The sequence below is a fragment of the Oryx dammah genome, unplaced genomic scaffold (assembly GCF_014754425.2).
Source record: "Oryx dammah isolate SB20612 unplaced genomic scaffold, SCBI_Odam_1.1 HiC_scaffold_11081, whole genome shotgun sequence".
Classification (NCBI taxonomy): Eukaryota; Metazoa; Chordata; class Mammalia; order Artiodactyla; family Bovidae; genus Oryx; species Oryx dammah.
In genome coordinates this window covers 2,334,950-2,407,038 of record NW_024080475.1, presented here as the reverse complement: position 1 = coordinate 2,407,038, position 72,089 = coordinate 2,334,950, and positions in this window count along the sequence as shown.

Here is a 72,089-nt window from a genome sequence, read left to right as displayed (position 1 = left end):
AGAGGAGCTAAAAAGCCTCTTGATGAAAGAGGAGAGTGAAAAAGTTTGCCTAAAGCTCAACATTCAGAAAATAAAGATCATGGCATCCGGTCCCATTACTTCATGGGAAATAGATGGGGAAACAGTGTCAGACTTTATTTTGGGGGGCTCCAAAATCACTGCAGATGGTGACTGCAGCCATGAGATTAAAAGATGCTTACTCCTTGGAAGGAAAGTTATGAACAACCTAGATAGCATATTCAAAAGCAGAGACATTACTTTGCCGACTAAGGTCCGTCTAGTCAAGGCTATGGTTTTTCCTGTTGTCATGTATGGATGTCAGAGTTGGACTGTGAAGAGGGCTGAGCACCGAATTGATGCTTTTGAACTGTGGTGTTGGAGAAGACTCTTGAGAGCCCCTTGGACTGCAAGGAGATCCCACCAGTCCATTCTGAAGGAGATCAGCCCTGGGATTTCTTTGGAAGGAATGATGCTAAAGCTGAAACTCTAGTACTTTGGCCACCACATGTGCAGAGTTGACTCATTGGAAAAGACTCTGATGCTGGGAGGGATTGGGGGCAGGAGGAGAAGGGGACGACAGAGGATGAGATGGCTGGATGGCATCACTGACTCGACTGACGGGAGTCTGAGTGAACTTGGGGTGTTGATGATGGACAGGGAGGCCTGGCATGCTGTGATTCACGGGGTCGCAAAGAATGGGACACGACTGAGCAACTGAACTGAACTGATACATTTCATGGGCTTCCCGGGTAGCTCAGTGGTAAAGAATCCATTTGCAGTGCAGGAGTTATGTGTTCAATCCCTGAGTCAGGAAGATCTGGAGAAGAAAATGGCAACCCACTCCAGTATTCTTGCCTTAGAAATTCCGTGGACAGAAGAGTCTGGCAGGCTACAGTCCATGGGGCTGCAAAGAGTCTAACAGAGCTAAGCATGAATGCATACATTTTATATTTATTCAAGAATCATGTTTTTAACTTTTAGATCATTATATTTCAACAAACATATACATAATTTTTCGATCAACATATATATGTAACATAACAGATAAGATGCAAAATGTAAATATCTTAATGCTTGTTTTCGTTCAGAATTTTGGTTTTCTTTTCTCCTGAGGATTGCTGCATAAATATTTGTTTAGGCTTGCCTGTACTAAGCTGTATTATATTGTTTATAATAATGTAAGACTTCCTGCAAGACAAAGACTACATTTGTGACATATTTGCATACAAATATATAGTTTTGAAGGGAAAAAACCATTTTATTTTAAAAGCTTATTATAACAGTTGCATCTCATGTAAATATCTTTACTAATGTTGTTTTACAAGTAAAAATATTATTTTATCATGTGTGTAAAGAAATAAGAACTTAATACTGTCTCTTCAATAATATAGTCCTTTGTGAGGAATTCTAGCATATACAAGTTTACTTTGAATGCTTTTAGCAAACTTAGAATTTTAAGTGTATAAATTGTACAATAATCCAGTTATTTTTAGCATGGATTTATATTTTTCTCAAGATCTGTGTACACGGAAGAATGAGTGTGATCCATCATAGGCCACACCTCTGTACACACTGATTTTACAGAATTTAAAAAATGCATAAATATAATCTAAGACTCCTCACAGACACCACATGAGCATTTGTTTTGGGGTAGATAGTGATATGCAGGGAAGGCAAGCATAGGTAGCAAAAAGGCTCATAATTCATTTGCAAAAGGGTTCATGTACATGCTTGAAGATAATGATCCAGCACACACTTGAAATATATACATTTGCAATGACATTCAAATATAGATTTTGAAAACAGGGAATATCATTACAAACAATGTACAATATAACATATCTGAAAGCAGATTTGAGAGCATCTGAATATTTATTAAGAAAACAAATGGGAAAACAGCATTGAGAACTGTCATGCTTTGTATTTCACACTATCAGAGATAAAATTAATATATAAAGTTTATTTGGAGAGACTCATTTTCCTCACCCAGAGATAATTAGAAAAAGAATAAACTGGTCACTGACCAACCTAGATAGCATATTCAAAAGCAGAGACATTACTTTGCCGACTAAGGTCCGTCTAGTCAAGGCTATGGTTTTTCTAGTGGTCATGTATGGATGTGAGAGTTGGACTGTGAAGAAGGCTGAGCACCGAAGAATTGATGGTTTTGAACTGTGGTGTTGGAGAAGACTCTTGAGAGTCCCTTGGACTGCAAGGAGATCCACCCAGTCCATTCTGAAGGAGATCAGCCATGGGATTTCTTTGGAAGGAATGATGCTAAAGCTGAAGCTCCGGTACTTTGGCCACCTCATGCGAAGAGTTGACTCATTGGAAAAGACTCTGATGCTGGGAGGGATTGGGGGCAGGAGGAGAAGGGGACGACAGAGGATGAGATGGCTGGATGGCATCACCGCCTCGATGGACGTGAGTCTGAGTGAACTTCGGGAGTTGGTGATGGACAGAGAGGCCTGGCGTGCTGTGATTCATGGGGTCGCAAAGAGTCGGACACGACTGAGCGACTGAACTGAACTGAACTGAATTATTTTAAAAAAGGAAAATAAACACATGCAATAATAAAATTAAAAGTTTTTTTGCAGTAAAACATTTGGAAATATAAAAGAGACAATAAGTAACATTCCACACACCCATGCATCTGCCTATTCAGATGACACCTCTGAGGAGCTGAGTTAAAATATATGTAAAATAGAACATTCTGGTCATATGTCATCATGGGTAGACTAATTATGTAATTCTAGTATTTGGACTTGGAGAAGGCGATGGCACCCCACTCCAGTACTCTTGCTTGGAAAATCCCATGGACGGAGGAGCCTGGTAGGCTGCAGTCCATGGGGTTGCAAAGAGTCGGACACAACTGAGCGACTTCACTCTCACTTTTCACTTTCCTGCATTGGAGAAGGAAATGGCAACCCACTCCAGTGTTCTTGCCTGGAGAATCCCAGGGACGGGGGAGCCTGGTGGGCTGCCGTCTATGGGGTCACACAGAGTCAGACACGACTGAAGCGACTTAGCAGCAGCAGCAGCAGAAGTAGTTTTTGGACTGGTTAAAGGAAAACATTTTTTTCACCAGCAAAATTACTCTGAAATGCTGGGGCCATAGCTAGAAGCAGGATTCTGGGAGAGTTACTCAATGGCTTCCAGCCAGGTAATTAAAAAAAAAAAAAAAGGTAATAAGTACACTTTTCAGAGGAAAATTAAAGATATAAAGGAATGCCTTTTGTATGTATTTTATCAGGAACAAATTTAAGTGAATTTACCATTATCTGCTTGAGAATAAATAGCAGGTAAAAAATGTTTTCAATTAAATTCAGGGAAGTGATTGACAGATGTATGCAGACACAGTTTACACAATCTTAACCTGCGTAAGTGGCCACTGTACGTAGGTTCTTCCGAGCTGCTTTTAATAACCTGTACTCGCTACAGTTCTGCCCAGTCCATCTTCATGAGTCAAGTGAACTGCATGCTCTTACATGCCTGCGCATGCTCAGTCGCTCAGTCATGTCTGACCTTTTGTGACCTCAAGAACTGTAGCGGCCCACCAGGCTCCTCTGTGCATGGAACTTCCCAGGCAAGAAATACTGGAGCAGGTTGCCATTTCCTACTCCGAGAGATCTTCCCAAAGCAGGGATTAAACCTGCATCTCCTGTGTCCCCTGCATTGGCAGGTGGATTCTTTACCACTGAGCCACCTGAGAAGCCCCAGGAATTACAAAGGGAAAAATAGTAGTTGATGAGCACATGAACCATACGTAAAAGATAATGGACTCAAGCCTGCCCACCTCTATTTCATTGTTTATGCGCTAGGACAGAATAATGGGCCTTATACGTTCATCTTTCTCATTAAGGAAGAGGTGGCTATGGAGATAAAATAACATTTGTAGCTCTACGTTTTAGTAGATAAAATTAGTATCTCTGCTGAATCTTGATTCAGATATATGAGTCACCCCTTGCTTTTCCAATTCTGAAGAGCCCTAGCAGAGAAGATTGGGTCCTATGGTATTGTCCTAACAAAATGGAAATAACTCCAACTAGTACAGCTTCATTCTGTGGTCAGTGATCACACACTTGAAAATTCTGTCCCCACCACGAGCACACATGTACACTCATACCTGCACATTTGAGAAAATTCTGTTTCAATTCAGTTTTTCATTCAGCCCTGTGGGACCAAGATGGCATGTGAGAAAGGCAGTGGGAAGGGGAAGCCTGTTACTGCATAGACTGCTCCTGAAAAATAAAAACAAAACAGTTAGAACAGAAGTCTAACTTTTACTGGATTAATAATTTATCTTATCTAGGGATACAATTTTAAATAAATCACATTATATAGTTAGGTCTTTTAACTCAATGAAATGGTTACTTTCAGCCTGTGTTTTAATGTGTAGTCATTATGTAAAATAAACATTATTTGTGGGATGGAAGTTCTCTTTTTCAAAGGGCAAAAAATTATCTGCAGGAAAGATTAGGCGGAGGTGTCCTCCGGACCCCGCCCGAGGGCAGGGATAGTAGTGAGGCGGGGAAAGCGCCCTGCACGTGCAGTGCAGTGCCAAGCAGGAAGACCTCTCCCAAAAGGCACCGCGTCGATCCAGGCGATGCCTGGAAGGATGGCTCCGCTCCTTATTTAAAAATATCTGCAGGAAAAAATTCTAGTAAACGGCCCAAACGGGTCTTCATCCAAAAGTCCAAGGTACCTAATCACCAAAATAACTTGGAGATTTTTCTCTCTGAAAGCATACTTGATGTTTATTTCAGTGTATCTAAAAATCATTGTAAATTCAGGGATCTTTGTCAGCCTTAATCTTTCTGCCTCCATCCACTCCCCAAAACCTGTCTGCTGCTGCTGCTTCTGCTAAGTCGCTTCAGTCGTGTCCAACTCTATGCGACCCCATAGACGGCAGCCCACCAGGCTCCCCCGTCCCTGGGATTCTCCAGGCAAGAACACTGGAGTGGGTTGCCATTTCCTTCTCCAATGTATGAAAGTGAAAGTGAAGTCGCTCAGTCATGTCTGATTCTTCGCGACTGCACGGACTGCAGCCTAACCAGGCTCCTCCATCCATGGGATTTTCTAGGCAAGAGTACCAGAGTGGGTTGCTATTGCCTTCTCCACCAAAACCTGTCTATACATAGGGAAAGAGAAATATAGAATAATGGAGTGGGTTGCTATTCCCTTCTCCAGGGGATTTGCTCAACTCAGGGGTCAGACCTGGGTCTCCTGCATTGCAGGCAGATTTTTTACCCTCTGAGCCACCAGGCAAGTTCAATATAAAAATATTTAAGAAGTTCTGATTTATCCTCAATATAATACAGTTATCTATGTAATTCCAGCAGAAAAATTATTTCTATACTGTTCAATAAAGTAGCAATATACAAGTAAATGAGGGATCTCCTCACAGCTAATTTCCTCCGGTGCCTCATTGCTGCTCATAGACTAGTATGTGACCTTCACAGTTAAGGAAAAACAGAATCTGTCTTACCCTATATTCAAACACAGTTTACAGATAACAGAACTAGTACCTTACAGATTGAAACTGAGCAGTCTTCTTTTAGTGGATCAACTTACCCACTCTGGGCTTCCCTGGTGGCTCAGCCGTAAAAAAATCTGCCAGCAATGCGGGAGACCCAGGAGATGTGGGTTTGATCCCTGGGTTGGGAAGATCCCATGGAGGAGGTAATGGCAAACCACTCCAGTATCTTGCCTAGAGATTCCTATGGACAGAGGAGTCTGCCAGGCTACAGTCCATTGGGTTGCAAAGAGTCAGACAGGACTGAAGTGACTGAGAACACGCACGTTGATTCACTCTAACCCAGTGCTAAGAGTAAATTGTTGTTAGTTTTGTGCTAACATACACCAACAACTTTATCCATGGCCATTTTTTAAAAACAGTAGCCATGGCTTCTTGCATTCAAGAGAGAGACTTCATGACTGAACAAAACAGGATATTTCATGGATCAAAATCATTCCGAATTCTCCATGCCATGCTCAGTTTATATCCTGGCTCCAAGAAGGAGAACTTCATAAAGAATTTATAGGCTCCAGTATTACAGTGTGTGTGTGTGTGTGTGTGTTACAGTGTTTCCCACTTTCTCTGCAGTAACAGCAGAGGCACCAGGAGAGGTTTCTGCTGCATTTTTATCCAAGGGGTTTCTCCTCATCTTTTCTTATCCTAGGATTTAAACACTATCAGTATACTCAGCATTAATTATCCAAATATCCTCACTGACATTTTATGTGTCAGTGAGGATTCTGAGTTCCCATAAGAGGCATTTGAAAATAAGGTTTTCTAAATCAGTGAATTGTGTTAAATACGCACAACAAACAGCTAGAAAAATCTTCAGGCAAAAGCATTTCCATTCAAGGGTGTTCTGTTTTGAGGAGATGTCAGATTCCTAGCAGAGAACAAGGCAAGTAGAGGATTATAATTTCATTTGAATTACAAGCCCCTCTATGATTAATATCAATGACAATAGCCCCTGCAACTAAAACATGTGAATCCTCTCAAACACCTACTGGGTGGCAGAGTTGGGCAGGAGAGTAAGGCACTCTTTCTTCTCTGCTCGTTTTCCATCAGTACATTTTCAGACATCGTCCCGGTGCCTTTCCACTTGAGAGATTTCCTCTGATGTTCCACTCAGTTGTCCTGCCCTTGCTGACCCAACAGACTCGTGTTTTAGTTGTGATTCATAGAATGCCAGGCCCTGCTAAAATATCTCACTGTAGATATGCCCTCCTCCCTTCTAGCTATGCGAGACTCAATTCGGTGATTTTTATACTTCTAGTACTTATCTTCAGTCTTCAAGAAAGTTTTGTGTTTCATTTTCTCAGAATCTACTAACTGCAGATTTCTTTTTCACTAGTGAGTGGTGTTCACCCCAAGATAGTCTCCTTCAGGTTTTCTGAAAACTCTGAGGAAGCATGTGAAGGTAGAACCCCTAGAAAAAGAAGGAGGTTGTACAGAAATGTCTAAGTGACAGTTCTCTTTATCCAGGAAATAAAAGATAGCATGCATACACCTTTGATTACCTCGTAAGAGAAACCTTTGGATAACTGAAAGTTTTCTAGGAAGTCAACAAAAAAATGCAAGTTTTCCCACAAAAACTGAATTTTATTTACATATATTGGCATGTTTGTTCAAAAGTGATGTCTACTTGCTGCCTTTAACAAAAGTGAGAAAAGGACTACAGAAAGGCTTACACAAAACACAAACTGCAAATAACACATTCAAGCAAGATTATTTTAGAGGCTTGTTATTATAGTCAGAATATATGACAGTACCTTGTATATTTTAATCCAAATGTTTAATCTATGCTATCACAATTACTGTTAGAATCACCTTGCTCCTATAATTTCAAATATTCATTTGTATTAATTTTAGTGAGGAATACATATTCAATATTCATCAAATTTATGTTTTCATTATTCATTAAATAATAAAATGACAACCTACACACTCGCCTTCCTCCAGTGCATGCTGAGAGAGCAAAATGAAAATGAAAGAGCCCCAGAAATGGTACAGATGTTCCCTTGACTAGAATGCTAATACGTTAGTGCTTCCAAATGCTACTTTATCAGAAAGAAGAGAATGGTACTGGAGATTCAAGAGGCTGATATATATTATGCCATATACAGCTGGCTGAAGGGAGAAAGAGAGTGAAGAATTATGATTAGGAGAGTTTAGACAGGAATACAAATTTCCTACTATGGAAGAGATATTCCAGTTCTTCTGGTATTTAATTTTAAGTTGAGGTACTTTGGAAATGAATACTAAAGATAGTTTTGGATAGTCTTCAGAATATTCCCACAATAACAAAATCATGTATCATTTATAGTCGACTGCCAACATCTGTTAGCATTAGAAAAAGATACACCCCTTTTTATATGTGACTGAAATATTAGAAGCAGGCTTCCCTGGTGTCTCAGACAGTAAAGAATCTTCCTGCAATGCAAGAGATATGGGTTTGATCACTGGGCCAGGTAGATACCTTGAGGAAGAAATGGCAACCCATTCCCGTAGTCTTGCCTACAGAATCTCTTAGACAGAGGAGCCTGGCAGGCGACTGACGCTACTTAGCACTAGCAAGCAGTTAGTCAGTTCAGCCATTCAGTGGTGTCTGGCTCTTTGCAACCCACGGACTGCAGCATGCCAGGCTTCCCTGTCCATCATCAATTCCTGGAGCTTGCTCGGTCTCATGTTCATCAAGTCAGTGATGCCATCTGATCATCTTATCCTCTATCATCCCCTTTTTCTCCCAACTTCAATCTTTCCAGCTCAGGATCTTTTCCAATGAGTCAGCTCTTCCCATCAAGTGGCCAAGGTAACAGAGTTTCAGCTTCAGCATCAGTACTTCCAATGAAAATTCAGGACTGATTTCCTTTAGAACTGACTGGTTTGATCTCCATGAAGTCCAGGGGACTCTCAAGAGTCTTCTCCAACACCACAGTTCAAAAGCATCAATCTTCGGCGATCAGCTTTCTTTATAGTCCAACTCTCACATCTGTACATGACTACTGGAAGAAACATAGCTTTGACTAGATGGACCTTTGTTTGCAAAGTAATGTCTCTGCTTTTTAATATGCTGTCTACATTGGTCATAGCTTTTCTTCCAAGGATCAAGCGTCTTTTAATTTCATGGCTTCAGTCACCATCTGCAGTGATTTTGGAGCCCTCCCAAATAAAGTCTGTCACTGTTTCCACTGTTTTCTCATCTATTTGCCATGAAGTGATGGGACCAGATGCCACGATCTTAGTTTTTTGAATGCTGAGTTTTAACCCAACCTTTTCACTCTCCTCTTTCAGTTTCATCAAGAGTCTCTTTAGTTCTTCTTTGCTTTCTGCCATAAGGGTGGTGTCATCTACATATCTGAGGTTATTGATATTTCTCCTGTCAATCTTGATTCTAGCTTGTGCTTCATCCAGCCTGCATTTTGCATGATGTAATCTGCACATAATTTAAATAAGCAGAGTAACAAAACACAGTCTTGACGTACTCCTTTCCCAGTTTAGAACCAGTCTGTTGTTACATGTGCCATTCTTACTGTTGCTTCTTGACCTGCATACAAATTTCATAGGAGGCAGGTAAAGTGATCTGATATTCCCATCTCTGTAAGAATTTTCCAAAATTTATTGTGATCCACACCATCAAAAGCTTTGATGTAGTCAACAAAGCAGAAGTAGATATTTTTCTGGAACTCTCTTGCTTTTTCTTTGATCCAGCAGATGCTGGTAATTTGACCTCTGGTTCCTCTGCCTTTTTAAAATCCAGCTTGACCATCTGGTCATTCGTGGTTCATGTACTTTTGAAGTTTGGCTTGGAGCATTGTTTTGCTAGCGTGTGAGATGAGTGCAATTGTACAGTAGTTTGAACATTCTTCCCTTGTGGCTCACCTGGTAAAGAGTCGGCCTGCAATGCAGGAAGAGAATGGCCATCCACTCCAGTGTTCTGTCCTGGAGAATTCCAGGGACTGTGTACTCCATGGGGTCGCAAAGAGTTGGACACAACTGAGCCACTTTCACTTTCACTAACAAGCACAGAAGAGTTTATATGGAGAAGACCATGGAAGGTTTCTCCACGTCCAACCAAGGTGAAATTATTTTCCTTCCAACATGTCTTCTGTAGCTGTGATCTTTAGGAACAGACTCCAAAATCATATGTGCCAGAAGAAATCTTGAGTTTTTCACTCCATAAGTAAAGGATATTTATTGAGTTAACAAATTCCATTTGTCTATACTTAATGTTGTAAGAAACCTGCCATCCTGTTTTACATAGGAACTGTAAATGGCAACCCAGTCGAGTCTTCTTGCCTGGAGAATCCCATGGACAGAGGAGCCTAGTGGGCTACAGTCCCTGGGGTCACAAAGAGGTGGACACCAGTGAGTGACTAACCAACAGCAACCATTTTGCATTCTCACTCACAGTGCACACACATTCTCATTACTCTTCATTTTCATCACCAGCATTTCTGAAATTCTTATTTCCTTTCTTCTCCTTCTCCTTTTTGCTTCTTCTGTTTATCCTCCTTTCTTCTTTTTCTTCCTCCTTCTCCTTCTCACTGTAATAAGTATAAAGCAACATCTCCTTATGGCTTTTATTTGCATTTTGCTAATGAGGAATGATTTTGAATATCATTTCACAAACTTATGTGCCTCTGATATATACTCTTTCGGGAAATGTCTTCAAATAATTTGCCCATCTTTAAATTAGTTTGTCTTCTTATTGTGTTTTAGCAGTTATATATATTCTCAATAGAAGCCTTTAGTCAGATATATATTTTGCCCACATTTATTCTTAATCAGTGGCTTATCTTTTTAGTTTCTTTGAACAGCACATATTTTAAATTTTGATAGGTTATAACTTATTTATTAATTCTATTTTATAATTTACACTTTTTTGATCTAAGAATTTTTGCCTAATCTGAGGTCATGAATATATTCTTCTATTTTCCTTTATAGTTTTATGGTTTTGCATTTAGATCTAGAGTTTTTTTGTATGAATATTTAAATATTCAAGTCCTATATTTTTAAGGTCATCAATCTCCATTGAATTACTTTGGCTCCTTTGTTTAAAAAAAATAGACCTTAACTGTGTAGGTCTATTCCCAGATTCACTATTATATTCAATTTATTTATAAACCTGTCACATTATGCCTAAATCACACTGCTTTGTTTACTCTAGCTTAATAATGACTTTTAAAATCAGGTAGTATAAGCCCTCCAACTTGAATAATTGGAGTACATGAACTCAACTAGGATATGGGGATACATTGAAAAATAAAGCAACAGCATGTGACTGGGACCTGAGAAATACTGAGCTAACCTACTAGACACGATGTTCCGAAAGCCCAGGGTTCTGCCTGTGTGCCCATCAGTGTATATTAGGCTTCTGGCAAGATATCTGATATAAAAGTTATCTTTCCAGACATTTTCTGGTTATATGAAATAATACAAAGTAAATTGAAGTCTTTCATGGAGTTTCTCAAAACCTTCAGACTTTAGCAGTGTTTTGGAAGAGTTGCTTCAAAGTTTATGATTAAATCAGGTTTAATCACAAGTGACATGTCCCAGGCTTTCCTAAACTCCTGTGACTTGTGACTTTGGATTTTTTCTTAGCCTTCCTTATGCTTCATATTTATCTGTTGAAATAGTTGTATCTGCTTCACTAGAACTGTCTTAGTGTATGTACAAAGTTTAGATATTAACCAGCACAGCTAATGCTAAATGAATAAAGGTAACTATTATCAATGTCACTGTTAACATCATCAAATCCTTAGTCCCAGTAGGTGTTCATTTAAGGACAGACTGGTTTCTTTTGTTGGGGGAGTAGGGAATAGTGGTAATGGCCAGTGACAGTGCTTTAATGCAAAAGTATCTGCTCTACTGGGGCTTACCAGGTGGTTCAGAGATAAAGAATCCACCTGACAAGCTTAAAATGCAAGTTCATTCCCTGGGTCAGGAAGACCCCCTGGAAAAGGAAATGGCAACCCACTCCAGTGTTATTGTCTGGGAAATTCCGTGGACACAGGAGACTGGTCTACTGCAGTCCATGGGGTCACAAAGAGTGAGGTATGACTTAGCAATTAAACAGCAACATCTGCTTTAATACTAAGCTGCTGTTTTTTGATCCCCCTTTGAATCAACAGTGGTGTCATTCTGTTCTGATTTCTCTTCAAAGGTACCTCTATTTTATCACTTGTGTTTTCCTACTCCTGCGATTGTGAGACAGAAGTAATCATATCCAATACTGCCTTTTTTTGGAGTATTCATGACAGGCAAATCAAGCTCAGTTCCAGTGGTGATTTTGTGAATAAATGGACCAAGCAGGGTGAGTAGCAAAACTAAGATATCTTGAAAAGGTTGTGATGCTAGTATATAACTTCAGCATATTTATTAAAATAATAAGCAGCAAATAATGGAAATTTCAGTGATTCACATATATGCCTGATGATATTATTCATCAGACTCCCTAAAGTTCTCTCAAGATTGCCCTTTGTGTAGACAAAAATCACATTCCTGTTAGATAACTTTCAATTCTAACTCCTGTCTTTATTTAAATCATAGTCTAGAAATGGAAAAAACAATGTTTCCTTTGCCCAAATAAACTAATTCATGCTTATGAAATACTACAGACTAGTGATACCCTAGTCTGGGTATCTAATGGAAATCATTTCTTCTCATTGACAAGTTCCTTTCCTATTATATGTGGGATTGTCATGCTACTGACATCAACAGACCACAGAACATCCGAAGGCATCTTCTAAAAATCCTAAGAGTGGGAGACATTTTAGGGAGGAGAGAAGGGATTTCTGACTTCGGTATGCATCGAGTTGATATTTTCAATCGAAGTCTTTGTGCAAGTGTTAGAGGACAATATTCATTCTGTCTTACATGAAATGTCTTTCTAATAGAATACTCATTTTATGGAAAAGGAAATCAATTGAAGTGTTATCGCCTTGCTCTTATCTAGATCATTCTACAAACAAGTTTGAAACTCATTTATATTCATACAGGCCTTAGGCATTTTCTAAGGCAACTATTGATGCATTTTGAATCAGAGGAATATAAGAGGCAAAGAAGTTTGCATGTCTGTTTTTTCCTTGAATTCTCATAATATGTTGAACAAAAAGATGTGTGTGAAGGAGAGAGGAATGGGAACAGGTAAATAACTGTCAGAAAAATTCAGCATAAAGCAAATGAGAAACAATGTATGGAGAAAGATAGTAATTATACTTTGGACTCTGCAAGGGGATTTTTACAAAGAGAATCGTATGTGTGTGCTCAGTTGCTCAGTTGTGTCTTTGTGACCCCATGGACTGTAGGCCACCAGGGTCCTCTGTCCATGGGGTTTTCCAGGCAAGAACACAGGAGGAGGTTGCCATTTCCTCCTCCAGGGGATCTTTCTGACTCAGGGATTGAACCTGCATCCCTTGCATCTCCTGCATTGGCAGGCAGATTCTTTACCACTGTGCCACCTGGGAAGCCTGTGTATATCCATATACATAGTATAATTTACATATGGGAAATATAATTTCATGGAGCAATGTATATATTTTTGATTTTTCTGAAAGTACTAATGCTAAATTTTATCATTCTCTTTTCACCTACATAACAAAATAAGAAGCCAGTAATACATTTCTCCTTTTTCCTATGTTACAGGCAAGCCTGATTTTAGATTACTTTTTTCAGTTTCTTTCTAATTCTATATAGGATTTTGCTATAGAAAAGAAAAAAGGGACCTTCTTTACCCGTCAGCCTGATTCCCACCAGCATTCAGTGCCTTCTCCATTCTGTAGAGCAGTAATTCAGAACTTAAAAAAGAAAAAAAAAAGGTTTGGCCTGTTACCAATTATTAGATAGAAATATTTCCTTCATATATACCTATTCATAAAGCACTTTGAAAGGGGATGCTTTTGTCTTAAAAGTGAAGTGTTGAATAATAATTTGTGACATCAAATACATCTTCGGATGATCATCTCTGTCTTTTATCTCCCAAAAGCTCCTGAAAACTCTTATATTGGTTATTGTGGTTCAGACAGTATTCTACTTAATGTGAAGTGAGAGCTAAACTTCACTTTCTTTTCTGCAGCCTCTTATAATTTTATCAGTAATTTGAGTGCTTTATAAACAGCAGAGGTTAAAAGAGTTAGTCATAATGGATTAAAGAATGCAAGTAATATTTTCAGCATATTTATAGGTAGCACATACTTGAAGTTGACATTAAAATTTTACAGTAAGACCTTCATGAAAGTCTTTCAGTATATATATAATGATGAGTCTACTATGTGGGTTTAAAAGTATTTATCCACAAGAAAATCTTTTAGTAAAAGTGCCTGCATTTAGCATAATAAAGCACTTAGACTCTACTGTTACTCTTACCTTGTCACTCCAGTGGTCTTGCAGTGCATTTTTCTTAGTCTTTGTCTAAGAATTATTTTAAAGTACGGAAAGCATATAATTTAGAGTATAGTTTGATGTTAGGACCAAAGAGAGCTGTAAGTGTGGTGACAGCACTTTCTGTTTATTTATTTAAAATAATGTAAAATAAATACATGTTTTTCTATGCAAAATATTTTCTGTGTAGATACAAGCACAAACATATATACATTTTTATTCTTATAGAAAAATAACTTTAAAATGCTTAGAAAAGTTTCCTGTCTGTTGGAAGTTAATTAATGTAAAAAAAAGGTATCCATACCTGTGATATTGTGAATTGTAGAAAGGAATATGTATTAGGTCTTTGTCCACATTTACTAAAATCCTTATATTTCCTAAGTGTTGAGAGCAACAAAGGTGTCTTTTGTTATGTTAATAAGACAACCAGTAAGACTGTAGGTTGCAGTCAATGATTTAATCAGTCTAATGAGCCTTCATAAAACCCCAGAAGAACAGAATTATAACAGCTTCCAGGTTGAGGAGCCCCCACCCATGTACAATCATGCCAAACCCCAGGCTCCGTAAGGACAAAAGCGCCTTTGGTCGGGACCTGGCCCTCTGTATTTCATCATCTGGCTGTTGATTCCTGTCCTTTAAGATTTTTGGTAATAGATCAGTGATCTCCTGAGTAAAAAGCTTTCTTGAGTTCTGTGAGTCATTCCAGCCACCTAGTTGAACCCAAGGAGTGGGTCATGGAAATGTTTGATTTATAGACAGTCAGAAGTATAGGCAACAACCCGGGCTTGTAATTGATATCTGCAGTGGGGTGAAGGGGGAGCGATCTTGCATCCTTAGCCTGTGGGATTGGACATTATCACTGGGTAAATACGGTCAGATGGACTTCGCAGGTGGCCCAGTGGCAAAGAATCTGCCTGCCAGTCCAGGGGAAGCGGGCGTCGTGGATTCCATCCTTGAGAGGGGAAGATCCCCTGGAGGATGGAAAGGCGACCTGCTCCAGTAGTCTTACCTGGGAAATCTCATGGACAGAGGATCCTAGGGGCTACAGTCCACGGGGCTGCAGAGTCGGACACAACTGAACTTGCACACGCTAGACAGGGTCAGAAAGGAGTGGGACTGTAGGACACCCAGCTGGTGTCTAAGGATTGCCTTTTGGTGGGTGAGAACCTCCCCTCCACATGATGAAATTCAGTTCAGGGAGCTAAAAGAACACCTCTCCTGAGAAAGAAGCTCATCAACTGGACTAAAGTTGAGCTCTAAATATAGACTCTCAAGGACGGATTTTGTTTAAGATGGGAGAACTATAAACATATAAAATCTCACTGGAAAGATCCAATACTGAAATAAAGAGTGAATAAAATCAGAGAATGGGAATACTAAACTTTCATGAAATAGAAAGTGATGGAATTGATCGTAACAAGGGATTACCTAAAATGAGACTAGGGACACATTAACATGCACAAAGGAAAAATAAATGTGTGTGGGTAAATATTCTGTAGCTTTTTATAATAGGAAATATGTGGAGTAAGGGGAAAAAAAGTACCGGAGATCTGAGGTTGTGTGTTGTCTTCTAGGATTTTATCCCACATGATTTTATGCCTCCCTTCATCCCATCCACCATTCCACCCTCTCCAATTTCCCCAAATTTTCTATCATCTGCTCTAACATAGACTTTCCATGGTCTAACATCAGAAAATCGCCATCATATTTTGCTTTGAAGAGACCCTTTGCTTTTTTCGTTTAATAGTATCTGGTTTTCTATAGCTTTCATTGCTTATTTTGTTGCCCTTCCAAGAAAAGGTTTTTATTTGATTGGACTTTGTTTGATTTTTTTACCTAACTGTACCCTAAATAGCACAGAATTGTTAGTGGGTATTATCCTATTTGCTCTTTACAGCTATTTCCAGATTATCACTCTCTGTGCAAAGCGTCTTTACTGTGGTCATCTAGGAATCTTCAGGTCAGCCCTACCCAGTCAGAAGTTTTCAGTTATCTTTCCCAGAGTTGTCCTTAGCAACAGGTTGAACACCGTGCAGGTGATCCACCTACCACACTTGCCTCTCAGTTATTTCATATCTGCATTTCAAAATATTTTCCTCTAGAACCCCACTGCTGAGCATATAATGATATTTTAGAACTTGACACTATCCATTATTTTACTACCCCCAATATTTCAATTTCAAACATCTTATTCCCCATGAATTCTTCTGTTGTTCCAGTTTACTTATCTAGGAAATAAGACTGCGTTAATGATTGTGTGACTCATTGGAGTCCTTTGTTGACACAAAACAATTGTTTCTAACCATCCCCAAACCTTTATAGAAATAGCAATTCTTTCTGTCCTAACTTTACCTTCTCTAATATATTGCCTTTCCCACAGTCATTTTCACCATCGAGTACAATTTATTTTTGGCACATTATTTACAATAATATTTACTAGTTGAAAATGTGTCATATCCTTGCTTATTCATTGCTAACTCAGTCACTAGAATGCAAGCTCTCTGAACACAGAGAATTTTTCTCTCATTTTCTATTATATCCTCAAGTTTGGCATACAGTAGGCAACAGTAAGAGCTTCCTAGGTGGTGCTGGTGGTAAGGAGCTCACCTGCCAACACAAGAGACATAAGAGAAACGGTTCAGTCCCTGAGTCAGGAAGATGCTTTGGAGTAGGGCATGGCAACCACTCCAGCATTCTTTCCTGAGAATCCCCATGGACAGAGGAGCCTGGCAGGCTATAGTTCATAGAGTCGAAAAAAGTCAGACATGACTGAAGCAACTTAACATGCATGCACAAGCAATAGTAAATATCTTCATTAAATAAGTGAATAACGAATTAACTGATTGTCACTTCCACTCTACTGAATCTATTTAAATATGGATGGTAGCCTGCATTTATACTTTAGTTCTATCAATACTTAGAGTCAAACTATGCATTACTGTTTCAATTGTGGGTTAGATCATTACAAATGCATAATTATTTTGGAACAATAGAGAAAACTATGTAATTTATTTTGTTCTTAAACTTGCTAATATGTAATACTTGTTTACTTAATTAGTATTTATCAAAAAATACTTCTCATGCAAGCTTAGATATTAGAAACAGAGAAGCCAATGTTTAAATTAAACGCTACTGTTAGAAATTGGGTCATATTCTCTTTATATTGTGAAAGCACAAATTCTGCATTCTGAAAAAGAACTTTTCAATTAATTTTGTCAGGCTAGGTAAAAAATATATATGTATCATGTAGTATCCATTTTCATATCACTGCTTCTCATGTGTGTACATTTATGTATTTCATTACAGGGTTATATATGTAAGTATACATACATACATATATATGCAAGTATATATAAGTAGGCTGAACTTAATGGGTGATTCAAGTGCTTCTTCATTTTTTTTTAATTTTTACTGTAAGCAAATTTCACTAACTGCATTAGGTTTCTTGTAAAATCTAACTTCTACCCAGATGCAATTCTATCTTTCTTGAATAATGATAATTATAAGGCTAAGAATTTGACAAAGCTTTCCCTAGTAGCTCAGATGGTAAAAGATCTGCCTGCAATGCAAGAGACCTGGGTTCATTCCCTGGGCTGGGAAGCTCCCCTGGAGGAGGACATGGCAACCCCACCCCAGTGTTCTTCCCTGGAGAATCCTCATGGACAGAGGAGCCTGGTGGCTACAGTCCAAGGGGTCACAGAGTCAGACACTACTGAGTGACTGCATACAGACACAGAAAGAAGTGTTATATATTGGCCTTAAAAATGCAAGTTTCCTTGAAAAAAAAAAAAGTACTCATTTTAGATAAAAAATAAAGAAATATCTATGAAATATTAGGAATAGATAAAGCTATACAAATGAAAGTGAAAGTGAAGTCTCTCAGTCGCGTCCGACTCTTTGCAACCCTATGGACTGTAGCCTATCAGGCTCCTCTGTCCATGGGATTTTCCAGGCAAGAGTGCTGGAGTGGATTGCCATTTCCTTCTCCAGGGGATCTTCCCGACCCAGGAATCAAACCCGGGTCTCCCACATTGCAGGCAGATGCTTTACCATCTGAGCCACCAAATGAAAGATATTATTAACTAGTAATACTTTGAGTTGCGTTTGTATTTAATGGGGCTTCCCTGGTGGCTCATTCAGTAAAGAATCTACCTGCCATTCTGGGTCCTATTCCTAGGCTGGCAAGATCCCCTGGAGAATACAACCAGTTTATTAGCAAGTTTACTTTAATAGCGTTATCCCATTTCAGATTCTACAGCAGGCAGTAAATATAATTGTATAGACGATACCATTCAGTGAAATATTTTTCATAGTTACCATTTTCTTTGGCTCACTCTATTTCTTTATTATCCTACGTTTTTCCTCTAATCCTTCTTACACTCTTTAATTTGTGCAGTCCAAAAACAACTAAAACCCATCTACTTTTGGAATAAGAACAAACTCATTATCTTTTTCTTGTATTCCTCCAATTCAAGCCTATCTCCTATTGCATACCACATTGCATAACCAAATATTCACTTAAGGAAATTTATATAATTGATGAAAAATTTTAATTTCTAAATGAATTCTACCAACCTCCTCAGTAATCTTCTTCCATTATTCCATAACTATCAGTAATACACTTCAATGATAAATAATAAAGTAGAAAAATGTAACAGCAGAAGTGATAATTATAGTAAAATTTATTCAAATTTTATTTATTGCTGGACTTGTCCCAGATATGCTGTCTCTGGGACTCCCAGGTGGCTCAGTGGGTAAAGAATCCACCTGCAATGCAGGAGATGCAGAAGATTCAGGTTCAATCCCTGAGTCGGGAAAATTCCCTGGAGAAGGAAATGGCAATCCACTCCAGGATTCTTGTCTGGAAAATTCCATGGTCAGAAGAGCCTGGTGGGCCAAAGTCTATGTGGTCGCAAAAAGTCAGACACAACTGAGGAACTGAGCATTCATGCACTCTTGTCACATTGTCATAGACCTGTGGACAGGTAGGTCTCCCACACTTGACTGATTAAAAGAGAGGGGTGATAGTACTTACATATGGAGAAGGCAATGGCACCCCACTCCAGTACTCTTGCCTGGAAAATCCCATGGACAGAGGAGCCTGGTGGGCTGCAGTCCATGGGGTCGCTAAGGGTCGGACACAACTGAGCAACTTCACTTTCACTTTTCACTATCATGCATTGGAGAAGGAAATGGTTTCATGCATTGGAGAAGGAAATGGCAACCCTCTCCAGTGTTCTTGCCTGGAGAATCCCAGGACCTGGGGAGCCTGGTGGGCTGCCGTCTATGGGGTCGCACAGAGTCGGACACGACTGAAGTGATTTTGCTGCAATGAATATTATGCATAGAATGAAGATAGTGGATTTTACTCTCTCCTGCAACCTATTATATCGTCTAATTTCAAATTTATGTAATTTCCTGAATTAAAATCACCCGTCCTGTTTATAGCCTATATATTACACTCCAGTATTTTAGCTAAAAATTTTCACTGAAGTATGCCCTTCATTGAGAGCTCACATAGGTGATATGCCAGTCCTCAAGAATACTGTTCTTTGAATCTTTTGAGACATAGAGACTTCATATTGAATTTTCCAGAAATGCTCTAGACACCTTCTCAGAGAGACTTGGTGTCTATTGTTTCCAGTCAGACTCAACTAGGTCTAACCAACCCAAGTCCTCAGAAGGCTTTTCTGTCATTCATTGTAACTTGGCATACGGTGCGGCACTAGCCAAGATGACTATTGTTTTAATGATGTGATGTATTTTGTTAAATAAACACAAATCAAGTGTTTGGTGATCAACTGGGACAGTTTGCCCCTCTCAACCACGGACATACACACACAAACGTTACATATAATTTCAATGAACGCGTCAAATCTTGTGAAACAAAGTCGCAATGAGCCACAATTCTCTTGTTTAATATCTATTTGTTTGATATTCATTTTTTTTAAGATTTAGCACAACTGGAGAATAGATAACTTTGCTTAGGAGAATGTAACTGAGGTATTATAAATTTTAAATATGCAAATATGTTGTAAATGTACACAAAATAATATTTTACACAGAAGTGCACAGCTGAGATTTTTAACTCATAAAGGATCAAAAATCCAAATTTTTTTCATTATCAGCCCTCAAAGGAAATAAATTAATCATAAATGCATTTAATGTTGAAGTTATTCTAATTTTTAAAAGAAATCAGAACATATTGAAGTCTAACCTCTCATTTCTCATACTATATATTTAAAATGTGTATATATTGAAGCAATTGTTTATGAAATGTTTTCATGAGTATTGCTACATCATATTTATTTAAAATAAATTGTTCAAGGAAAGCAGTTAATGTTAATGTACAATAAAGAAATCTAGAGTTTCAAATCTTAATTTTGAAAATCTCACAGATGGTAAACAATAGTTTACAGATATGCTGAGAGAAATTAAAAGTTAAGTAATTAAAACATAAATGGGAAAAACGGCATAGACTCAAAATATTAATTTCTGTGTAAATTCATTAAAAAGATAAAGATAATGAAATACTTATATTAAGTGACATATTATTTTATTTTCACAAAATACCATTGTTCTACACTGGAATGATATTGATTATAGATTTTTTTATAATTCAGCAATATTACAGTATATATTTAGTATGTGTATTTCCACAATTAAGGGTGCTTTTTAAAATTACTTTTTCTACACTTTCTCTTTTCTACACTTTCTCTTTCAAAACCATAAGAAATATGTAGGAAAAACAATTCAATGCTAATGTAACAACAAGGTTACAAATCTAAACATATATGTCATTACAGAAAAGTTACAGTTCTCATGGTAGCATTATATTATCAACATTATAGAGCCTGCACAATAAAATATGTATTTAGAAACTTAACTGGTAATTTAAAATAACACATGTAATATATATTAAATGAGGATAAGTTAACATCCCTGCTGCTGCTGCCTAGTTGCTTCAGTCATGTCCGACTCTGTGCAACCCCATAGACAGCAGCCCACCAGGCTCCCCGGTCCCTGGGATTCTCCAGGCAAGAACACTGGAGTGGGTTGCCATTTTTTCCTTCTCCAATGCATGAAAGTGAAAAGTGAAAGTGAAGTCGCTCAGTCATGTCCAACTCTTAGCAACCCCATGGACTGCAGCCTACCTAGGAGAACCTTAATTTATCTGGTTTTGCATTAATATGTCTTAAATTAATAACATCTTACTATCAATTTTAGAAAACTTCAATATACAGTTATAGTCACCCTGTGCTTGAATTTTTTTGCCCTTTTTCTTCTTCCATGGATTATTATAAAACTGCATACAAAGATTTGGAAATATGTTGAGATGGTATGTTTTATACATTATATTATTAGTCTCAGCATTTTTTCCAGGATAATGTTCTGCTATTACCATATTTTATGATAATATGATAACTACATCTGATAGAAAAACAAATCAGATGGAAGCCATACTGTCAGAGTGTCCAGATGCAAAGCTTCCATTCTTGAATTCTTCATAAAATATTTATGAGCTTATTTAAATAATAATGAAATGGAATACACACAGTGCCATTGTTTAAGAATTATGCCGCATATGTAATACTAGAGGGACTCCTCATCACAGGAATCCTAGGTTTCCAGCTAAGAACCAGATTCCATGTCGCACAGTTCCAGCCCTGGTTATTCAACTGCAAGAACACTTTGAAATAGACCCTGATAACTTCTGATCTCTAAAAGTATTGATTACACAAACCCTTTTCATACACCACCTTACACAAAAATGTGTACATATATATATATGTGTGTGTGTGTGTGTGTGTGTGTGTGCATAGACCATTACTATTTCAATACTTTGGTGATTCTTATAATTCCAATCGTATTTAAATTAATTTAGAAATGTCATTACATTTCTAATATACAGAGTATATGCTTATAAGCTCTCTTCCACATAAACCTGAAAATGTAAACTAAGTTAAGTTTATGGAGAAATATGAATCTCTGGACAACTTTTAATTAGACAGTGTTTTGGTTTTTAGGTCCTTAAAGTATTTTGAGTGCTCAGTAAGTTTCAATAAATTGGAAGATAATGAGTCACATTTTATTTTCCAGTGGAATTAGGACTGACGCACTTATGTATTTTATTTTATTCCCAACTCTCGCTGAATTGGAGATCTTAGTTTAGAGTTGTTCCCAGTGAAATATCCTTGTCTTATTGCAGAAAGAATTCAGAGACAAGACAGGAAGTTTCATACAGCAAAGTGAGGATTTACTTAAGCAATAGTAGGCTCTTGATAGATGAGAGCAAGCAGTTTCAGATAAATAGTTGCCCTGAGTTTCTTTGGCAAGTAGGTTAAGTGGCGTAAACAAATGCAGAGGTGGAATATTCCATGGGGAGGGAGGGGTTTAAGGGCTGTATTCCCTGATTTTCATCCCAGCACCACTTTCCAGAGGGGAGGAAAGATTTTTTTTCTTATTTAGCTTTGATTGGCAGAGAAGGGAATGGCATCCATCTCCAGTACTCTTGCTTGGTAAATCCCATGGACGGAGGAGCCTGGTAGATTGCAGTCCATGGGGTTTCGAAGAGTCAGACACGACTGAGGGACTTCCCTTTCACTTTCACTTTCATGCACTGGAGAAGGAAATGGCAACCCAGGCCAGTGTTCTTGCCTGGAGAATCCCAGGGATGGGGGAGCCTGGTGGGCTGCTGTCTATGGGGTCTCACAGAGTCGGACACGACTGGAAGCGACTTGGCAGCAGCAGCTTTGATTGGAAGTGTCGTGGCATTTGTACATGAGGGAGTTTTTTATCTACAAGGCTAATTTTATTGTGATGGGAGTACAAGGAGCAGCAAATTACATTTGAACTCAGGAGATTCCTGCCTTTTCCCACCTTCTTTACCTCCAGGACACATAGCACCCCAAAATGTGTGGCTTTCAGTCAGTCAGAAGGGTCCTGCTTTTTTTTTGTCTGCCATGGACCCTTACTTTTATAGAATGTGTGGTTTTGTGCCATCTGGCCTATACCCCCTTTCTCTGCTCATACCTTGCCAGCTGTCTGTTATAACAGTCAGTATCTTATAAGTTGCTTAAAAGTTGATTTGTGTCTCATTTAAAACAATTCCTTACAGCAGTGATGTACCTTGTGGGTGCTCAGTAATTGCTATTTTATGGAAGTAATGTGCCGTAAAGGTAATCATCCTAAAGGATGAGGCCATCAAGGTTTTGCATTCAATATGTCAGCAAATCAGGAAGACCCAGCAGTGGCCACAGGACTGGAAAAGGTCAATCCTCATCCCAGTCCTCAAGAAGGGTAGTGCTAAAGAGTTTGCTAACCTTCAGACAGTTGCACTCACCTCCCAAGCTAGAAAGGTCATGCCTAGAATGTTGCATGCTAGGCTTCAGTATTATGTGAATAAAGAACTTCCAGATGTCCAAGCTAGGCTTAGAAAAGGAAGTGGAACCAAAGATCAAATTGCCAACATTTGCTGGATCATAGAGAAAGCTAGGGAATTCCACAAAAACATCTAATTCTGTTTCATCGACTATGCTACAGCCTTTGTGTGGATCATAATTAACTTTGGAAAGCTCTTAAAGAGGTGGGAATACTAGACCATCTTACCTGTCTCCTGAGAAACCTGTGTGTAGGTTAAGAAGCAAGTTAGAACCCTTTATGGAGCAACTAATTGGTTCAAGATTGAGAACTGATTGGTACAACAGGGCTGTCTGCTGTCAACCTGTTTGTTTAATCTATATGCTGAGCTCATCGTGAGAAATGTTGGCCTGGATGGGTCACAAGATGGAATCAAGATAGGCGGGAGAAACATCAACAACTGCACATACATGGATGATACCACTCTATTGGCAAAAAGTGAAGGAGAACTAAAGAGCCTTTTGATGAGGGTGAAGGAGGAGAGTGAAGAGCCAGCTTACCACCAAATATTAAAAAATCCAAGATCATGGCATTTGCCCCATTACTGCATGGCAAACAGAAGGGGAAAAGGTGGAAGTAGTGACAGATTTCCTCTTCTTGGGCTCCAAAATCACTGCAGACGGTGACTGCGACCATGAAATCAGAAGACATTTGCTTCTTGGCAGGAAAGCTATGACAAACCTAGACAGGGTGTTGAAAGGCAGAGACATTACTCTGCTGACAAAGGTCTGTATAGTGAAGGTTATGGTCTTCCCAATGGTCACATACAGTTGGAGAACTGGACTAGAAAGAAGGCGGGGCACTGAAGAATTGATGCCTTCAAACTGTGGTGCTGGAGAAGACTCTCAAGAGTCCCTTGGACAGTAAGGAGATCAGACCAGTCAATGTTAAGGGAAATCAACCCTGAATACCTGTTAGAAGGACTGATGCTGAAGCTAAAACTCCAGTATTTTAGTCATCTGATGTGAACAGCTGACTCACTGGAAAAGACCCTGATGCTGGGAAAGATTGAGGGCAGAAGGGGAAGAGGATGAGATGAATGGATGGCATCACTGATTCGATGGACATGAACTTGGGCAAACTTCAGGAGATGGAGAGGGACAGAGAGGTCTGGCATGCTGCAGTCCATGGGTCACACAGAGTCAGACATGACTGGGAGACTGAAAGACAACAACAGAATGTACTCTCAAGTATTTTTATAATATCTTGTAAATTTCCATATAAATGCACAGCTTATTATTATATAAACCATTCTGCAAAATGTTCTTCAAAAGTCTATGTTGACTTTGAAAAAAATGCACAGCCTGAGAGTTGTAAATTAAGTTTTGTTTGAGCAAAATGAGGACTGCAGCCTGGTAGACAGCACTTCAGATAGCTCGGAGAAACAGCTCCAAAGAGGCAGGAGGGAAGGTTAGTATACATGTGATTTTAATGAAGGGGGAATACATGCAATCAGGCACATATTTTTCCAGAAGGTTTTTGCTAGTCTTGTGAAGTTCCTGCTAGTCTCAAGGAACAGTCGTCATCATAAAGGATTTTAGCACCTTTCTAGATATGAGGACACCCAAGAATTGAGTTCATAAAATCAACCCCTGAAAATATCTAACCCCTGAAAATATCTAACTATCTGAAGACCTGTCCTGCTAGTTTTCCCCCATCACAGAGTGCCTCATTTCTGCTCTCCAACCCGAACTCCTTTCAGGAGGTGTTGAAAATCAGCAGGGGCAGTAGTACGTGATTTAATCCTTGGGGAGGTGGATGGCAGGTGCCCATGGCAAGAGCCAGTTGGTAGTTGACATCTAGTAAACATATTTAACCAGATTCTGCGTGTGTGTGTGTGTGTGTGTGTGTGTGTGTGTGTGTGTGTGTATAATTGAATTTTTAGTTATCAAACATTCATGCCACCATCACAAATACCATGGCAATTTATTTTAGACTATGTGTTAGTTTCTTGCTGCTATTGCAAATAACCATAACCATGATGGCTCAAAACCATAGAATATATTATTTTATAGTTGAAAGTGTTGAAATTCTATAGTGGGCAGGCAGGCCCATGTTCCTTCTGGAGGTTTTTGAAAGGACCTGTTCTGTTGCCTTTTCCAGCTTCTAGAGGTCGCCTGCAGTCCTTGCCTGACGGCTCCTTCTCTTTTCAGAGCCAGCTGTGTCCCAACTCCGCTGTCTCTCTCTCTCCCTTTCTTCCTGACTCTACTTCTGTTTTCACATTTCCCCCACTCATACTCATACTCACATTTCTTTCCTGACTCTGGCCCTCCTACCTCCTTCCTATAAGAATACTTGTGATTACAGGGTCCTCTGTAATATAAGTCTGATGTTTGTTTGTTTGTATTTTCTATTTTAATAATGGAAGTGCCTGACTTAAGCTTTGATAGCGAAGGCATCCACTTCAAAGATGTCTATCTTGACTAAACACAGTGCCAGTCACAGGACTAGATAAAGAGCCAGACCTCAACATTTCTTCCTCCCCTACCCCACCCCAGACTCCTTTGTTTTAGAGATGTTGGTTGATTCCCATAACTATCTTTTTGGCCTAAAGCCAATAGTGGAGAATTTCAGGTGTGTCAAATCTCCCAGGGGCTTCCCTGGTGGCTCAGATGGTAAAGAATCCAGCTGCAATGCAGGTGACTTGGGTTAGGTCTCTGGGTTGGGAAGATGCCCTGGAGGAGGGCATGGAAATCCACTCCAGTTTTCCTGCCTGGGGAGTCCTCATGGACAGAGAAGCCTAGTGGGCTACACTCCATGGGTTCGCAAAGAGTCGGACACGACTGAGCAACTAAGCACAAGTCTTCCAGGACCTTGTATATAGTTCACAAGAATAAACCCAGGTAGATTTAAGGATGACCTGTTCAGGTCTGTCCACTTAGGATAATCTCCCTTTTGTGAAGTCAACTCTGCCATAACATAGCCATTATCTTCCTTGTTGTTCAAGATATTTTTGTACAATTGCTGCTGCTGCTGCTGCTAAGTGGCTTCAGTCGTGTCCGACTCTGTGCGACCCCAGAGACGGAAGCCCACCAGGCTCCACCATCCCTGGGATTCTCCAGGCAAGAACACTGGAATGGGTTGCCATTTCCTTCTCCAATGCATGAAAGTGAAAAGTGAAAGTGAAGTTACTCAGTCACGTCCGACCTTCGCAACCCCATGGACTGCAGCCTACCAGGATCCTCTGTCCATGGGATTTTCCAGGCAAGAGTACTGGAGTGGGTTACCTTAGGCTTTTCCAAATAGTGTAGGCAAGTTTTCTGACCATTAAAGAAAAGTACTAAACCACTTTAGAAGTAGTGATCAGAAAAATTGCATCTTCGTTTATTTCCAACCTCAAATTTCAGAAATCTCAGTTTGAGTATACTGAATTTTTTGACAGAATTTCTCCATGGTTCATAATACCTTACAGCATAAAGATTTTTGTAATTTTTCTTTTTTAAAAATTAATTAATTAATTTATTTTTTATTTTACTTTACAATTCTGTATCGGTTAGTGTGTCTGTCTGATCCAAGGACACCCTCTTTCTTATTTTTTTTTTTTGCCAACTTCTACATGTATAAACAAGAATCCTGAACTGTATATCATGAATACATATACATACTCATAACCAAATAAGATAATGTTAATGCACAAACCATAAAAATATTGTCTTGCTCTTCAAACACTTGTGAATGTCTTATTTTGAAATGGTGTGATATACATCTTCTCTGAATATAAGCTGTTACATTTCTTTACCCTCTTTTATTTATCATCAAGGGCATAATTTTTTGGTTATAATTAAAATGTAAATGTCATTGGAAACAGGGTGAAGAATATCCACTCCATTCTGTGTAATGTATCACCGTTTGAAAGACTGTGTCAAGCAGGATAATTCCCAAACTATGATTGCAAAATTATATTTATTGAAGTCTGGGAACAAGTGGAATCTGGTTTCTTTAAGATGTATGAGAATTATAAATGTTAATGTATCCCCCAATTGATTTGAGAATCTGTAAATGAAACACAGGGCTGTTTAGGGAAATTGACAGTCTAATATTTTCATTTACATATTTTTGTTGTTAACATGAGAAATATAGATATCTTGACAAGTCTGATAAGCTATAATGTAAGATAGGGATTCTGATGGGAATGGGAGGGAACTGTCTGTCTTCTCTTCTTCCTTTGGAATGTTGTTTAAAATCAGATCTATTTTTGGCAAGTGCCAGTTCTGTGTCACTAACACTTAGAACAGTCACATATTAAATATCAGCCATCTTATGTGATTGTGGTCTTTACTTCCTTCTCTTGGGTCATATAGGCACTGTGGGTTAACATTTTATATGTTGATATAGCTTTATTCTGGCACTTAACTTGGTTCAAAAATTGTGCAGGTGTCAAAACAATGAATTTCTGGAGGCTTTTTTTTTTTTTTCTTTTTCTCTTTTAAGAGCTTGGTATTGTTAGCATCAACAGGAAAAGGAATTACGGTGTAACATAAAGTAGAAGTGCAGTTTTTGTTCTGTGTATGTAGCTGGCAGTGGCGCTCTTAATTTACCATTGTAATAAAACAGAAATGACAGTGCTTTCTCTAAAAGGGGAAAACATATTTTCTAATGCGGGGAGGCCAAAGTGGTAATATTTTTAATCACAAATCTCACATAAATAGCATGATCCCAGATAAATGTATCAGAGTATGTTACTATGTGAGTTATTGTGTAAGCTCTCAGTAGCTTACTGTAGTGAGAGCAGATGGTTTGAGTTTATATCTTTTGTGCTTCTCAGTTATTGATGTGGATTATATGAGAAGATAATTGGCAGGGTTTTGTACATAATTGATATAAAATGCTGTTTGGGATCTTCTCTGATTGGTCAAGTTTCTGGGACATCTGGGACCAGAAGCTCCCGGATTACACATGGAAAAGATATAACTTTCAATCATGTGCATGATAGCAGCACACTGCTAGAATGCTTTATAATTTCTCTGTGCATTTGAAAAAATTAAAATAGATTTCTGTTAGGAAATTGCTTGTTTCACAATTGAGAAACCACTAATTTTATTTTTACAAAAAAGTATTTTCATTTTATTTTTCCCTATGCAGGAGGGTAGGAAAATAGGTAAAAATACAGATTCAATTTAAAAGGAAGAAAAGGAGAGTAGAATTTTTTTAAGCCATATTTGTGGCACTCTGATATTTCTCCTTAAATACTTTTCTTCAATACAGGTTATTATAATGATTTCACATGCATCATCATCTGTCTGGAGGCTTGAAAAACACTGGTAGAAATTTAAATAATGATAGTGTGTATAACAGCAATCAGACTGCATAGCAGCAACTATTTAAACAGGTGGAATTTGTGTCTCTTATCTCTTCTTTTCTATAATGCCCATATTCCCCCTCAATTAATTAAACCAAGTGTTTTCCACAAGTAACATATTATTATCCTATCTTACAAATTCCACAGTTCTGTATGCCTCTCAACTGGAAATTTTGCCTCTCTTATTTTTCTTCCTATTTTCAAATACCATGTTTAACTTAATAATAGCAAATAAATAAGATGTTGACCACAGATTTTTGACAGATTTTAAATGTGCAGATTTCAGGAAGTTCAAATGCACACACTGACAGATAAATAGATTAATGGATAGATATCTAGATCTCAATGACAATATTTCATAAAAGGGATATATTTGTTTAAGTTTGAGAGGCCGGAAATAAATTCAGAAAGAATAATGAGTCAATTCACGGTCACTACACTGGTCACACCAGACTGACAACTTTCAGGTACTACTATCATACTGTAGGTCGGTTTTAGTAAAATTTTTTAAATGCTCTATAATGTCATTATAGATAATACTGGAATCATATGATACATATGGACTTCCTAGGTGGCACAGTGGTAAAGAATTCACTGGCCAACACAGGAGACACAAGAGACATGGGTTCAATCCCTGGGTTGGGAATATTCCCTGGAGTAGCAGATGGCAATCCACTCCAGTATTCTTGCCTAGAAAACTCTATGGACAGAGGAGCCTGGTGGGCTATATTCAATGGGGTCACAAAGAGTCTGATACAACTGCATGAGTGAACACACAAGCACGCACACATGGTACATATATACTCTGGCCAGGTATATTTATAATTTTTGCTTAAGAAGGAGATGGCAACCCACTCCACTATTCTTGCCTGGAAAATCACATGGACAGAGAAACCTGGCAGGCTACAATTCATGGGGCTGAAAAGAGTTGGACACGACTGAGTGACTGAGCATATTTATAATTTTACATCAACTATGTTCAAATGTGATGACTTTCAGTGTGTCATTTATGGGCAAACCACATAGTTCTGCCTTTGATCCTAAGCAACCAAAGTGTAAATTTATTACTTATATTCATATTGCAGATGTTTTTCTGGCTTTCCCCAAAGTATAGATTGTCTCCACTTTCTTCTGCTTTCAATATATGTTATGTCTAGATTTTTTTTCCTGTAGTCAAGCTTTGTTTAAATTAAATAAGTATTAATAATTATATTTCAAAAATCATGCTGTCTGCAGGTAGCATGCTATATCTCTCTCAATCCATTAGGTTTTAAAGTTTTCTTAAGGATATTATGCATTTTTTCTTTTTCTTTTTTTTTTTTTGTTCTTTATTATTATTATTTTTTTACTTACAATACTGTATTGGTTTTGCCATACAGTATTATTTTTACTACTCAAAGCTCTTCAGGCCCTTGCAGTCTGCTTCCAGCCAGAATCTCTATGATATAATATCCATAATACTCTGATGCTCAGAGGGATTGGGGGCAGGAGGAGAAGGGGAAGACAGAGGATGAAATGGTTGGATGGCATAACTGATTTGATGGACGTGAGTCTGAGTGAACTCCGGGAGTTGGTGATGGACAGGGAGGCCTGGCGTGCTGCGATTCACGGGGTCACAAAGAGTTGGACACGACTGAGCAACTGAACTGAACTGAGCTGAACTGAATACTAAAACTCAATCAATAACCAATAGACATACAGATCAATGGTAAAATATGATCCAAAGTTGAGAAAAAAAATGCAGTCAGTAGAAACAAAACCAAATGACTCTGATGAGAATTTTAGAAAGAATTTTCTCCCATGCATAGGTCTAATGAAATAATAACACAACATGAATGTACATTCCTCATTCTTGTAGGTGCTCTTGATTAAACCACTCTGCTGAGCACCTCCCCGAGGAGGATATTCAGTGATCCCAAGGTCTACTACAGCGTCTTCCCTAGAAATGAGAAAAGTGGAGGTGTGAGGATCATATGTGGAACCATATACTGACTTCTGTCATTTCCCTGAAACTCCCCATTGCCCAGAAGTCAGGAACATGAACAACTGTAACTACAGAGAAGTTGGGAAAATGTACTTTAGTGGAGTGTCCAGGAAGATAGTTAGGCTTGTTGAGCATCTTGCTAATCCCTGCCACACTCTCCACCTTCTCCCTTGGCTCATTTTCTTTTAATTAAACATAAACAGCTTTCCTTAACTCATTGTCTAAGACTCTTTTCTTCTCCCTTTGCACTCTTTCTAAGAAATATCATCCCAATTTATGTCTCTAAATAACTAGCCTATATAAATAACATATTTTTAAAAATATACACACTGGATAATTTTGAACTGACACAGAAAAATGGGGAGAGTAAAAGCGAAAAGTGTTAGCCATTCAGTCATATCTGACTGTCATATCTTTGTGACCACATGGACTATAGCCTGCCTGGCTGCCCTGTCCATGCAATTCTCTGGGCAAGAATATTGGAGTGGATAGTGATTCCCTTCTCCCAGGATATTCCCAACCCAGTGATCGAAACTGGATCTCCCACATTGCAGAGAGATTCTTTAACATCTGAGCCACTAGGGAAGCCTGGAGGGTAGTACATATTGTTGTTGTTTAGTCACCCAGTCGTATCTGACTCTCTGCCACTCCATGCACTACAGTATGCCAGGCCTCCCTGTCTCTCACCATCTCCTGGAGTTTACCCAAGTTCATGTTCATTGTATCAGTGATGATGTCCAGCCATCTCATCCTCTGATGCTCTCTTCTCCCCTTGATATTCCCCAGTGTCAGGGAATTTTACAATGAGTAATTTCCACATCTGATAACCAAAATACTGGAGCTTGACATTTAGCATCAGTACTTTCAGGATTGATTTCCTTTAAGAGTTACTGGTTTGATCTTGTTGTACAAGGAACTTTCAGGAGTCTTCTCCAGCACCACAGTGTGAAGGCATCACTTCTTTGGTGCTCTGCCTTCTTTACAATGAAAATCACAATCACAGACAACTAATCGAACGGGCCAAATGGACCACAGAATTGTCTAACTCAATGACAGTATGACCCATGTCACATAGGCCATGCAAGATGGACAGATCATGGTGGAGAGTTCTGACAAAACGTGGTCCACTGGAGAAGGGAATAGCAGCAAACCACTTCAGTATTCTTGCCTTGAGAACCACATGAACAGTATGAAAAGGCAAAAAGATAGGACACTAAAAGATGAACTCCCCAGGTCTGCCGGTGCCCAATATGCTACTGAAGAAGGATGGAGTAATAACTCCAGAAAGAATGAAGAGATGGAGCCAAAGCAAAAACAGCATCCAGTTGTGGATGTGACTGGTAATGCAAGTAAAGTCCAATATTGTAAAGAACAATTGTATAGGAACCAGGAATGTTATGTCCAGGAATCAAGGTTAATTGGAAGTGGTGAAACAGGAGATGGCAAGAGTGAACATTGACATTTTAAGAATCATTGAACTAAAATGGACTGAAATGAGTGAATTTAACTCAGATGACTATTATATCTACTACTGTGGGCAAGAAATCCCTTAGAAGAAATGGAATAGCCCTCACAATTAACAAAAGACTCCAAAATGCAGTACTTGGGTGCAATCTCAAAAATGACAGAATGATCTCTATTTCTTTCTAAGGCAAACCATTCAATACTACAGTAATCCAAGTCTATGCCCCAACCAGTAATGCTGAAGAAGCTGAAGTTGAATGGTCCTATGAAGACCTATAAGACCTTCTAGAACTAACACCCCCAAAAGATGTCCTTTTCATTATAGGGGACTGGAATGCAAAAGAAGGAAGTCAAGAGATACCTGGAGTAACAGGCAAATATCACCTTGGAGTACAAAATGAAACAAGTAAAAGACTAACAGAGTTTTGCCAAAAGAACACAATGGTCATGGCAAAAACCCTCTTCCAACAACAGACAGAAGACTCTACACATGGACATCACCAGATGGACAATACTGAAATCAGATTGATTATATTCTTTGCAGCCAAAGATGGAAAAGCTCTATACAGTCAGCAAAAACAAGACTGGGAACTGACTGTGACTCAGATCATGAACTCTTTATTGCCAAATTCAAATTTAAATTGAAGAAAGTAGGGAAAACCACTAGACCATTCAGATATGACCTAAATCAAATCCCTTAATGATTATACAGTGGAAGTGAGAAATAGATTCAAGGGATTAGATCTCATAGACAGGGTGCCTGAAAACCTATAGACAGAGGTTTGTGACATTGTACAGGATACACTGATCAAGATCATCCCCAAGAAAAAGAAATGAAAAAAGGTGAAATGATTGTCTGAGGAAGTCTTACAAATAGCTGAGAAAAGAAGAGAAGCTAAAGGCAAAGGAGAAAAGGAAAGATATACCCATTTGAATGCAGAGTTCCAAAGAGTAGCAAGGAGAGATAAGAAAGATTTCCTCAGTGATCAATGCAAAGAAATAGAGGAAAACATTAGAATTCAAAAGCTTAGAGATCTCTTCAAGAAAATAAGAGATACCAAGGGAACATTTCACAGAAGGACGTGCACAAGGGACAGAAATGGTATGGACCTAACAGAAGCAGATTTTAAGAAGAGGTGGCAAGAATACAGAGAAGAACTATACAAAAAAGATCTTCATGACCCAGATAATCATGAGAGTATAATCACTTACCATAGTCAAACAACTTGGAATGAGAAGTCAGCTGGGCCTTACGAAGCATCACTATGAACAAAGCTAGTAGAGGTGATAGAATTCCAGGTGAGCTATTTCAAATCCTAAAAGATGTTGCTGTAAAAGTACTGCACTCAATATGCCAGCAAATTTGGAAAACTCAGCAGTGACCACGGGACTTGAAAAGGTCAGTTTTCATTCCAATCCCAAAGAAAGGCAATACCAAAGAATATTCAAACTACCACACTATTGCAGTTGTTTCACATGCTGGCAAAGTAGTGCTCAAAGTTCTCCAAGCCAGATTTTAACAAGATGTGAACTGTGAACTTTCAGATGTTCAAGCTGGATTTAGAAAAGGCAGAGGAACCAGAGATTAATGGATCATCAAGAAAGCAAGATAATTACATAAAAAAATCTACTTTTGCTTTATTGACTACGCCAAAGCCTTTGACTGTGTGGATCACAACAAACTGTGAGATATTCTTAAAGAGATAGGAATACCAGACCACCTGACCTGCATCCTGAGAAATCTGTATGCAGATCAAGAAGCAACACTTAGAACTGGACATGGAACAACAGACTAGTTTTAAATTGAGAAAGGAATACATCAAGGCTGTATATCATCACCTGCTTATTTAAATTATATGCAGAGTACATCATGTGAAATGCTGGGCTAAATGAAGCATGAGCTGGAATCAAGATTTCCAGGAGAAATATCAATAACATCAGATATGCAGAAAACAGCACCCTTATGGCAGAAAGCAAAGAACTAAAGAGCTTCTTGATGAAAGTGAAAGAGAAGAGTGAAAAATTTGGCTTAAAACTCAACATTCAAAAACTAAGATCATGGCATCCAATCCCATCACTTCCTGGCAAATAGATGGGAAAACAATGGAAACAGTGAAAGACTTTATTTTGAGGGGGGGGGGGCTCCTAAATCACTGTACATGGTGACTGCAGCCATGAAATTAAAAGAATCTTGCTCCTTGGAAGAAAAGCTATGATTAACCTAGACAGAATATTAAAAAGCAGAGACAATACTTGGCTGATGAACTTCCATCTAGTCAAACCTATGATTTTTCCAGTAGTCATGTATGGATGTGAGTGTTGGACTATAAAGAAAGCTGAGTGCCGAAGAATTGATGATTTTGAACTATGGTGCTGGAGAAGACTCTTGAGAGTCCCTTGGACTACAAGGAGATCCAACCATTCAATCCTAAAGAAAATCAGTCCTGAATATTCATTAGAAGGACTGATACTGAAACTGAAACTCCAATACTTTGCCCTCTGATGTGGAGAACTGATTCATTGGAAAAGACCTTGATGCTGGGAAACATTGAAGGCAGGAGTAGAAGGGGATGATAGAAAATGAGATGGTTGGATGGCATCAATGACTTGATGGACATGGGTTTGATCAAGCTCCTGGATTTGTTAATGGACAGGAAAGCCTGGTGTGCTGCAGTCCATGGGGTCACAAAGAGTTGGACATGACTGATTGACTGAACTGAACTGAACTGAACTTCTTTACAATCCAGCTCTCACAACCATATGTGACCAATTCAAAGACCATAGCCTTGAATATATGCACCTTTGTTGATAGAGTAATGTCTCCACTTTTCAACACGCTGACTAGGTTTGTCTTAACTTTCCTAACCAGAGGCAATCGTCTTCTAATTTCATGGCTACAGTCACAATCTGCAGTGATTTTGGAGCCCAAGAAGATGATGAAATCTCACTACTTCTACATTTTCCTCTTCCATTTGCCATGCAGAAATGGGACCAGATGACATTATCTTAGGTTTTTTTTTCTTGTTTTTCGATATTTACTTTTAAACTGGCTCTTTCACTCTCCTCCTTCTTCCTCACCGAGAGGCTCTCTATTTCCTCTTCATTTTTTGCCGTTAGAATGGTATCATCCGCATATCTGAGGTTGTTGATGTTTCTCCCGCCTATCCTGATTCCAGCTTGTAACTCATCCAGTCTGACATGTCTCATCATGTGCTCAGCATATAGGTTAAACAAGCAGGGTGACAGCAGACAGCCCTGTTGTACTCCCTTCTTGATCTTGAGCCAATCAGTTGTTCCATACAGGGTTCTAATTGTCACTTCTTGATCCACATACAGGTTTCTCAGGAGACAGGTAAGATTGTTTGGTATTCCTATCTCTTTAAGAGCTTTCCACAGTTTGTTATCATCTACACAGTCAAAGGCATTAGCATAGTCAATGAAATGGAAATAGATGTTTTTCTGAAATTTCTTTGCTTTCTCTGTAATCCAAATTGAATGTTGGCAATTTGATCTCTAGTTCCTCTTCCTTTTCTAAACCCAGCTTGGACATCTGGAAGCTCTTGGTTCACAAAATGTTGAAGCCTAGCATGCAAGTTTTTTTTTTTTTTTTCCTTTGAATAGCAGCTTTATATTAGCATCTCAGAAGCTTAATTATTTACTTTGATGGACTTTCATAAACAGTTTTACATTTGTAAGGAAATTGTCCTTTTAAGCCCTAAGTATATTTTGAAATTATTTTCAGTGGTATCAGGTAGTGAGTCTTTCAAGATAAATTTGATCTTCAAAAAGAGTAAAAAGACATTGGATATTAATGATAAAAGATAAAGTAGGCTATAAAAATAGTAATATAGTTGGTATATTTTTATTTTTTTAATTAATTAATTTATTTATTTATTTTTAATTTTTACTTTACAATTCTGTATTGGTTTTGGCATAGATTGACATGAATCCACCACAGGTGTACATGCGTTCCCAAACATGAACCCCCCTCCCACCACCCTCCCCACAACATCTCTCTGGGTCATCCCCGTGCATCAGCCCCAAGCGTGCCATATCCTGCATCAGACATAGACTGGCAATTCGATTCTTACATGATATTATACATGTTTCAATGTCATTCTCCCAAATCATCACACCCTCTCCCTCTCCCTCTGAGTCCAAAAGTCCCCTATACACATCTGTGTCTTTTTTGCTGTCCTGCATACAGGGTCATCATTGCCATCTTCCTAAATTCCATATATATGTGTTAGTATACTGTATTGGTGTTTTTCTTTCTGGCTCACTTCACTCTGTATAATCGGCTCCAGTTTCATCCATCTCATCAGAACTGATTCAAATGTATTCTTTTTAATGGCTGAGTAATACTCCATTGTGTATATGTACCACAGCTTTCTTATCCATTCATCTACTGATGGACATCTAGGTTGTTTCCATGTCCTGGCTATTATAAACAGTGCTGCGATGAACATTAGCATGCAAGTTTTTAAGCATGACCTTACTAGCCTGGGAGATGAGTGCAATTGTCCAATTGTTACCACATTCTCTGGTACTGCCCTTCTTTGGAACTGGGATGAGGACTGACCTTTTAAAGTCCTGTGGCCACTGCTGGGTCTTCCAGAATTGCTGACATAATGAATGCAAAACCTTGATGGCATCATCCTCTACAGATTTGAATAGTTCTGTGGAATTTCATTGCATCCACTGGCTTTATTAACAGCAGTGCTTCTTAAGGCCCACTTGACTTACACTCCAGAACGTCTGGCTCTGGGTGACTAACCATACTATCGTAGTAATCTGGCTCATTATAATCATTTTTATACAGTTGTTCCATGTATTCTTTCTAACTCTTCTTGATTTCTTCAGCATCTACTATATCTCTACCATTTTTATCTTTTATTTTGCCCATCTTTGGGCTGAGTGTTCCCTTGATGTTTCCAGTTTTCTTGAAGAGATCTCTAGTCTTTCCCCTTTTGTTGTTTTCTTCTGTTATTGAGCACTGTTCCTTGAAGACCTTCTTGTCTCTTCTAGCCATTTATTGAAACTCTGCATTTAATTGGATGTACATTTCCCTCTCTCCCTTGCTTTTCACTTCTCTTCATTTTTTCATTATTCGTAAAGCCTGCTCAGAAAACCACTTTGCCTTCTTGCTTTAAATTTTCTTTGGGATGCTTTTGTTCACCACCTCCTGTACAATATTGCAGACCTCTGTCCATAGTTCTTCAGGCACATTGTTATTTAGATCTAGTCCCTTGCATCTATTTATTACCTCTACCATGAATTCATAGAGGATCTTATTTAAGTCTTACCTGGATGGTCTAGTGGTTTTCCTGGTTTTCTTTAATATAAGACTGAATTTTGCCATGAGAAGCTGATGATCTGAGATACAGTCAGCTCCAGGTCTTGTTTTTGCTGACTGTATACAGCTTTTTCATCTTCGGCTACAAAGAATGTAATCAGTTTGATTTATTTATTGACCATTTGGCAATGTCCAAGTAAAGTTGTCCCTTGTGTTGTTGAAAAAGAGTATTTGCTATGTCTAGTGAGTTTTCTTGGCAGAATTCACTTTGCCTTTGCCCTGCTTCATTTTGTTCTCCAAGTATAAACTTGCCTGTTACTCCAGGTATCTCTTGGCTTCTTATCCTTGCATTGCAACCCCCGATGATTAATAGGACATCTTTTTAGATGTTAGTTCTAGGCAGTCTTCTAGGTCTTTATAGAACTAATCAAATTCAGCTTCTTCAGCATTGGTATTAGGGGCATAGATTTGGAGTACTGTGATATTGAGTGGCTTACCTTGGAAATGAACCAAGATCATTCTGTCATTTTTGAGATTGCACCCAAGTATTGTAGTTTGGACTCTTGTTGATTATGAGGGCTACTCCACTTCTTCTATGGGATTCTTGTCCACAGTAGTAGACACAATGGTCATCTGAATTAAATTCACCCATTCCTGTCCATTTTAGTTCTCTGATTCCTAGGATGTTGATGTTTATTCTTACTGTCTCCTGCTTGACCATGTCCAGTTTTCCTTGATTCATGGACCTAACATTCCAGGTTCCTATACAATACTGTTCCCTGCAGCACTGAATTTTACTTTCATCACCAGACACATCAGCAAAGTAAAAAAAGAAAGTGAAGTTGCTCAGTCGTGTCTGACTCTTTGCAAACTCATGGACTGTAACCTACCAGGTTCCTCTGTCCATGGGATTTTCCAGGCAAGAATACTGGAGTGGGCTGCTATTTCCTTCTCCAGAGGATCTTCCCAACCCGGGGATTGAACCCAGGTCTCTCGCATTGCAGGCAGACGCTTTACCATCTGAGCCACCAGGGAAGCTTCCCTAGACACATCAACAACTGAGCATCATGCCCACTTTGGTTCAGCTGTTTCATTCATTCTGGTACTATTGGTAATTCTCTGCTCTTCCCCAGTAGCATATTGGACACCTTCAAACCTAGGGGACTCATCTTTCAGTGTCATATCTTTTGGGCCTTTTATACAGTTCATGAGGTTCTCATGGCAAGTATACTGGGGTGGTTTGCCTTTCTCTCCAGGGGATCACATTTTATCAGTACTCTCTGCTATGACCCATGCATCTTGGGTGGCCCTGCATGGCATGGCTCATAGCTCCATTGAGTTACACAAGCCCCTTCAGGATGAAGAGGGAGTGTTCCATGATGGGGGGAGTACTATATGTACTACTAAATTAACAATTCACTCTACTAAAATTAGTGTATTTACACATTTACTCTGTACACACTTAAATAAGACAAAGTACATTAACAATTCACTTTGTATAGATAACTTAAAATTTGTGTGTCCAGATAAGTGAAATCTCTCCCAAATCTGAGATCTCATTCATCTCTTATATCTACTTTTGAGTTTCCATCTTATCTTTACTCCATTTTCTGCTTGATATTTTCTTCAACTGTTTGTTCCACCTCTTCACTTGGAAATCTCTCTAGCCACTCAAGCTCAGTGTGTTTGGAACTCAACTCAATTCTCCCACAAACTTGTTTCTCACCCTTTGCACCATCAATGAGATAATATCAATGTTTTCTAATTCAAACCAAAAAAATATAGCCTTAAGTATGTTGTCCTTTTTGTCTACATTATTGACCTAAAGTTAGAGTCACTATGATGCCAAATTTAAAATGATCTTTTAAAATTTCATTATAATTCACACAAGCATATTTCAGACATTGATGTTTATAAATCACTTGCAAAAATTGAGAATCTGGATTTATTTAAAAATCTTAATTGCCTAAATATACCTTGGAAACAATAGATTAACTGTAATTTATATAATACACTTTGATATGGAGATTTTAGTTGATTAAAAATTAGTTTTAAATGAAGGATGCTGTATCATTTTTAATTCCAAATACAGTGTCATTCTCAAATAAGATAATAGTCACATTGAACTTTGTGCTCTTTAAATGTTATGAGAAAGGAAGCTGACAATCTGAAGTAGGGCCATAAAAGGTTTCCCAGAAGACTAAAGAGCTGGAAAAGAAAGTAACATAAGGGACACTGAAGTAGCCCATGTATTTAATACAGCAATTAGAAGACACAGACATTTGTAATAGTTCTCTTCAAATCTCTGACAGCTACACTTTGCCAAAGATAATGCATTTATTATTTTTTCTGGAAAGCAGAACTGGAATACACAGGTATGAAATACCAAGAAGTTATTTTTTTAGTCTTCTCCAAGAAAGAATTTCCCAAAAGAGCCATTCATAAATGGAATGGCAGTTTTATAGGTATTCTTCATCCACTAGTGAAATTATTCCAGGTATGGGGAATGAATTAGAATATGTCATTTAAAATGTCCCCTCTAAAGTTTTAGAATTTTATGCATGTGTATCAGTTTAATCATGGATAGGATGTATAAAGAAATATGTTAAAATAAGTAAAAATATCATTTTGCATCAACAAGTGGAAGGACACGAAGAACTCACATTTTCCAGGGCTTAGAATGCAACTCTATCTACACTGGAGGGAGAATAGAGCAATTAGTATGTATCAGAGATCCAGAACATTGACCTGAGTTTCCCAGGAGGGTCAGAGAAGAGAGGCACAGAAGTAGGTGCTGTGCTTACTTGTTTATTTGGGGGCTCCCTAAATGACACTTGGGGTGCTTGAGCTCTTGCGGCTTCTCTGTCCCTCACTGTGTGTGAGAACTTCAACATGCTGCCTCACTGCTCTGCCTGGGTCTGTCCTCCTAGCATCAGATTCTGATGCCATTGATACAACTAGCTGTGAGCCTTTTTGAAATACATATGAATGTTTTGAACGTCATGTTGAATGAATCTTTGAAATTCACTTTTTAATATTTTGAAACATTGTTTGAAAGCAGATCAGTCTCAGCTCCCTGACCTTGGGTCTTCTCTGTGAACTGCGTGACTGCACTAGAGGCTCCATGCTCTTTCTGTCAGAGTTTTGAGCCCACTTTCCTGTCTTTCTTTCTTCCTCTCTTTCTCTCTCCCTCACTCCTTTGCCCTTTCCTTCCTTCCTTCCTTTCAACAGCTTTATTGAGATATACTTCATATACTGTACAGTTCACACATTTACAGTGTATAAAACAATGGTTTTTAGTATATTGACATATATGTGGAACCATCATCAGTCAATTTTAGAACTTTTCATCTCAAAAAAGTCCATACCCTTAGCTATCACCCACCTACTTCCGTCTCTCATCCAGCCCTAAGCAATCTACTAATCTAATTTTGTTTCTACAAACTTGTCTATTCTGAACATTTCATAAAGATGAAATAATATGATATATGGTTTGTTTACCCTGTGTGTATATTTCTCTTTAATATACATGTAACCATTTCTAACAAGTATGAAACCCATTTGGAGTCAGCAGACATATTCTGAGAAATGCAAGAATTAACATCTTGCTCTTTTTTTCCACTTTAGAAATCTCTACTTCATGAAAGGAAACCTGGCAGAAATCCCAGATAGGTTACTCTTAATATTATTTGTTTCCCCAAAGGTCATTGCATTTAGCTATTTAAAAATTTTCAACATTTTTAGTTATTTTCACTTTGTATCTATTTCAGTTGGCATTTGAGTAAGTTATATCACACAGTGCTAGCCAGATGCCACAAGAGGCCCAAACAAACATTTTTTGGTAACTGCAATCAATGCACAATCTGCTGTCTTTTGCTTTTGTACCACATTTTCAGTTAAAAAGCAAAACCTAGTGAGTCAAAAGTGGACAGTTTCAACCAGCCCTGCTGCTATTAGGAGACATTTGAAAGAATCACAAAGGAAGTAATTGTAGTTTAAAGGTCATTGCAAGATTTGAAGAGACACTTTCTGTAGAACTCTGATCAGAAGTTTTTTATTTTCCTTCAAATCTCAGAAAAATTGATAAAACTCCTCCCAGTGCAGCAATTCGGAGGGAGAGAAGGGACTTTCAAAGCAGTCATTTTGCCTATTAGAGAACAACTTCATATCTCCGTGTTCCTACATTCTCAGGGATCCATGCGCCAATAAATAAAAACAGAAACAATGCAGACTGAAGTGATTCAATGGATGTTCTCTGTTCTTTAAAGTCTTAACTAAAGAAAAAAAAAAAAAGAGCAGACAAAGACAGATGCTTCTCTGCAATTAGTTTCAATCAGTCCTGACACAGAAGTGACCCATCCAGCGTAGAAGTGGTTTGGATTGATCAGCAAGTCTTTTACTGAGGTGGGACACAGGAAAGGAACAAAACTCTGGTAGGAAAATCTTGCACAAAAAGGATTTTGAAAAGTCCAGGACAAAGTCTTGTTTCTCAAGACTACATTTAGTTAAACTTCTTTATTCTTCCTTTGGAAAGAAAATCTGATAATTAACACATAAAATAAAATATGCTATAGCTTATAATTTGATCTGGGTGCACAAAAGTTAAATAATATTTATCTGTATATACTTGATTCGCCAGTTTGGGTTCAGTCTCTTTAAACATTGGTGTAATTGTTGCTGTTAATTTTGTTGTAAAAGAACCTTTCCTCTTACTAATGAGACATACTGAAGTGCTTGATCCCTCGGTTGGAAAGATCCTCTGGAGAAGGAAACGGCAACCCACTGCAGTTATTCTTGTCTAGGAAAGCCCATGGGTCTGGCAGGCTACAGCCCATAGCGGTCACAAAAGAGTCATATATTACTTAGCAACTAAACAACAATATATTTGAATCTAATATATAACCTCACAGCTAATTACTTCCTTAATATATATTTCTAGAGTTTAAATATGTGAACATTGCAAAATATTTTCTTCAGTTCAGTTCAGTTCAGTTCAGTCACTCAGTCGTGTCCAACTCTTTGCGATCCCATGAATCGCAGCACGCCAGGCCTCCCTGTCCATCACCAACTCCCGGAGTTCACTCAGACTCCCGTTCATCGAGTCCATGATGCCATCCAGCCATCTCATCCTCTGTCGTCCCTTTCTCCTCCTGCCCCAATCGCTCCCAACATCCAGGTCTTTTCCAATGAGTCAACTCCTTGCATGAGGTGGCCAAAGTACTGGAGTTTCAGCTTTAGCATCATTCCTTCCAAAGAACACCCAGGGCTGCTCTCCTTTATTTATTTTTTTTTTAATATAAATTTATTTATTTTAATTGAAGGTTAATTATTTACAATATTGTATTGGTTTTGCCATACATCTACATGAATCCACCACGGGTATACACGTGTTCCCCATCCTGAACCCCCCTCCCTCCTCCCTCCTCGTACCATCCCTCTGGGTCGTCTAAGTGCACCAGCCCCAAGCATCCAGTATCATGCATTGAACCTGGACTGGCGATTTGTTTCATATATGATATTATAGATGTTTCAATGCCCTTCTGCCAAATCATCCCACCCTCTCTCTCTCTCCCACAGAATCCAAAAGACTGTTCTATACATCTGTGTCTCTTTTGCTGTCTCGCATGCAGGGTTATCATTACCATCTTTCTAAATTCCATATATATGCGTTAGTATACTGTATTGGTGTTTTTCTTTCTGGCTTGCTTCACTCTGTATAATAGGCTTGATCTCCTTTAAAATGGACTGGTTGGATTTCCTTGCAGTCCAAGGGACTCTCAAGAGTCTTCTCCAACACCACAGTTCAAAAGCATCAATTCTTCGGCATTCAGCTTTCTTCACAATCCAACTCTCACATCTATGCATGACCACTGGAAAGACCATATTGCCTTCAGAAAAGGATGTTCAGTTTGCATATTTGATTTATTAAAGTAATATCTTTGTGACTAAGTCAGAAGTGATTTATATAGACAGTGCAAGTCCATGGACTGTAACCCGCAAAGCTCCTCTGTCCATGGAAGCCTCTAGGCAAGAGTACTGGAGTGGTTGCCATTTCCTTCTCCAGGGGATCTTCCCAACCCAGGGATCAAACCCAAGTCTCCTGCATTACAGGCAGATTCTTTAACAACTGAGCCACTAGGGAAGTCCTCTTGATGGCTCAGTTGGTGAAGAATCTATAGCAATGCAGGAGACCCCAGTTCAATTCCTGGTTAAGGAAGAGCCACTGAAGGAGGGATGGGCTACGCACTCCAGTATTCTTGGGTTTCCCTTATGGCTCAACTAATGAAGAATTCATCTGCAATGCAGGAGACCTGGGTTATCACAAAGAGTCAGACATGACTATGCGACTTTCACTTTCACTTCACAAAACAATATCTCACTCTACTCTCAACAATGTGACTTATTATAACAGTAAATTGCTTTATAATTTGATAGAAGTATTTTTTCTGTTGACCAGTTATATGTTGAATAATCTGTGACTAATTTTGTTTATTATTTTATTAGAGTATTATCACATGATTTATTCGCAGGGGCTATTTTGATTTAAATGGTTAAACGTGAGTTTATCATCTTTGAAAGTTAGTCATTATCCTACTCTTCTGAATATACAGACTTATACTTTTGTTATTCAGAATTTCTGTAAGTGTGTGTTTCCTTTCCTTTGTTTTTCTTTCCCTAATTTTGGGGTCTTCTGCTTAAAACATTTCCCCCAGTTGACAACAAGTCATTATTGGCCTATGTTTTTTACTCTGGCTTTTTAATGATAATATTATTTACTTTTAATTATTTAACCAATCTGGGAATTGACCATGATGGCTACTCCATTTCTTCTAAGGGATTCCTGCCTGCAGTAGTAGATCTAATGGTCATCTGAGTTAAATGCACCCATTCATCCAGTCCATTTTAGTTCACTGATTCCTAGAATGTCGACATTCACTCTTACCATCTCTTGTTTGACCACTTCCATTTGCCTTGATTCATGGACCTGACATCCCAGGTTCCTATGCAATATTGCTCTTTACAGCACTGGACCTTGCTTCTATCACCAGTCACATCCACAGCTGGGCATTGTTTTTGCTTTGGCTCCATCCCTTCATTCTTTCTGGAGTTATTTCTCCACTGATCTCCAGTATCATATTGAGCACCTACTGACCTGGGGAGTTCTTCTTTCAGTACCCTATCATTTTGCCTTTTTATACTGTTCATGGGGTGCTCAAGGCAAGAATGTTGAAGTGGTTTGCCATTCCCTTCTCCAGTGGACCACATTCTGTCAGACTCCCCACCATGACCCGCCCATCTTGGGTCCGAACAAAACAGTCCAAAATTCAGTACTTAGATGCAATCTCAAAAACAACAGAATGATCTCTGTTCATTTCCAAGGCAAACCATTCAATATCATAGTAATCCAAGTCTATATGCCAAACAGTAATGCTGAAGAAGCTGAAGTTGAATGGTTCTATGAAGACCTCCAAGACATTTTAGAACTAACATCCAAAAAAGATGTCCTTTTCATTATAGGGGACTGGAAGGTAAAAATAGGAAGTCAAGAAACACCTGGAATAACAGGCAAATTTGGCCTTGGAATGCGGAATGAAGCGGGGCAAAGACTAATAGAGTTTTGCCAAGAAAATGCACTGGTCATAGCAAACACCCTCTTCCAACAACACAAGAGAAGACTCTACACATGGACATTACCAGATGGTCAACACCGAAATCAGATTGATTATATTCTTTGCAGCCAACAATTGAGAAGCTCTATACAGTCAACAAAAACAAGACCAGGAGCTGACTGTGGCTCAGATCATGAACTCCTTATTGCCAAATTCAGACTTAAATTGAAAAAGTAGGGAAAACCACTAGATCTAGGTATGACCTAAATCAAATCCCTTATGATTATACAGTGGAAGTGAGAAATAGATTTAAGGGCCTAGATCTGATAGATAGAGTGCCTGATGAACTATGGAATGAGGTTCGTGACATTGTACAGGAGACAGGGATCAAGACCATCCCCATGGAAAAGAAATGCAAAAAAAGCAAAATGGCTGTCTGAGTAGGCCTTACAAACAGCTGTGAAAATAAGAGAAGCAAAAAGCAAAGGAGAAAAGGAAAGATATAGCATCTGAATGCAGAGTTCCAAAGACTAGCAAGAAGAGATAAGAAAGCCTTCCTCAGTGATCAACACAAAGAAATAGAGGCAAACGACAGAATGGAAAAGACTAGAGATCTCTTCAAGAAATTTAGAGATACCAAAGGAACATTTCATGCAAAGATGCACTCGTAAAGGACAGAAATGGTATGGACTTAACAGAAGCAGAAGATATTAAGAAGAGGTGGCAAGAATACACAGAAGAACTGTACAAAAAAGATCTTCACCACCAAGATAATCATGATGTTGTGATCATTCTCCTAGAGCCAGACATCCTGGAATGTGAAGTCAAGTGGGCCTTAGAAAGCATCACTACGAACAAAACGAGTGGAGGTGATGGAATTCCAGTGGAGCTATTTCAAATCCTGACAGATGATGCTATGAAAGTGCTGCACTCAATATGCCAGCAAATATGGAAAACTTAACAGTGGCCACAGGACTGGAAAAGGTCAGTTTTCATTCCAATCCCAAAGAAAAGCAATGCCAAAGAGTGCTCAAACTACCGCACAATTGCACTCATCTCACACGCTAGTAAAGTAATGCTCAAAATTCTCTAAGCCAGGCTTCAGCTCTACATGAACCATGAACTTCCAGATGTTCAAGCTGGTTTTAGAAAAGGCAGAGGAACCAGAGATCAAATTGCCAACATCTGCTGGATCATGGAAAAAGCAAGAGAGTTCCAGAAAAACATCTACTCCTGCTTTATTGACTATGCCAAAGCCTTTGACTGTGTGGATCACAATAAACTGTGGAAAATTCTGAAAGAGATGGGGATACCAGACCACTTGACCTGCCTCTTGAGAAATCTATATGCAGTTCAGTAAGCAACAGTTAGAACTGATCATGGAACATAATAGTTCCAAATAGGAAAGGAGTACATCAAGGCTGTATATTTTCACCCTGCTTATGTAAATTATATGCAGAGTACATCATGGGAAACGCTGGACTGGAAGAAGCACAAGCTGGAATCAAATATCAATAACCTCAGATATGCAGATGATACCACCCTTATGGCAGAAAGTGAAGAGGAACTAAAAACCCTCTTGATGAATGTGAAAGAGGAGAGTGAAAAAGTTGGCTTAAAGCTCAACATTCAAAAAACAAAGATCATGGCATCTGGTCCCATCACTGCATGGTAAATACATGGGGAAACATTCGAGACAGTGTTGGACTTCACATTTTTGGGCTCCAAAATCACTGCAGATGGTGACTGCAGCCATGAAATTAAAAGATGCTTACTCCTAGGAAGAAAAGTTATGACCAACCTAGACAGCATATTCAAAAGCAGAGACATTACTTTGCCGACTAAGGTCCGTCTAGTCAAGGCTATGGTTTTTCCAGTGGCCATGTATGGATGTGAGAGTTGGACTGTGAAGAAGGCTGAGCACCGGAGAATTGATGCTTTTGAACTGTGTTGGAGAAGACTCTTGAGAGTCGCTTGGACTGCAAGGAGATCCACCCAGTCCATTCTGAAGGAGATCAGCCCTGGGATTTCTTTGGAGGGAATGATGCTAAAGCTGAAACTCCAGTACTTTGGCCACCTCATGCGAAGAGTTGACTCATTGGAAAAGACTCTGATGCTTGGAGGGATTGGGGGCAGGAGGAGAAGGGGACAACAGAGGATGTGATGGCTGGATGGCATCAGTGACTCAATGTACATGAGTCTGAGTGAACTCCGGGAGTTGGTGATGGACAGCTAGGCCTGGCATGCTACGATTCATGGGGTCGCAAAGAGTCGGACACGACTGAGCGACTGAACTGAAATGAACTGAACTGAACTGAATCTTGAAGTTAGTTTGGCTTAGATTTTGAGTAAAACTGATTTAGAGTCGGAGATATCAGCAGAATTCATGTTTAGCTGAACCAATTACAGACACGTGTATGTACATGAGTTAACACACGGACATAGAGTTCCTGGCTCTGTCTCCTGGGAGGACCCTCCAGCACCTGCATAAAAAGAGCAGTCACCTACATCTTGGTTTCTAAATGCAAGTCCCCAGTGAAAGGGACGGGGGTCCTTGAAGAAATGGCTAATTCTAAGACTGGTGAGGGAATATACAGTAGGATCCCGGACAAACACACACAAAGGGGACTGAGCTCCACCTTCTGGTGCAGAACATTCCAGAGTTGTGGTGCAAATTATCTACATCAATTACTTGGATTTATCTTTTCCTTTTTTCCCTCCTTCCTTACTCATTTATATCGTATAGAGTTAAGTAAAAATAATTTATTTTATTCTTTAGGTGATCATACTATCTTTGTTCATTTTGATGCTCCAGTTACTTCAGATCTGAATATTTGCAGCTGCTTCCCAATGCCTTCTGTGCCCATTGCATGCCCTACTCCTAGGCAGGAACAGATCAGCTGGATCTCGGGCCAACAGTGTTCTTCCAATGGAATCCTCTCCATAGGGGAGAATGAAACCAGGGTACAGGTGATTCCCCTTCTAGAATAAAATTATTTCAGGAATACTATTTTGCAAAAAAAAAAAAAAAAAGCACCATTCCAAATTATATTGAATGTAAATCAATTCTAGCTGATTTCCTTTTTTAATTGGTTAAAATTAGACCAGGTATTTCTGACATTTTACTGTGGCATTCATTGTAGCTTTGTTGAAGTAAAACACACAAATAAAATCTGCCAATAATGGAAATTTTACCAGGATGAAAATGATGAACAGCTGCTTGATATTAAAAAAAAACTTGCTTTCTAATCAAAATAAATTTACTTCTTAAATAATTCATGGAAAGATAGAAGATTCGAATAAGAGTTCATTGGTAAAACTCCAAATTTCATAAAAGCCAGTTTATTTCATTTTGTAAAAAGTGGGTTTGTTTCATTTTAAGCAAAGTTTTACCTATAATAATGCCTAGAAAAGAGTGCTACTAGTAATGATACTGCATATATACATGAAGCAAAATAGCCAATAAAAATTGTGTTGCTCTTCAAGCATCTGCCTATAATGCGGGAGACCCGGGTTCGATCCCTGGGTCCGGAAGTTCCCCTGGAGAAGGAAATGGCAACCCACTCCAGTATTCTTGCCTGGAAAATCCCATGGACGGAGGATCCCAGTAAGCTATAGTCCATGGGGTCGCAAAGAGTCAAACACGACTTAATGACTTCACTTCACTTCTCATTATTAGACTCCACAATATATTTACTTAGTAACAATAAATGCTAATTACAATATATGGTGCTTTTACTAAAGCATGGGACATTGACAAACATTTCAAATTATTCTCCTATACCTGTTCAATTTGCTGTCTAAAAATAGATAATATGTTATTTAAATTTGTGTTTCAAAGTACAGTCAGCTCCTGGTAGTCCTGCATGAAATGCCAAAACCCCAAGATGCTCAATTTCCTTTTATAAAATGGGTTGGTATTTGCAATATAACTTTAATACCTCCTCCTGTATACTTTAAGTCATCTCTAGATTATTTATAATATCTAATATAATGTAAATGTTATGTTAATAGTTGCCTATGTGTGGAAAATTCAAGTATGGTTTTTGGAACTTCTGCAATTTTTTGGAATATGTTTTACCTGCAGTTAGTTGAATCTGCTGAGACAGAATGCGTGGATATGAAGGGCTGACGTTATGGATGTGATTATGTGACTTTCAATTTTTTAATTGTGAAATATGATATATATATTGTCATACACTTACTGTAAATGAACAGTATAATAAATTAAAAAACAAACATCCTTGAAACCATCATTATAGTCAAGAAATAATACATTGTCAATATGCCAGAGTCACTTAGAACAACCTTTCCCAATTACCTACACTCTTTTAACCCTTAGGCAACCACCATCATGATGTTTACAGTAATCACATTCTGCTTATTGAGGATGGTACCTCCTGGATATACTTACATTGTAGAGAATAGATTTACTGCTATTTTACTGTATGTACATGAAGTCATCTATTGGGAAATTTTTTGTGATTGCTCTCACCCATCATGATGTTTCAATTCATTTTTGCTTTAGTGCATAAATCTAGATTTTTTTCCATTGCTATATAGTATTCATTTGTATTATAAACATAGAGAATAGGATGGACTAGAATAGAGTAGAATAGAAAGGGGAAAAAATGAATGGATTCAGTCACTGAGCAATTCTCTGTTTATGGCTAATAAAAACAGTGGTGAGGGCTTTTATTTTTTTGCTCTAGTTTTATGCTCATAAGCAGTCACTACTCCTGAAGATATTTCTAGAACTGGAAATATTGCATTTGTAGGAATATAAGCCTTAAACTCTGTAGTGATGCTATACTGTTTTTATTGTAATTGTTTCAGTGTACATTCTTATCAGTGGTTGAAAGTCCAAACTATTCAGTATTTCTGCCAATAGTTGATATTGTCAGATGTTCTCTCCTTTATGTTGTTTCTTTATAATGAAAATCTTATTTTGTGGCTAATTCTAGTGAATTATGAAAGCTAAGATGGTCACAAGTACCCCAAATTTATAGCCAACTGTTCAGAAATGCCAATGGCCTAAGTACTCCCAAAGTACAACTGGAGTCTGAAATAAGGGTATTCTTGTGGGAGACTGTGTCACATATCTTGTGGGGTCTGGGGGTGGTCAGGGTGAGAACTGGATTGTATTCCAGTATTCTCAGGCTCTGAAAAGTCATGATATGTAGTCGCTAAGAGCTCATGTACCTGAATGCAGTACCAGAATAACAGTGATGGTGGCAGTATATTAATTCTTTAAAATCCGTTTATGAGTTCAAGATAAGAAGGAGGTGATTGTGAATGCTTCTGCTTATATCTCTGACTGTCTTTGCTTATTTCTGGGCTTCTTTTCACAGATTTTTGAAAGTTTTCTAGATGCCCCTTCATATCTCACTCCACAAGTTTCTCCAGGAGGAAATGTCTGATTGGTTTTCTCATGTCATGCTAGCTAATAAGCAATCAGACTGGTTCTTCTTATTAAAGCTTTTCAGGTGCTCCCCTGACTTTAGGATACATTTAAATCCCTGTCATCTGACTTGAAGATCCTTCCTAATTTGGATCCTGTTTATTTTTCTATTTTTGTCTATTCTCACTCAAACTTGCAGTGCTTCCACATTGAACTTCTTAAGTCCTTCCAATGATCCATCCTCTTGTGAAAATCAGTGGTTTTTATCTGCACAAAATGTTCTTCAGTCACTGATTTCCCTAGATGTGAATATACAAACTAGCTGGCAAATGCTTAAATTTTAATTTACAGCTAGGTAAATGAGTGGCTTCACTTAGTAACTGCTGCTGGCTATGGGTTTTAAATAGCCTATACAATTAGAGACTCTCTGTAAATTTCAATTTTCTGTGATTATTTTAAAATTGCATTGATTCAATGAATAAATTCCTAAAATTTGAAAAACCATAAGGTAGATTCCAAAGCTTTCCGAAATGTATGTCATAGCTAGAATTGGAGTTACACTTTCCAACAAGACACAAAAAAAGTATTTCCAAGTTATTCCTCAGCAAACCCTAATCATCGATTGTTATCCAGGTGTGTGAGTGTGTGCGGGCGTGTGTGTGTGTGTGCACGCGTGTGTGTGTAGAGTGTAGTAAATGTCCTCCAGATGGTGTGATGGGTTGAGGGATTTGCTCGTTTTTTCTTAGCATTAAAGCCCTGGGTATCCCCATGGCTATGCATGAGGAAGGCTTCCCTGTGGCTATGTGTGAAGTTTAAATGCTTTATTCTTGTTTTGTAAGTTTCTTTTAGCATAGCAACATTCAGAGATGAATCTAAAAGCAAAATAACTTTTAAGCTTGGAGTTCTGCTATGAAGATTACTTTCTTTGGTAAAAAGAATCCACAATAGTGTCTGAAAACAGGTCTCCATAGGCACATTTTAGGATTTGAAAGACTCTTCCCCACCCCCCTTTCTTAGAAAGGCTGTTTAGAAGCCTAAATAGCTAACTTTCGTGAAAGACAAAAAGAGCTCACCAACTTTGGAAAGTAGGAAAAGTACCTTGTATTTCCTGCCTCCCATCTACCACTCGGCCAACGGAATGATGGCCATACCAAATATGATCAAAATTGCTAATTTTCTAAATACCAATTTCTAGGCATATAACAACAAACATTATCAACCCATTGCTTTTTTTCATATTAATTTAACACAATTTGAGGCTTTCTCATCCATATTCATTCTGAACGTACTTTTCTCCTTTACTAAATTTGACACCACCTATGGAGAATCCCAGGGACGGCGGAGCCTGATGGGCTGCCGTCTATGGGGTCACATAGAGTTGCACACTACTGAAGCAACTAAGCAGCAGCAGCATGGATGCACTTCCCCGGTAGTTCGGTGGCAAAGAATACGTCTGCCAGTGCAGGGAACAGGGGTTTGATCCCTGGGTTGAGAAGATCCTCTGGGGGAGGAAATGGAAAGCCAGTTCAGTATTCTTGCCTGGAGAATTTCATGGAGAGAGGAACCTGGTGGGCTACAGTTCATGGGATCCCAAAGAGTCAGACACAGCTGAGCGAATTAACTCTTTCCCTTTTACATATTTCCCAAATTATAGTCGTGTCATCTTTCAAAAACTGGAAACCCTGCCACACATCACTACGTCTACTGCACTCTGATTGCCATTGTAGGTATTTAGCATGGTATATGTGTGTGTGTGTGCTCAGTTGTGTCAGACTCTTTGCGTCCCGATTTACTGTCTCCCACCAGGCTTCTCTCTCCGAGGGGTTTCCGGGCAAGAATACTGGAGTGGGGTGCCATTTCCCCACTGGGATCTTCCTTACCCAGGGATCGAACCTGCATCTTATGTGTCTCCTGCATTGGCAGGTGGATTCTTCACCACTGTGCCACCTGGGAAGCTCCCAGCATGATATATACAAACTTTCATAAACCAGTCACTGGCCCCTTCTCTAGCCTCATCCTTTTACATCCCTGTCCTGTTCCCTAGCACATAAATATTGTGTTTGCAGGTAATAAAAACTCCTAGAAAGATCAGATTTCATTGCTGCTGCTGCTAAGTCGCTTCAGTCATGTCCGACTCTGTGCTATCCCATAGACGGCAGCCCACCAGGCTCCCCTGTCCCTGGGATTCTCCAGGCAAGAACACTGGAGTGGGTTGCCATTTCCTTCTCCAGTGCATGAAAGTGAAAAGTCAAAGTGAAGTCGCTCAGTTGTGTCCGACTCTTAGCGACCCCATGGACTGCAGCCCACCAGGCTCCTCCGTCCATGGGATTTTCCAGGCAAGAGTACTGGAGTGGGGTGCCATTGCCTTCTCCGCAGATTTCATTACGTAAAACATATTCCTTTATGCTAAAGTAAGTGGCTGTTAATCAGGAGACATATGCCTACATTTGGCAACATTTGGGTACATCTTTGTGCAGATAGCCACAGGAATATTACCCTCTATCTAGTATACTCGTCAGCCTCAAAATATAGTCAAATATTACTTGCTGAGTAAAATTGCTTTGATCACCTTTCTTGATATAGATTTAAGTTCTTCTTCTATCTCATTCCGTACCTGCTCTTTCATCTGGTATGTCACAAATCCCTTTTTATTCTTCTTCCAGATATTTGTTGGATTGATCTGTATGTTTTTACCATGAAACTTAAAAAAATATTTCTCTTTTTTAGTACATTTCTAAGCTAGTAGTTTGCTCATATTTTATAAGCACAGGTTAATTCTACAGGTGTCTGGCATACTTCCTAAGAGATTCCTTTATGTATGTGTTAGGTGTGTGAATAATATGACATATTAAGCCTCTTGTTGTCTGTTGTGCTAAAAATTGAAAAGAAATGACAAAGAAGGGAGAGTCTCATACAGTCAATTATATCTGACATTGCCCTTTAAATTTTCTCTCTAAGCAATGGTGAGAGGCCAGTCATACTTGAAACACTGAGACTCTGTCATGGCGTTATTATAAAAGCAGTGATATAAGAAGGATGAGCAATAAACAATTTAGAAGAAGCAAGAAATAATTCAGAGGAAGGATGTATTGATTTTTCTTGGGGTGTTTTCAAGGGTTTATCATTGAGGGTAGCACATGCTGTTTTATTGATGTTGCAGAATTAACACAAAAATCCAAAAGGAGTATCCAACACGTGACAGAACTGTAATGCTTAGTACATGGTGGTACAGAAAAGGTGACACAAGGATAGAAGGGACAGAGGAATTTAAATAGAGTAGATCAATAAATCAGTATTGAGTAGAACTCAGTGGATTAATAAGTAACTACTTAAGTATTTAACTATGGTAAATCTATTAAACAAATAACAAGATAAAACAACATTTTAAATGGTGAAACACTAATTTTATCAGTTATATAAAGAATTTGATGCTTGCCTACTATTATTATTCAATTTTTTGAGGTTCTGGACAATGAAATACACAATAAAATTACTTTAAAATAATTGAAGCTTCATGAAAGAAAAATTAAACTATATCTTTTTATTGATGGTTTGATTATATTTAACAATAAAACCCAAAAAGTTATAATGAAATTCTTTTGAATTAAAATATGGTAAAATTATACAAGCTGAAAATAAATCATTGTATGTTCTTTTTGAAAACTATGTACCTGGACACTAAAATTTGAAAATAAAATCAAATCTTGATGAAAGGCATGGAAGAAGGTTTGAACAAATGTGAAGAAATTAGGTGCAATTTGATAAATATATAGTATAAATATGCATAGCTCAAATAGTATAATATGTAGCTCAAATGGTAAAGAATCTGCCTGCAATGCAGGAGACCTGGGTTTGATCCCTGGGTGGGGAAGATCCCCTGGAGAAAGGAAAGGCTACCCACTCAATATTCTTGCCTGGAGAATTCCATGGACAGAGAAAGCTGGTGGGCTATAGCCCATGATGTTGCAAAGAGACACGACTGAGCAACTAACACTTTCATTTTCACTATAGTATAAATACACAGATTCAGTGAATTTACAATAAAAGTTAAAATTTTAAAGTAGATGATTTTTTCAGTTCAGTTCAGTCGCTCAGTCGTGTCCGACTCTTTGTGACCCCATGAATCGCAGCACGTGAGGCCTCCCTGTCCATCACCAACTCCTGGAGTTCACTCAGACTCACGTCCATCGAGTCAGTGATGCCATCCAGCCATCTCATCCTCTGTCATCCCCTTCTTCTCCTGCCCCCAATCCCTCCCAGTATCAGAGTCTTTTCCAATGAGTCAGCTCTTCATGTGAGGTGGCCAAAGTACTGGAGCTTCAGCTTTAGCATCATTCCTTCCAAAGAAATCCCAGGGTTGATCTCCTTCAGAATGGACTGGTTGGATCTCCTTGCAGTCCAAGGGACTCTCAAGAGTCTTCTCCAACACCACAGTTCAAACACATCAATTCTTCGGCGCTCAGCCTTCTTCACAGTCCAGCTCTCACATCCATACATGACCACAGGAAAAACCATAGCCTTGACTAGATGGACCTTAGTTGGCAAAGTAATGTCTCTGCTTTTGAATATGCTTTCTAGGTTGCTCATAACTTTTCTTCCAAGGAGTAAGCGTCTTCTAATTTCATGGCTGCAGTCACCATCTGCAGTGATTTTGGAGCCCACAAAAATAAAGTCTGACACTGTTTCCACTGCTTCCCCATCTATTTCCCATGAAGTGATGGGACTGGATGCCATGATCTTTATTTTCTGAATGTTGAGCTTTAAGCCAACTTTTTCACTCTCCTCTTTCACTTTCATCAAGAGGGTTTTTAGTTCCTCTTCATTTTCTGCCATAAGGGTGATGTCATCTGCATATCTGAGGCTATTGATATTTCTCCCGGCAATCTTGATTCCAGCTTGTGTTTCTTCCAGTCCAGCGTTTCTCATGATGTACTCTGCATAGAAGTTAAATAAGCAGGGTGACAATATACAGCCTTGACGTACTCCTTTTCCTATTTAAGTTTACATAAAAATAAACATATGAGAATTATCAAGTTATTAAAAAATAATATACACAAAAAAGGCAAACAAGCTCTCACAGACACTGATAGGTGGCTATGAAACAGTTGAACAGTTGGTTCCAGATTTCATTTCCTTTGACTGACTATCAGTCTCGGGATTAAAAAGGTAAGGACTTTTCTAGCTACTACATTCTTAAGTGTATGCATGGAACTATGTTTGCCCAATGAGACAAAGCTAAGCAGAAGTAATATTGAAGGATTTCAGCAAGGTATTTCTCTTAGATTAAAGATATGTCCACAAATAAACTTTAAAATTCTTACCTAATAAACAATTTGCTGCTGCTCCTAATTACTCAATAAATCATATCTGATTCTTGGCGATCCCATACACTGTAGCCTGCCAGGCTCTTTTGTCCGAGGGATTTCCCCAGCAAAAATACTGGAGAGGGTTGCCCTTTCCTTTTCTAGAAGATCTTCTGGACCCAGGGATCAAGCCCACATCTCCTGCCTTGGCAGGTGGATTCTTTACCACTGAATCACTAGGGAACCCCAGTAAACAATTTAGGACAATCAAAAAATTAAAATGCATGCCCAATAATTAAGGTCTCCCTATTTATTTTTCTCTGCACCCTATTTTCCCTTTAGATGAGATAAAGTGAGTACCAAAGTGTACAACTATAGCACCTTCTTTCAATCATGAGGTTATAAGCCTGTTGATAAAAGTTCAGTGTATTGAAGCTAGTGAAACAGAAAGATGTAAAAAGTCAGGTTCTTGTTGAGTGTGCAGATCACTTTTTGACTCATGGATTGTGGTTAAAAAATAAATTTCCATATGTTTTTTTATCCCCTGTTACTTGATGTTTTTGTTACTCCATATATTATTAATTCAAGAAATACATGAATGGTAGAAATACATGAAATATTAGTTAACAAAGCAGAAAGAAAAATTGCTTCCTTAAGAAAACTTAACCTCTTGCCAAAAGAAAAACCATAACTGGTAATTGATGGAAAATATGTCCTTAGAATAATATAGGATAAAGACCCACTTTCAGCCAGGAGAGAATAACTGAAATTAAATCCACCATTCTGCTTTAAGTAAGAAACAGCACAAAGTATATGAACAAACAGTTGTTAGGATTTGTTCAGGGCATGTCAGTGATTCGTTGAGAGGCAGGAAAAATTAAGAGAAATGAAAACACATGACCACCCTACAATTTGCATATTACTGTTCATAGAAACTTTATTGTAAAAGTCAAAAACTGGAAAGGAAAAAAAGTTCTCCATTAGGTGAAGAGAGAAACAGTTTGTGGCATATCAGTATATAAGATGCTAGATAGCAATAAAAAAGAACTAAGTTTTGATACAATCAGCAGCCTGAATGAATTTCAAAACAATTACACTGAACAAAAGAAGCCACACCAAAAACCATACAGTATGTTCTGACATACTGTATAATCCTGTTCACATACATTTCTAGAAAATGCAAACTAATCAACAGTAACAGAAAGCATATTAATGGTGCCTTGAGAGTGGGGGAAGTAGAGAAAGAGATAAGAGAAGGACATGAGGAAAATTTCGGGAGTGATGGATATATTGATTTACTCAGTTGTGGTGGTAGTATTATAATAGGTATTTATCAATTTTTCAATAGATATCAAATTATACATTTTAGATATTACAATTGATTCTATTACAATTATACTTTCAAAAAGCTGTAGGAAATACCATCAAGTCCCAAATGTCCACAAATTTCTCAGAACATGGTGTCTTCCTCTTTGTATCCACTGCCTAACAGCCTTCAGGAGCCTCAAATTCTATCACATTTTTACTTTTCAAATAATAATAGCTAATAGTTATTATGAGTTTACTATATGCCAGACAGAGAATAGTGTTCTACATACATTTTCTTTGCAGGAATGCTCCACAGTTTAGAATACAGTTCCCAAATCCAACTTCATATACATAAAACATATTTTTGAATAAAATACATATTAAAAATACATATACATGCATAGATACATATACTCTATATATATATTGCAAAATTGCACAAACAAATTGGGAACTTGGGAAAATTTAAATATATATATTTATTAGTTGATAAATTTGAATTTTCTTTTCAATGGTTAAGAAGTACTATTTCATAAACAGCACTTGATACAACTGCCAAGTAATTCATAAGATAAAATTATTGATTTAAATTTCATGTCTGTTATACATATAATTTCTGGATGAATTATATTAAAGAATAGACATTAATAAATTATTAAAAAGTGAAGGTGATTCAGTGCATGGCAAAATGAGGCAGAGATAATGAATGCAATGAAGATTTAATTGATTTCTTGAGATCTACATTTTTAACAAAACAGTCCATGTTTATACAATTTGTTTAAATCCATGTTGGCTTCTAAGCATTTCATTTTCTGGTCAAGTTATACCAGTGAAAACAAGTAAACTTGAACAAAAAACATTGCTGGCATTAGTGACATTTTCTGGATAGTATATATGTACACAGAACAAGTCCTTTTAATCTGAATTTCTTCCAAGAGTGACATATAATTTTGAAGAAAAAATTATAAAACATGCAATTAAATTCATTTTGAAAACTCACCTTCCAAGTTTTTAAATTTGATATTTGTGTTTAATTTCATCTTTCAGATTTTTAATATGGTTCTGTTTTAGTTCATTAACACAGAATAAATGAAATGTTAAAAGAACATATTTATTTTGGTTTTCCAGAACAAGCCAAATGCAATCTGCCAGTTTGTTTTGTAAATAGGACACACTCAAATCTTGCACGTACTCCATATTCATGTTCCTTTTAAGACATATTACAGATGGTGAACCGCCCATATACAATAGTGAGAAAAACTTGAAGTTTGTTTTTTTTAATAGGTGTCATCACTGAACTTTCATATTGATTCCGTGCATAGTTATGAGCCTGTGACAATTTGCACCAGGACATGTACCATTTCTTTCTTGCAAGTTGAGTTTTTATTCACTTCTCTGAGAACATAAAAGCCAGAGACATTGGTATGTCTGACCAAAGCAGTCATGTTTTCATATGATTTATCTTTCTGGGTCTTCCAATAGACAGTTATGTATGATTGTCTTTCTCCTAATTTGAATGAAATAAGTTGTATTTAATCTAACTGACTAATGTGGATAGTATCTACAAATAAACATACATCAAACATTTCTCCAAGCAGCATTTTAATAGAATATAACAATGGGAAATGTAATAATAGTAGTTATAGAGAAATATGGCATTTACTATCATAATAATTGGGGGGATTTAAAAATATCTTCACCACGTTACCTGACATTTAACTTAACTGAAACTGGTATCCTACCAGTAAATATTCCTACCAAAAGTTTCAACTATCTCTGAAAACTTAAGCAACTAAGCTCATCTTAAATTAGCTAAACTAAAAGATACAAGATAAACTAAAAGATAAATTAAAAATAAAAAAATACAAAAAAAAATACGAAACTAGTTCTTTCCATCTTTGCTACCAGCATTCAATTAGATATAACCTTGTGTTATACCATCCATATTTTGTAAACATAATAATTTTAATTTAATTTTTCTCATTAGAATTTAACTTTACCAGAAATAACTTCTTTTGTTGTTTTTGTTTGTTTGTTTATTTTATTTCAGGTTGCACTGCATTTTTGTTGCTGTGCACAGGCTTTCTCTAGTCATAGTGCGCAGGGGCTACCCTTCATTGTAGTTCACAGGCTTCTCATTGCTGTGGCTTTTCTTGTTGCAGAGCGTAGGCTTCAGGCACGTGGGTTTCACTAGTTACAGTGTGAGGAGTGCTCAGTAGTTGTGGCAGGGCTTGGTTGCTCCATGGCATGTGGAATCTTCCCTGACCAGGAACTGAACTCAGGTCCCCTGCCTTGGCAAGTGTATTCTTACCCACTGGACCACCAGGGAAGTCCAGGAAATGACATTTTTCATAGATGTTGCCTTATAACAAATCTCTTTTGTCACACTGATAAAGTCCAGTTGACTTATCAGATTAGTTCCACTTAAACAGTGAAAACAGGATAGATGGAGCTTCCCACTAACTTCTGGGATGGTCCATTTGTAAACTGTCTTGCTGTTGTTGTTGAGTTGGTAAGTGGTGCCCAACTCTTTGCAATCCCTGGGCTGCAGCACACGATTCTTCCCTTTCCTTCACTATCTCCTGGAGTTTGCTCAAACTTGTGTCCGTTGAGTCAGTAATATCAGGGTATCCTCTGTCATGCCCTTCTCCTCCTGCTCTCAATCTTTCCTAGCATGAGGGTCTTGACCAATGAGTTGGCTCTTTGCATCAGGTGACCAAAGTATTGGAGCTTCAGTTCAGCATCATTCTTTCCAGTGAATATTCAGGGTTGATTTCCTTTAGGATTTACTGGTCTGATCTCTTTGCTGTCCTTGGGACTCTCAAGAGTCCTCTTCAGCACCACAATGTAAAAGGATCAATTATTTGGCTCTTAGCCTTCTTTGTGATCCAACTTTCACATCTGTTTTACTGTTCAAAGCATAGCTTTGACTATACAGACCTTTGTTGGCAAAGTGATGTCTTTGCTTCTTAATACGCTATCTAGGTTTGTCATTATAACCACCGCTAATTTTTACAAATGCTTCCGATATTCTACACATACTTGACAGCATCAAGAAAGGAAAGGGAAGTATGTCTTACTTATTATCGAGCTCTGGCTAGAATGGCTAGATATTCTACGCATTTATTACACTGGCCTGCCCAGATGTTTGGTCCCTCTGAATGGATGTACCTGCTGCTATAGCGTTATGTAGAAACTATCTCAGCACTAGGTATATTAGAAATGACATGTTTTATGAAAAATAGGTCATATAAGTAAATAGAAAGGTATCTTTACTTCTAGGTTAACCAGAGTGTATCTGTTATCATGGATCAAATCTCAACATTAATAAGTTATACTGGAAAAAATTGTATTAATTCTAACTTTATATATATAAACAAACCATATTTTTGATATTACCACCAGGAAAGTCTATGATTACCCACTGGAAATTCTGACCAAAAATGATTTATCTTGTCCACAAAGCTGAGCAAGTGGATAGATAAACATAACACAGAGTGCTTTACCATTGCTTTTCCTTCTGCCTGCATAAACTCAGTAAAAACCAGTTCACTTTGCCACACAGATAAAATTGTTTAAACCTTAGGACCACGACCGTACTGAAATGTCATATTTAAAGATGAATTTCCCTAACTCCAATAACACAAGTCCATTACTATAAAGAGTTCTGTGGTGTATTAGTCATCCTGATATTAACAAAATACTATAGACTACATGCGGAGAAGGCGATGGTACCCCACTCCAGTACTCTTGCCTGGAAAATCCCATGGATGGAGGAGCCTGGTGGGCTACAGTCCAAGGGGTTGCAAAGAGTCGCACATGACTGAGCGACTTCACTTTGACTTTTCACTTTCATGCACTGGAGAAGGAAATGGCAACCCACTCCAGTGTTCTTGCCTGGAGAATCCCAGGGACAGAGGAGCCTGGTAGGAGGCCGTCTATGAGGTAGCACAGAGTTGGACACGACTGAAGCGCCTTAGCAGACAACATGGCTTAATGAACAGACATTGATTTCTCCCAGGTCTGGAGACAGGAAAGTCCAAGATTGAGATGCCAGCAGATTTGTGTCTGGTGAGGGCCCTCTTCCTGGCTGGTAGATGGCTGCTGCTGCTGCTGCTAAGTCACTTCAGTCGTGTCCAACTCTGTGCTATCCCATAGACGGCAGCCCACCAGGCTCCCCCGTCCCTGGGATTCTTCAGGCAAGAACACTGGAGTGGGTTGCCATTTCCTTCTCCAATGCACGAAAGTGAAAAGTGAAAGTGAAGTCGCTCAGTCGTGTCTGACTCTTAGCCACCCCATGGACTGCAGCCTACCAGGCTCCTCTGTCCATGGGATTTTCCAGGCAAGAGTACCGGAGTGGGTTGCCATTGCCTTAACCCTCATAAATCCTTACATGGCTTTTACTTGGTGCACACGTGCAGAGAGAGCTCTGTTCTCTCTCATCATTTACTTCTAAGAATACTAATCCTTTCATGGGAACTCTATTTTCATGACCTCAACTAATAATTACCTCCTAAAGTCACCTTGAGAAGGAAATGGCAACCCACTCCAATATTTTTGCCTGGGAAATCCCATGGACAGAGGAGCCTGGTGGGCTACAGTCTACGGAGGTGCAAATGAGCGACCAACACACAGATTATTTTACCCAGAATAAATGCACAACTCCATTAGTAAGTCAAAATTAGTTGAAAATTTGCAAATGCTTTTTCTGTGTATGTGTGTTGTGGCATGTGTGTTTGTGTGTTTCGAAGCATGGCAGGTTGCTTTTATGATCTATTTGGGGGAGTTTGAGACATAAATTTTCATGAGGTAGCCCTTTCCAGAAGAGAAAATTTTAAAAGCAGTGTTTGACCTTTACTAATTAAATCAACTACTTGCTCTCAAAGACAACCTTCTGAATGGGAGAAAATAATAGCAAATGAAGCAACTGACAAACAACTAATCTCAAAAATATACAAGCAACGTATGCAGCTCAATTCCAGAAAATAAATGACCCAATCAAAAAATGGGCCAAAGAACTAAATAGAAATTTCTCCAAAGAAGACATACGGATGGCTAACAAACACATGAAAAGATGCTCAACATCACTCATTATCAGAGAAATGCAAATCAAAACCACAATGAGGTACCACCTCACACCAGTCAGAATGTCTGTGATCCAAAAGTCAACAAGCAATAAATGCTGGAGAGGGTGAGGAGAAAAGGGAACCCTCCTACACTGTTGGTGGGAATGCAAACTAGTACAGCCACTGTGGAGAACAGTGTGGAGATTCCTTAAAAAATTGCAAATAGAACTGCATTATGACCCAGCAGTCCCACTGCTGGGCATACACACCAAGGAAACCAGAATTGAAAGAGACACTTGTACCCCAATGTTCATCACAGCACTGTTTATAATAGCCAAGACATGGAAACAGCCTAGATGTCCATCAGCAGATGAATGGATAAGAAAGCTGTGGTACATATACACAATGGAGTATTACTCAGCCATGAAAAAGAACACATTTGAATCAGTTCTAATGAGATGGATGAAACTGAAGCCGATTATACAGAGTGAAGTAAGCCAGAAAGAAAAATATCAATACAGTATACTAACACACATATATGGAATTTAGAAAGATGGCAATGATGACCCTGTATGTGAGACAGCAAAAGAGACACAGATGTATAGAGTGGACTTTTGGACTCAGAGGGAGAGGGAGAGGGTGAGATGATTTGTGAGAATAGCATTGAAACATGTATACTATCACATAAGAAACGAATCGCCAGTCTATGTCCGATGCAGGATACAGGATGCTTGGGGCTGGTGCATGGGGATGACCCAGAGAGATGTTATGGGGAGGGAGGTGGGAGGGGGATTCATATTTGGGAATGCATGTACACCCATGGTGGATCCATGTCAATGTATGGCAAAACCAATACAGTATAAAGTAAAAATAAAAATTAAAAAAAAAAAGTTATTGAAACAGTCTGAAATGTATCATGAGTATGGGTTCATTAGTGGGGTTTCTGACACAGCTGTTACTCACTGCTCTCGGTGCTACTGACCCTGGTGGCCAAATGCAGGTCTTAGTTTGCTCCAGTGGCCACTGCAGAGAATTATGAGAAAAGGTCTAGAAATATTCTCACAATCAACCAGCATATCCTTCCAGTTCTGCTGCTATGCATGCAAGCTTATTACACAGCTCACTTATTGTTATTACACTCATAGAGGTAATTCATCTACACGGAAAGGAACTACCCTAAAATCTATCTCTAATTATAAAGAAGTACCAAATAATTTTACATGGTGTTTTGATTTTTTAAAAAATATGTATATCATATTCATACCATCATTACCTGTTTTAGCTTAAATTTGTTGTGTTTTGCTTCATTCCAGTGGATAGAAAACTTTATCCCTTACCTTCATCAAGATACATGTTTTCTCTACTGTATTGGGCAATTGTCACTTCCCATTAGATCTTTTTTTTCTTTAATAGGACATAGTTGGAATGAAATGATTCATAATCCATATTCCACGCATAGATTTTGTGAAAAAAAGATACATTCTCTTTCCCTGAAGATAGATATACTCAAAAATTATTTAAAATCAAATGCTTTTTGATGATTCTCATTTTGAACTAATTCTAAGGTCTCTTGCAAATAGGAAAAGTTTTCTTCTAGAACCACCCTTGTATTATTTTACTTTTGAATTACAGAAAATGTCAAGTTGATAATTCGCTTCAACTCATCCTTTATATGGAGAAAAACATCAAATGTAAAAATTTTACATTTTCACAAAGTGCAACAGAGAAAAGACTTTATGAAGTTTCTATGAACTTTTTTCCCTTCTCAAAATGCTGAAATTTTGAAGGAGTGGATTTCTCAGCACCTATGATTAATGTCTAATAGCTGATTGTGCCTACAAATTTACATATTAAAATCCTCCTAATTCTATGATATATTCCTTTTATTTTCATTTATATTATAATCATGACTATATTGATTCTTTAAAAACTGTGTATGTATACATTTTTGCTATAAATTTTATTTCGTAGTAAGAAATGGCATATAAAAATAGTTTTGATAAAAATGGGGCATTGAGTTTCACAGAGTTGAAATCCACTGTCTAATGCAGAGGATTTTTCTGCTCAGCGTTGTCTTTTTAACTCTTTAAATATTTGGATTTAAAATATAATAAACCTCTGATTATGATTTTAAGTCAGATAATTAAGAATAATTTTATCAGGGTATCTCTCTAAATTCTCCATCAATTGGTATGGAGGTATTTTTTCCTAGGTTTTCATACTGAATATTTTACTGAGCAAGGGCTCACTGCCAGATGTGCATAGAAGCCAATGCTATGGCGGCAACTTCTGAGAAAAGAGTTTCATTCTGGAGGTTGACAGTCAAGGGGATAGGAGACAAGGCTGCAAATACATCTCCTTGATTCAGGGTTGGAGCTAAATGTGAGAGTTTGGGGGAATTTTAACTTGAAGGATGATTGGCTAGTTGTAACTCAGTCCTTCTAAGTCACTGGCACTGCTGGAAGCTGGATTTTCCTGACTGGAGGACTTGCTTCTGAAGGGCTCAGGTGGCAACATTCCTATTCTTTAAGTTCTGTTGCCTGGAGATTCTTGGTTTTGTGAGTCACCCTGACGAAAAGACCCTGATGCTGGGAAAGACTAATGGCAAGAGGAGAAGGGGTCAGGCGACAGAGAATGAGATGGTTGGATGGCATCACTGACTCAATGAACATGAGTTTGAGCAAACTCCGGGATACAGAGAAGGACAGGGAAGCCTGGCATGCTGCAGTCCATCGGGTTGCAGAGAGTCAGACTTGACTGACCGACTGAACAACTGAAGACATGGGCAGTGCTGTCTCTGCAAAATAACACAAAGACTTGATTAATCAACACCCTATTTAAGGCCCCAAAAGCAAGCTAAATAAGGCTTGTCAGTACATCATGAGAAATGCTGGACTGGAAGAAACACAAGCTGGAATCAAGATTGCCGGGAGAAATATCAATAACCTCAGATATGCAGATGACACCACCCTTATGGCAGAAAGTGAAAAGGAACTAAAAAGCCTCTTGATGAAAGTAAAAGAGGAGAGTGAAAAAGTTGGCTTAAAGCTCAACATTCAGAAAATGAAGATTATGGCATCTGGTCCCATCACTTCATGGGAAATAGATGGGGAAACAGTGGAAACAGTGTCAGACTTTATTTTTTTGGGCTCCAAAATCACTGCAGATGGTGACTGCAGCCGTGAAATTAAAAGATGCTTACTCTTTGGAAGAAAAGTTATGACCAATCTAGATAGCATATTCAAAAGCAGAGATATTACTTTGCCAACTAAGGTCTGTCTAGTCAAGGCTATCGTTTTTCCTGTGGTCATGTATGGATGTGAGAGTTGGACTGTGAAGAAGGCTGAGCGCCAAAGAATTGATGCTTTTGAACTGTGTTGGTGGAGAAGACTCTTAAGAGTCCCTTGGACTGCAAGGAGATCCAACCAGTCCATTCTGAAGGAGATCAGCCCTGGGATTTCTTTGGAAGGAATGATGCTAAAGCTGAAACTCCAGTATTTTGGCCACCTCATGCGAAGAGTTGACTCGTTGGAAAAGACTCTGATGCTGGGAGGGACTGGGGGCAGGAGGAGAAGGGGACGACAGAGGATGAGATGGCTGGATGGCATCACTGACTCGATGGACGTGAGTCTGAGTGAACTCCGGGAGTTGGTGATGGACAGGGAGGCCTGACATGCTGCGATTCATGGAGTCGCAGAGTCGGACATGACTGAGTGACTGAACTGAACTGATTTCAACAGAACCAGTAGTCCTGGTGTTGCCTGGGAGTTTTGTTTGTTTGTTTTTTAGAAAAGCAGACTCTCAGGCTCCACCCAGATCTCCTGAGTTTTAGTACGCATTTTATCAAGAAGGGTTAGTTAGGGAGTTTGGGATGGACATGTACAAAATATAAATGCTATAAACACATGTGATTACATCTAAATAAATTCTGGTAGTAAAGATAGAAAGGATCAATTTTATTTTATTTTTATATTTTAGTTTCTTAAGTGAGCAGAGTTGCTTAAGTTTTCAGGGATGATAGGTGGTAATATTTACAGTGTAGGATACCAGTTTCAGTTAAGTAAGATGACAGAGGTAATGCAGTGAAGATATTTTTAAGTCCCAAACCCTATATGATGGCATGCATCCTATTTCTTATACTATTATATAAGAACAATAATAAAACTTCTATTATCACTTTTCTCATTGTTATAGTCTATCAGAATGCTACTTGGAAAATATTTAATACATGTTTTTTTTTTTATATTATCCATGTTATTCAGTTAGACTAAATACTACTTAGTTCATTCAAATTAGCAGAAAAACAATGAGACATAACTGTCTGTTGGAAGACCCAAAAAAATAAATATAGGAAAATATGATTGTTGGTCAGAAATATCAATGTATTTAAAATGGATAACCAACAAGGACCTACTGGAGAGCACCGGGAACTCTGCTCAATGGTATATGGCAGTCTGGATGGGAGGAGAGTTTGGAGGAGAATGGATACGTGCATATGTGTGGCTGAGTCCCTTCACTGTTCACCTGAAATTGTCACAACATTGTTGGTTGGCTATACCCCAATACAAAATAGAAATTTCAAAAGAAAAAAAAAAAAAGGCATCCAGGTAGTTTGTATGCCCAGTAGAATCTGAGACACACCGTCCTTCTCTGAACACTGGTAACAGGAGCAGCCTGGTACCCTCTCTTCATCTTGTGCATGAAGTGGAGTGAAAGTTGTTCAGTCATGTCTGGCTCTTTGCAACCCCATGGACTATACAGTCCAGGGAATTCTCCAGGCCAGAATACTTTAGTGGGTAGCCTTCCCCTTCTCCAGGGGATCTTTCCAACCCAGGAACTGAACTCGGGTCTCCTGCATTACAGGCGGATTCTTTACCAGCCGAGCCACAAGGGAAGCCCCATCTTGTGCGTAAGGATCTGCAAAGCTGGTGAAGTTCAGCTGGCATCATCCCATCTTACTGTGACCACCATTCGCTGAACATGAAGGAAGTCAGTAGCATTGCTTATTTTCTGTCTTGCTGTGGGCAAGTTGGAGACAGTTGTTTCTGTAAGGAGGAAGATGGGAGATGGTTGGGGCAATAGCAGGGTGCTGGGGAGAGGCTGTCGTGTGGGCCTGCAATGTCCCACCAGCATTCAGTGATGGAGTCTGTTGTCGGGGGAGGCTGCACCCCTGTGTTACAGGGATTCTCACCTCTGCCAGCAGCCAGCAGGTTTGTTCATTACTGTCATTTCTTACAACAGCAAGACAGACCAGGATTATTATGCAGATTTCTTGTAGATTTTCTCTCATAAATAAATGACTATTTTGGTCCCCTTTAAACATGTAAAATATAGGGTTTGAGTAAAACTTTTCTCCCCCATTTTCCCTCTCCAGGTCTCTAAAGATGACTTCTAACCCTGCACCACCATATCTAAGCAGATCCAATGGCAATAACCCGTAATCACAAAGGGTCTTTCATCGAATTAGGAATTCTTCCTTTATCCTGGACTTGCCCTTTAAGGGAAACCAATTTTCCTTAACTCCCAAGACAGAGGAATTTCTGAAACAAGAAAGCACTAACTTTAGTGATTGTGAAATCCTTTTCTTTGTCCACTTTATCACAAGTGGTGTTACATGAGAAAAAGCCATCATCATGGTGAGTTTAAGGTCATTTTCTGGAGTGATCTCTGTGAAAAACAAGAGGAAAGCTATATCTAGCAGGGACAATCATCTGAAGAGGTAAATATAGGAGAATGTCTGGGTGCTACCTGAAAAATGAGAGGTTATTGTATGATTTGGGACTGGACCAGAAATAAGGATCCCATATCAGATCCTTCCTGGAATTTAGATTTAATTTTCTCTGTATCAACTTTTATATCAACTTGAAATATACTGATTATCCCCAATAGCAGCTGGTTAGGAATGAGGAAAACCTAATGGACAGGAAAATAGTATTTATCAATGTCAATATCCTAAATTCTTTTGAGGAAAATGCTCCATCTTTTCTGGGTTTATTTATCTGGGTTTATTTACATATTAGTTTTTGTTTTGTTTTTATTCCTGTTTCTGTTTTACTTTGCTACTCTAAGTCTCTCCTATTTAAAACCTTACAAATAAAAATATTTTTGCCATACTAAGTAATCATTTAACTCAAATTTAACTCAAAATATATATGCATTTGTGATTCACAGCTGTTAGTCAAGCCAGGCTCACACACTCTGCTCCTGACTGTGACACACACACACACACACACACATTGAGGTTGTGATTACACATCTGGCAGGGCAATTTGTTCAGAATGAGCCAACTAACACTTTTTGGTCATCTAGAATCATTTTATCATGTAGTTAAAACACAGATGATTAAATTTCTCTATAATAACTGTCAAAGAGATTCTGGAATCATTAATTATGAACAGTAATAAAAGGGGAAATACATAGCCTCTCAGTTTTAGGAGGTTCCTATTGCTGAAAAAGAGGCTTTTTTATATCGTCAGAGAAAATCCATAGGTATTAGAATTTTGCTGTTGTTTTTGTTGTTGTTTTGTATGCCCCCTGCATGTTTCTTAGCCTACCTGGACTTGGTTCCCTCAAGTTGAATGGATACACTCAGACACACACATTGTTGTTCAGTTGCTAAGTCCTGTCTCTTTGTGACTCCATGGACTGCATCACTCCAGGCTCCTCTGACCTCCACTATCTCCCAGAGTTCATTGAGAACTCTCTCAAACTCATGTTCATTGAGTCAGTGATGCTATCTAACCATCTCATCCTCTGTTGCCCCCTTCTTCTTTTGCCTTCAATTTTCTCCAACAACAGTGTATTTTCCAAAGAGTTGGCTGTTTCTATAAGGAGGCCAAAGTATTGGAGCTTCAGCTTAAGCATCAGTGCTTTCAATGAATATTCAAATTGACTAGTTTGATTGACTTTAGGATTGACTGGTTTGATCTTTCAGTCCAAGGAACTCTCAAGAGTCTTCTCCAGCAACACAGTTCAAAAGCGTCAATTCAGTGCTTAGCCTTCTAATGTGTATAAGAAGCTTATATATATATACTAGAACCTGCTCTATTCTACTGAGCCAATCCCTTTTCATATTTAGCTAATGTCCTGTCTGTCATGAACACTCAAAGACATAGTAGGAAATACAGCCGTGTTTAAAGGAGTGTAGCCACGTATGACCTTCAGGGAGCATGTAAACACTTCTTCAGAGCAATCAGAGCCTGCCGTTCATATAGCAGGTTCTTGCCTGCATGCATGAGCCTGTTTGTCCTTGGAATACCTTTTTATCCCCTTCATAGACAAGGCCAATGATTCATGAGAGAGCTGGGAATAGAATACAATCCTCCCTTTTCCCAGCAGAGTATTCTTGCCACAAGATTTTATTGGCTTCTTACACACATTAGCCATTTCGCTTATGCACTGAAACAGATCAGTATTTTTGATTGAGTTTGACATTTTGAAATTTAACTACAATAGCTTACCCTGTAAACAGGAAGTGACTGTAAAACAGATGTTCTTATTTAGAGAACATGTTACCAAAAGAGCAAAACACTAAATTTGTCCTTGCTGTAATTGTGTCATTTAAACCAAGAGAAAAAACTTAGAGTCCTAAGACTGAAGAAACCCTGATAGGAAAATTATACCATCATTCAATGTTATAAGATGTCACCTGAAGAAAGAATGTGATTTAAGGTTCAACACTGTTCCCATGTGATATGAATACCAATTTTCAAATTCTGGTATACAATTACTGAATAAAAGCTTCCAGTATGTATTGAAATAAAGATTAGTGGATAGTTTAATGAGTTAGGGAAAGGATTCATCCTTAAATTCTGGAAGCCCAATGACCACATTTTAAAATTTTGTTTAAAAATCAGTCTTATGCATCCCTTAATTATGAGCTTTTATTTATGAAACTTAGGAAAGTGATTTTTCATTTGTTTTAAAAGAGCAAATTTAGCATGAAGGCAGTCAATTCTGAAATCAAAATGTATCATGAGTGTATATATTGAATGGATTTTAAGAACTATTGAAAATTGTTTAAAGGTTTTTTAAAATGATGAAATGAGTATTTTCATGTACTTTATCTTTCTATAATAATTGTGACTACCCTGTGATGCCCCCCAAAGTAATCTGTGCTCATTCACAGTCCCTCAGAAAGGGTACATGTGTAGACCATTTGTGTGCCTAATGGATTAACTCAACTGATTACAGCGGAGGCAACCATGGTGGATGACTGACCCATGGTGAGAAAACATTTGGAATGAGCACATTGGCAGATTAGATCCGTCACACATCGGAAGCCAGATAGTGTATGTGTTTATTGTCTTAAAGTTTTCAGTTAGAGTGCCTTTTGGAGAAGCCATAAGGACACGTGACCAACTGGAGTTGAAATCAGATGGTGCTCATTTGTTCATAGAGGAAAATGAATCAGATACATGAGGAGATGCTGTGATGAGCGACTCCATAACTTTTCAGAAGATAAAGTAGACTTGGTTCTTACAGCTCAAGAATAAGACCTAATATGAACTGTCTATACTTAATTTCCAGTTCCTGAATGATATGGTGTCTTCTAATTTCTTCCTTGTAAAAAAATAAAAATAAAAAATAAAATTTGTTCTGCTAATGAAGCCAGCTTGACTGGAACAGTATTTGATGTGCAGTAACTTTAATATTGCAAATTTTCTTGGGTCAAGCACATTCAGATATGTAATTTTAAAACTGTATTTCTAGAACTGACTTTAATTTTTAACTTTGATTTTGCCTCATGGCAGAGAATTTAATCTAGACACTTGGGCTTTCAATTAAACAGTCTTCTCGAATTATATAAATTAATGATAGTCAATTTAGAAACTTCATTTTAAGAATTCCCTGATATTCTTGTCATTAGTGTCCTGCAGAAGAACACGGGCCTACCAAAACAGCCTCCAGAAGAATGAACTTACAGAACTGGGTACATGCCAGTGGTGGGCATTAGAAGGGACCAGAGGTTCATTGTACTTCTGAGTACAGTGGTTCTGGGCTGGCATCAGCCCCTGATTTTCTATCTCTTTGGAGACCCAGGTTCAATCCCTGGGTCAAGAAGATCCCCTGGAGAAGGAAATGGCAACCCACTCCAGTATTCTTTTCTGGAGAATTCTGTGGACAAAGGAGCCTGGCAGGCTACAGTCCATGGGTGTACAAAAAGTCAGACAAAACTGAGCTACCAACACTTTCACTTTCACTCATAATGGCCCAATGCAAGTGATTCATTCTAATTTGCTGGTTGCAACCTCTGATTTTCCTGGTGTGTTTGGCCACCTAGAATTCTCTTTTCTCAGAGAATCCCTAAAATTCAGGGATCTCCTCTCATATTTTACTGGTTAAACTTGCAGTATCAGAATGGAGTCTTTGATCCTAAAGAACTTATTTTATTCTTCATGTATTCCCTGTATGTATTTATTTATAGATAAATATCAGAAAACCATTAAGTGAAAGTGAAGTTGCTCAGTCGTGTCCGACTCTTTGCGACCCCATGGACTGTAGCCTATCAGGCTCCTCTGTCCACGGGATTTTCGAGGCAAGAGTGCTGGAGTGGATTGCCATTTCCTTCTCCAGGGGATCTTCCTGTCCCAGGAATCGAACCCGGGTCTCCCGCATTGCAGGCAGACACTTTACCGTCTGAGCCACCAGGGAAAACCATTAAGCATCAGTTAATTGAAAAGGTAAAAGTCATAAAACCACCACTGAGCTGTTTACAGAAGTATAGAATTGTAATGAAATGATATGTAAAGCTCTAACTTTTGTAAAAGTATATATAATCAACCAGCCACTCAATAGTAATGACCAAAGGAGCAGAAAGATTTTTTAGCATACTGAATATAAGAGAAAGGTTAGGAATAATGAGAGAAAGTGAGAAACAGCAGCTGTTGCCCTTTATGTTGGGATAATCTGTATAAGAATAAAATGTGAAAATAAGTTTTGATTGTCCTTTGAACTTCTTATCTATTCCCAAAGATTTCAGCAAGAATCATCCCATGACCACAGTAGATAGTGATAGCCATTTGGTGGAATAAATGAGAG